The sequence below is a fragment of the Mustela putorius genome, unplaced genomic scaffold (assembly GCF_011764305.1).
Source record: "Mustela putorius furo isolate JIRA1106 unplaced genomic scaffold, ASM1176430v1.1 tig00000083_pilon_pilon_pilon, whole genome shotgun sequence".
In the NCBI taxonomy this organism is placed as follows: domain Eukaryota; kingdom Metazoa; phylum Chordata; class Mammalia; order Carnivora; family Mustelidae; genus Mustela; species Mustela putorius.
Genome location: NW_025421273.1, coordinates 6,819,229 through 6,890,972, shown reverse-complemented (window position 1 = coordinate 6,890,972; position 71,744 = coordinate 6,819,229). Strand labels below are relative to the sequence as shown.

Below are 71,744 nucleotides of genomic sequence, written 5' to 3'. Positions count from 1 at the left end.
TCTCTGCCTACTTGTGATGTCTGCCAAATAAATAAGTAAATAAATAAATCTTTAAAAAATAATTCATTGAGAGCTTTCTGTAAATTGGTACAGTGTTAATGCCCGAAGTACAAGGCTTAACGAAACTGACCCCAGCCTCACAGACCTCACACAAGAGAAAACAAAGGATCACAAACAAGTAACCACACCCTACATGACACTCCAGGGAAAGGGTCCAAGGTGCTGTCTCCCCTAGAATATAAGCTCCCCAAGAGTTTTGTGGGGTTTGTTCTCTACCTAGGAGGCGGCCAGACACTGATGAGGTGCAAAATAAGTATTTGTTGAATGAACGAAATCTATGGGATTACTTCCGAGGAGGTAGGGTGAATTGCTTGAGGAAGTGCTATTTTGGCTGATGTTAAAGATAAGAAACTCCACTTTCTTAGCTCAAATTATACCAAATGAATTTGTATGAACCAAACTCTCGGGAGATTCATTTACACACCAGGATACACTTACTACTTTCACAGTAGGAGATAAACCTGACTTAATATTTCCCTAGGAAGCGCCCAAAAAAATTCCAAGGGGAACTAGCTTCAGTATTACTAAAATTCTGTTGAGTCGAGCAGTATTTATGCTTTCAGGGGGCCAAATTAATTATCCACAGGCTAATCTAGAAGAACTTGGGGATAGCCATAGAAAAATAAAGCAGTCTGATCAGGAGGGCCGTTCAGGAAACCACCTAGAGGTAAAGGACATTCATACACAACATTCATACAACCTACACAAAACTACTTTCCTACCAAGGACATTCCTGTGCAAATCAAAGATCCGCCCCCCTTGGTAGAATGAGAGTTAATCACATTATTGGAATCATTCCTTTCCCTAGACTCCAAGCTAGGAACTGCACTCACATGAAATTTCAGTGCCCTATTGTTTTGCCTTCGGCTGTCTGTGAAACTGTTTTCATCAAGGCAGTTATTTTCTCGAACTTCTGCCAATTTTACTTTCTTCCTAAATCCCGGGATCCTCTTATTTTTATTTTTTTAAAGATTTTATTTATTTATTTCAGAGAGTGAGTGAGAGAGAGCATGAGGGTGGGGTGAGCAGCAGAGGGAGAAGCAGACTCCTCGCTGAGCAGGGAGCCCGATGTGGGGCTCGATCCCAGGACCCTGGGATCATGACCTGAGCCGAAGGCAGATGCTTAACAATGAGGCCACCCAGGTACTACTCCCGCCCTGGGATCCTCTTAAATCAGGAGTCTATGGAGGCATTTTATATGCCTCTTACCAGAAGACCCCACACATCCCATGAGCTCTCTCTGTGTAATGTTACCTATTTCCGTATGGATATGTGCCTGTCTCTGTGGGGCTCCCCACACATCTGCATTTACATGCGTGGATTTCGAGTGTGAAGCAAAGTCTTGTGCTTTCCTCGACAAGCCCCATGTGAACCTTCACCTCACAGTTTAGGCCCAGTAGCTACCCGTGGATACGCCCCATGTACATAGTCAGTGTTGAAAGCATATACAGATATTTACTACCACGAGTTCTTGGGGGGTGTTTTGAGGACCGTTCAGGACTGCGGGCTGCCCGGAAGTGACAATCTGTTTAAACCACATGAACGTTGAGTCAAGGGGGAATCTAGAAGGCTGGGCCCTTCTCGGACCCCAGAGAATCTGTCATTTGCCGATCCACGGGGAGAAAACCCGGGAATGAGTTAATGTGGATGCTGGCAGATCTCAGAAGAGTATTTTGCTCATAAGAACTGAAAATAGCTTGTGGAAGTAGGACATTGGAGCCTTATGGAAAAGCATTAAAGGATACTTTGTAACAAAATGCCATTCAGAAGGTAGGGGATCTCTACAGTCTATGTGGGCCCGAGATGCAGTAGATACAAAGGGTCATTTTTAGCTCATGAAAGGTAATAAAGTTCATTTCTTTACAACGAAGATTTTTTTCCCCATCTGCCTTTATAAAACAGATGTTCCTAGTCGGAGCCTTCCATATCAACAGTAGGTATTTCCTTCGAGCAGCAATGCTATGGAACAGACATACTAGTCCCCAGTAACTGTCCTAGAAGATTCGAGAAATAAGGGCCAACAGAGTGCGGCAAGGAAAGAGTGAGAAGCTGAGTCAGCCTGAAGGTGATGGCCGTAGGACCTCTGGAGTCAATGTATTGGGCTCGCTGGACCCACTGCTGGCCCCGCTCCTCCCTCCTCCCCTCTGACACCTGGCTCTGCCTTCTCCTGAGTGCTGAATATATCTTGAATTAAACATGTCATTTGAGAAAATATGTATGTTTTCATCACCACGTATTAATCGCCTCCTATGAGACAGTCATATTACATCAGAGATGCTATCATCCATGCTGTGCTTTGGGACAAATACTGTGCTTTGGGACAAATACTTTTCTCTATTAAAAAATTGTTGTACTATACTAATTTTGTTTGAATAAGACCCTTTAGCACCACCTGCAGGAAAACAGCTATGACATTTAGGATGTGAACAAAGCCCTCTTCGAGTTCAAAACACAGGCCCTAAAACCCAACAATGTGGATTCAGACTCTTGCCCTGCCTCTTCCAGCCATGTGACCTTGGACAAATGGTTTCAATTCTCTGAGCACTAGATTTTCTTCATTGGTAATATGGGGATAATACCCCTAACTATCACGCTTGTTGTGGGGATTAGATGAGACCAAGTATTTAAACCATTCAGCAGTACAGTCATCAAATAGGATGTGTTGTAATGGGAACACAGAGTAACAGCACACGTGGGGTAAATGAAAAATGGGATTCATTGGGGAAAAGCCTACAGGCATGGAAGTAATGAGTGTGGATGAGACTCTGAGGTCCTGTGATTCCCCAGAGAGGTGTTTAGGACTCAGCATAGGAGGACAGATACAACCCTGGAAAGATCTGAAGAGAAAGAATCCATGCCTTTAGGGCTCCACATACATTTGGGGAAAGAAGCACAGGACCATCTAGAAAATTCTGTAGCAATGGCATTTCCTGAGCCATGATAGCCTTGTTAGAAAGGAGACGCTCCAGGGCTCAGCCTCCAGCATGATCCTCGTCCTCCTGGAGCTAACTCACACCAACTGAACTGGCTTCTCACTATAAAAAATTTTTTAAAAAAAGGAAATGAGTCTCCAGAGCCATGTGATTTTCTCTCCTTTCAAAGTGTCACGTAAGAAAACATGGCAGGGGTTGAACTCAGCTTTTCTAGTGTCTGCCTCAACTAATAAGTCAGCCCAGAAATCACTCAACCACTTTAACTGAAACTGTCCACATGTCTTAGAGTCATACACTGACAAGGACATTAGAGATCACATAATTCAATCCTACATTGGTGGACAAAAGTGAGGCTCCAAGTGCACAGTTTATTTGGTTACCATTAAGAAGTTCCAGAGTCAGGACTCGAGTCTTCATATTCCAAATTCCATTTCCTCTTAAATTGCAGTGGAGTGCTTTTCAACCTTGTTCAACACCCCAGTCACAGAGATCCTATCAAATACAAGAGACTAAAGAAAAGACAGTGAACCAAGAGAGCAAGGAGACCCAAAGATGACTGATTAATTTTGTTCAATGCTTTGACTTCCATAAACAAGAAAGAAAAGCCATATAATTTAGCAAATAGTGATTGGGGGAATCTACTGAAAATACAACTTAAAATCTTTGAGATATAGTCAAAGATTTGTTCAGAGGAAAAGATACAATCTTAAAAACTTTCGTTTAAGAAGAATGAATGTGAAGGAAGTGATTATTCAACAAGATAAAACAAGATAAAGAATCATTTTCAGGGATGCCTGGTGGCTCAGTCTGTTAAGCCTCTGCCTTTAGGTCAGGTCATGATCCCGGGGTCCTAGGATCGAGCTCCATGTCAGGCTCCCTGCTCAGCAGAGAGTCTGCTTGTCCCTCTTCCTCGGCCTCTCCCCTGACTCATACTTTCTTTCTCTCAAATAAATAAATAAAATCTTTAAAAAAAATACAAATAAACTTGGGAATTCAAAAGTGAATTAGCACATGTATGTAAGAAACTAAAATTCTTGGGGCGCTTGGGTGGCTCCATTGGGCGACTACCTTTGGCTCAGGTCATGATCCCGGGGTCCTGGGATCAAGCCCTGCATCAGGCTCAGTGGGAGTCTGCTTCTCCCTTTCGCTCTGCTGCGCTGCCTGCTTGTGATCTCTCACTCTGTCAAATAAATAAATAAAATCTTTTAAAAAAAAAAAAAAAGCAATGAGCTTAAAAAAAGAAATTTAAAAAAATAAAATTCTTTTTTTTTAAACTTGCATTTACTGGCATGGATGCGGAGAAAGGGGAACCCTCCTGCACTGTTGGTGGGAATGCAAGCTGGTGCAACCACTCTGAAAAACAGCATGGAGGTTCCTCAAAAAGTTGAAAATAGAGCTACCCTATGACCCAGTAATTGCGCTACTGGGTATTTTGCCCTAAAGATACAAACATAGTGATCCGAAGGGGCACGTGCACCCGAAGGTTTATAGCAGCAATGTCCACAATAGCCAAACTACGGAAAGAACCTAGATGTCCATCAATAGATGAATGGATAAAGAAGATGTGGTATATATACACAATGGAATACTATGCATCCATCAAAAGAAATGAAATCTTGCCATTTGCAACGATGTGGATGGAACACATTGTTGGGTATTATGCTTAGCGAAATAAGTCAATCAGAGAAAGACAGCTATCATATGATCTCCCTGATATGAGGAAGTGGAGATGCAACGTGGGGGTTTTGGGGGGTAGGAAGAGAATAAATGAAACAAGATGGGATTGGGAGGGAGACAAACCATAAGAGACTCTTAATCTCACAAAACAAACTGAGGGTTGTTGTGGGGAGGGGGGTCGGGAGAGGGTGGTGGGGTTATGGACATTAGGGAGAGTATGTGCTATGGTGAGTGCTGTGAAGTGTGTAAACCTGGCAATTCAAAGACCTGTACCCCTGGGGCTAATAATTCATTATATGTTTATAAAAATATAAAAAAATATTTTTTTAATTTGCATTTATTCATTTGAGATGTAATTGACATTATATTGGTTTCAGGTGTACAACATAATGATTCAATATTTGTATAGAGAAAACTATCATTCTTTCAAGAGAATCATTTGTACAAACATATGCTAATATTTTGAAGAACTGAGTGAAATGGATAATTTTTGAGGAAAACATAAAATATAAAAACCATTTCAAAAGAAGCAGAAAACCTTAAAAGGCCAATCTCATGGAAGAAATCAAAGGCCAAAGCCCAGGTCTTGATCTGCTGGATGGACAAGCCACCTTCTTCCTGTGCCTGCCTGCTTGCTTTTCCCGACCCTTGAGCAAAGATGGATGGCCTATCAACCAACAGGGTCCAGGTCTGGCTCTGACTGAACTTGAAAATGGAGGCCCAATCTGCCAGCCTTGACTCCAAACATTACAAGGTGATAATATCACCAAGTACATTGCATCTTTTCACTAGAAAAAAGAGATGAAAAAATAACTTCTATTAAATACTATGCATCCGTATTTCTTACAAGCACTATCTTCTACATTTAATGCAGTTTTCTTTACTTGGGAACTAATATTTATGCTCTAGAAATTGATCTGACAAGGACGGTAAGATCACCAACGAGAGATTTTCGGTGCCTGACAGTTCATTGCTTTAGTTCAACCCATGGCCATGAGGGATGTCCATTCCCCGTCCCCTCACACTCTTATAACAGAGCAAGGGCCCCTCGCCGGCTGTATCAGCATCACCTGAAGCTTGTCAACAATGCACCTGTTAAAGCAGAAACTCCAGGGGCCGGGCCCAGCTACCATGTTCTAACAACCCCTCCAGTGATTTCTGATGCGCAACCAAGTTTGAAAAGTACTGCAAGTGACTTCATTCATGTCAGAGAATTTAGCATCTATCACAGCCCACTTCCTGTTGGTTGCATCAAAACGACTCAGAAGGAAAAAATTCCATTGCTTTGCAGGCCCCCTCTTGCTATAAATAGTGAACACTTGCTCACCAGCAGCTGGAGTTCCGGCCCATCCTTGCTGGAACTCTCCAGGCTCCGTAAGACACAGCTGGTACAGAATACCAACAGCCGAAAGAACAAGGGTATTGCCTCCGTGCTGAGTGGGGACTGCGACCATCACTCGCTCCCTCAAGTCATAAAGCGGGTTTTGCCATAGAAAAATGGGAAACCAAGAGTTGCCCTGATTTTTCATTTTTTTAATGAGGAAGGTTAACGTGGAAACAATTCACCGCTACAGCCCCTAATCCTAACTAAACGTGGGATTCAAAGGAACAGGGAGCTCTAACCCTGAGGCAATGAAACAGGAAGGACCAGAAACTGCAATCCTTTCCCTCTCCCTGTTCCTTAGTTGCCCTCTGACCTTGGAAACATTACGTAAGCTTTTAATTTAGTATTCCTGTGCATGAAGTAGGAAAGATAATAACCCCTCCTTCTTTCATCACCAAATGGTAAGTGGCTTCATTATATGATCTAGAAAAGAAGTTTTAGGAGAGCCACAGGCAGAGCTGGGCCCTAAGGTCCCACAGCCCCGTCTCTACCCAACTCTCTCCAACTCAGGGAGATACTGGGGAAGGGACAGTACCCTAATAGCTCTTCCCCCTACCCGGGGCATCCACAGGAATAACCTGAGCTGCCAACCCAGAACCCACCCCAATGTCATGCCTGATGGGGCCACTTCAGGCCTTGGCTTGTCCCTCTGACTTCCAGTGTGATGGAGAGAGGTGGGAGGTGCTTCTCATGATTCTCCCTTATCCCATGGCCACCGTGATCCAACATTTCAAACCTAATAGAGTGGTGCACACCCAACAAATGAAAGGTGCCAAAGGAGAAAGGAGGTGGGATTTTTAAAATCAAAGGGCCTAGGTTGCATTCCCTGTCCCCTCCTGGACCATCTCTCTCACACACAGCACCCCCTACTTCCTGCATAGGCCCTTCCAAGAGGTCTGTAGTCTGCTCACCTTTCCTTCCATTGAGAGCTCCTTAAGAACTGTGCCCTCTATTGTGATGAGCAAAAGAAGTCAATCAGAGAAAGAAAATTATCATATGATCTTTCTGATATGAGGAGTTTGAGAGACAGGACAGGAGGTCATGGGGGGAAGGGAGGGAAAAATGAAACAAGATGGGATCAGGAGGGAGACAAACCGTAAGAGACTCTTAATCTCACGAAACCAACTGAGGTTTGCTGGGGGGTGGGGAGGTAGGGTTAGGGTGGCTGGGTGATGGACTCTGGGAAAGGTATGTGCTATCGTGAGTGCTGTGAAGTGTGTAAGCCTGATGATTCATAGACCTGTACTCCTGGGGCAAATAATACATTATATGTTAATAAAAATAATTTTTTTAAATCCTTAAAAATAAAAATAAAAGGGACGCCTGGGCGGCTCAGTGGTTAAGCCTCTGCCTTCGGCTCAGGTCATGAACTCGGGGTCCTGACATCGAGCCCCCCATTGGGCTCTGCTTAGCAGGGAGCCTGCTTCCCCCCTCTCTGCCTGTCTCTCTGCCTACTTGTCATCTCTTGCTCTCTCTCCCTCTGTCAAATAAATAAATAAAATCTTTAATAGACCAAAAAAAAAAAAAAAAGAACCGTGCCCTAGCTTTGCTATTCCTTTGCACATTCTAAGGGCTTGATACACGTTTGTTGAAGGACAGATAAAAGAAGAGTGAATGGATTCGTTCTCCCCTTTGCCAAAGCACCGTCCTTTCGCCTGCCTCTTGCAGCTAACAGTGGGTTGCCTGCATTATCCCCACTATGGACTGCCCTGGGCTGGTGCTTCTTGAGATGTAGAATTTTATCATGATGAGGGGCCCTAGTTCTGGCTCAGACAACCTTCTTTAACATAGTAGAGGGGAGCTCGGGGAGAAGAAATGACCTGGATCTGTGCTTTGTCTAGAAACATCATTGTCGGTAGGTCAAACGATTGGATGTTAATCACTGTATCAAAGGACTTGGCCAACTTCAGAAGTGAAGAAGGGATTTGGGATGTAAACAACATCTGGACGTTGTCTTTGAGAAATGAGGAGCACACGTGTACCCGGTGGCACAATGTCACCCCCACCCCCCGGGTTGATACAACCACAACTAACTCACCCACAATCACGGACAGCAAAAGATAAAGCTTTTGAAAATAGGGATGCTGTTGTTAGCTGCCACAGGCCTGCCTGAGTCCTTGCCAGCAATACAGACTGCCCCTCTCAAAGCTCCGGAGGAGAGAGAACGCGCCCTCGCCGCCTCTTCGTGTGTAAGGAATACAGTCAAGACTCTTAGAGCCATTCTTGGTCTCCTGCTTACTTGTCTAATCAATTTATGAAGGAGGGCTCGGGTTCCATCCTTCTTAGGGGCTTGGAGAGGAGCAGCCTGCCCAAGTGGGCCAGTTGCAATCAGGGGAGGAAGTCGAAGTTTACAACTGAGTCCACCCAGCAGGGTGGGCCTGGACGGAATTCTAAGATGTACAAGGTCATGCGGCCTCTGTCGTGTCTCCTCCCTCTGCTCCTACTTGCCCTGCTTGCTCAGAGAGGTGGTGTCCTGAGCCTCATGCCTGCCCCAAAACCCAGGTCTGGGGCTTACCCTCTCTGGCCTGACACCAAGAGCTCTTCACAGCCATCTAGCCTTTTCTGCCCCAGGCCTCCCACCTGATCTCCCCTCCCAAACACAACCTGCTTCTCCTGCGTTGATCTCATTTGAGCAAAGAAAAGGGTTTCTATTCCAGACCCATCAATGGCAGAGCAGAAAGGGGGATGGATGGACAGAAACAGCTCCTCCTTCTCTGCTAGCAAAGTGAGGCCACATTCAACTCCTACCACGTCCTCTGCTAAAGTGGGAGGCAGGTCCACAGTCCTCCCACCGAATGATACCACACAGAAGGCCTCAAGCAAGAGACAGAAAAAGGTCCTCCACAAGTCCTCAAAGCATAATTCTTCCATGATAATAGTGCGACCATTTATAAGCGGTCTACCAGGGATCCGGAACTCCACATCTCCCCACACCCTGTGAGGTAGTAGTACCCCCACATGACAGAGGAGAAAGCCGGGGCTTGGAGACCTTTGTCAGTGGCTCGCTGGTGACAGAGCTTGAATCTGAACCCAGGTCTGTTTGACTTCAACACTCACGTTCTTAACTCGTCCATTCTTACACAGTAAAGCATACCTCTGAGAAGGTACCAGACAGTATCTTCCTGTAGGGAGCTGGAGAGTGTCTCTCTAGGTGGCCTTTTCCTCCTCTTCCGCATACCAAACTCTCACCTCTGTGGGAAGCTGATTTCCTGCCACTTTTCTCTCTGCACTGCCCCTCCTTCCTTTAATCTCTTGGCCTTTCATGGGTGGTTTCTGATGGAAGGGAACTGATGGCTCTTTATAACTATCCTTTTAGTTCTTTTGAAAAAAAAAAAAAAGGGAAAAAACAAGTTTATATTTTAAAACATGGAAGCATGATTCAGTGAAGTGGTAAGTTATGTCAGAGCAAAGAACAAAAAAGGCAGAACCCTTGGAAGGAAACATACCAAACCTCTTCAGCTCATTGCAAAGCTATTTTATACCTTGAAAGACTCTCTGGAACCACTGTGGGCAGTGAGAGGATGGTTGTGCTCTCCTTGCAAATACCGCCAATATTGAATCCTGGCACCATTCAAGAAAAAGGCAGAAGCAGACTGACCGGGGTGTCAGTCATCTACTGAACACCTGACCAAACTTGGTACTTAGTCAGCCTCTCTGGGCCTCAGCTCCCCATCTGCCAGTGAGTTCCCAATCCCAGAGCCACCTTGAATGTAACCAAATCACCTAGCGAGCCTTTCAAAAGTTCAGCTCTACTCTGCAACTCTGATTGAAGGTCTCCCAGATGATGCCTACGAACCAATACAGGCGCCTGGGTGGTTCAGTCCATTAAGCATCTGCCTTCAGCTCAGGTCATGATTCCAGGGTCCTGGGATCAAGCCCTTCATTGGGCTTCCTGCTCAGCATGGAGTCTGCTTCTCCCTCTCCCTCTGCCCCTTCCCCTTGCTTATGCTCTCTCTCTCTCGCTTGCTCACTTGTTCACTCTCTCTCGCAAATAAATAAATAAAATCTCCCGAAGTCTCCAGGGTCATCCTTACCTACAGCCAGATTGGGAAACCACAGAATTAGGTGATACCTAAGATAGCTCTCAGCTAACTCTAAGGGCGGCCTGATAGTGACAATTTGTCACATGCTCTGGACAGAGTCCTGCTGCAAAGAATGCCTTCCTCTTTAAACAGCAGATTCCTTGCTTTCAAGTGTATTGACAAACAGAACCAACTTAAGAGTTTCTGTTTTTACATCTCAACATTCTTGCTGAGCAAAGTCTCTGTGATGATAACATCTTGCAGGGAAGAGATTTTCGAGAGCAAAATGTAAGACGTCAGTTATTTTGGAGAATGTTTGAAAGACAGAACCATCACTCTTAGGAGTTGCAATGTGTCCCCTAAGAAAAAAAAGGATATGTTGAAGTCCGAATTTCCGAACCTCAGAACGTGTCCTCATTTGGAAATAGGATCTCTGCAGAGGTAATCAAGTTAAAATGAGGTCACTCGTGGAGCCTAATCCAATGCCACTGGGTTTTTATAAAAAGAGGAACTTTAGACACTGAGACAGACACACGTGGAGAAGATGACATGAGAAGGACATGATGAAGGAACATCAAAGATGGCGGACAACCCCCCCCCCCCCAAACTCGGAGGTGAGGAAGGACTCCCTGTGTTGCAGAGGGAACACAGGCCCTGCTCACACGTTGGTTTTGGACTTCCAGCATCTAGGACTGTGAGACAATACATTTCTGTTGTTTTAAGCTACTGAATTCGTCATGCTCTGTGGCAATGCTAGGACACAGATACAATTACCAGCCTGGATTTTTTTTTTTTAAGATTTATTTATTTATTTATTTGACAGGCAGAGATCACAAGTAGGCAGAGAGGCAAGCAGAGAGAGGGAGGAAGCAGGCTCCCTGCGGAGCAGAGAGCCCGATGTGGGGCTCGATCCCAGGACCCTGAGATCATGACCTGAGCCGAAGGCAGAGGTTTAACCCACTGAGCCACCCGGGTGCCCCACCAGCCTGGATTTTAAAATAATGACAGCAATGGCCACCATCGGTCCCAGGGTTTCGAATGTGTGATCTCATTTAATCCTATCCATAACCCAGTGAACTGGGTTTATCAACCCCACTTTCATTTCACTGTCATCCCCATTTTCGAAAACGCGCAGGCCTGGCTAGTAAGATTAAGACATTTCCTAAAGATCAGACCCCCTCAAAAGGGGTGGGACTTGGAGCTGATCTAGCATCATCTGACCCCAAAGCCCTCCGTGTTAGGTTGCTGTTGACACAACACAGGAAGAACCACACCTAGATGAGAAAACTCAGCTATTCCTAGAAACCCACCAAGGCCAGTATTTATAGCTTCGTCTCCTAATTTTGCTTCAAGTAAAACTACAGATTGGATCAGAAAGGTATCGAAACACAATACTACATACATGTAAAATGGTTTTAAATTAAGTCATCTGAGATTTTCCAGACACTGCTTCTAGCTCTTGTTATAAATTAATCAATAATCGAGTCTGCATATTTTATAAAGGTAAAAAACAGGATGTAAGAAGTATGATGGATCCATTGTACAGTCGATGAAACTGAGCACTTGGGAGCAAGAAGGGACTTGCCCAGAGGACGTGGCTGCACCAAGTCTTAAGCCAGAGCCTGGGTAGTGGAACCTCCTCGCTCTTAGTTCAGTATGTCCTGCCTCTGTTAGAAGCAAATGTGGGTGTGAAATGTTCCACATATATGACGTGATCCTTATTTTTCCAATGAGATTCCCCCCCCCGAATTTGCCCAGTTGGATATATAAACTATTACATCTGTAGATGAGAGTCAAATGTCTATAATAATTAAGATATTAATTTGGAGGACGCCTGGGTGGCTCAGTCAGTTAAGCATCTGCCTTCGGCTCAGGTCTTGATCTCAGGGTCCTGGGATGGAGCCCCATGTGTGGTGGGGAGCCTGCTTCTCCCTCCCCCTTTGTCCCCACCCCCACCCCCCGTTTATGCTCGCTCTCTCGCTCTCTCTCAAATGAATAAATAAAATCCTTGAAAAAAGATACTAATTTGATTGCACATATAGTTAAATTACACATTATGTAAAAAATGTTACTATTTTCAATCTCATATTTCATGAGACAGTTGTCTCAAACCCTTCAGAAATATCTTCAACATCCCTGGCTTCATCATCACAAGAGCCCTTTTTGGAATCACCTAACACAGTTTTCCAGAGCACATTCTTCTCCTGCCTAAAGCACTTAAAATTCCACCCAGGACGTGTAGTTGGAAATGTTACTTTCTTTTGTATCTGCCCTCTAAATTTAGATTCATCAGTGCTACAAGTATAACTATTTACCACTATTGCTTTTAAATGACCTTGAAGAATTCATTTACAAAGATATACAGCACAGCAATGGTGAGGTCCTCTTTCGAGAAATAATAACTGACCAACCATGTGTTAAATTTCTTTGATTCCTTCTTTATCAATTCTACCTGGAGATCCTCTCTACAAGCTTCCAAAATTAGGGTTGACTGCCTTTGTTTCAGGTTAATGGGTCTTGCCCAACCAGCATACTTTCTTACTCAAAATAACATGAGGAATTTTAGAACCTCCTTATAAGGAGGCGTCCCTGCCCCCTCTTTGCGAGGCCTCAATTTGGGGTATTAAAAGCTTTGGCCTCCAGATAGTGGCGGAAAGATCAGCTACAAGGGAGAAAATGCCTGAAGTTACCTTGTGGGAATTTCAGTGATTTTCAAAGATGAAACCAAAACTGAATGTATGATTTCTTTAAGTTGTATTATCATGTTTATACTTGGATAACTCAAGCAGAAATTCCCCGAGAAAGCTCCTGAGTCACTGATTATTGCATACTCTGATCTTGGTTTTATGGAAGAACCCTCATACGCTGAGTCTAGCCACTCAAATTCGAGGGGTGGAAGCACTGGCATTGCTCTCCACACACACCCCCACCCCCACCTCCCGTGCCCTCTGTTGTATCCAGATCTGCAGGAATGTTCCTTCGGACAGGCTCAGACCAGCCTATGCCCGAGCAGTCCAGACAGTAGGGTTCTTGTGCAGTGCACAACCTAAGCCCCTCAGCTGTGTGGGGCCGTGGCAGCTGGGCGTCTGCTCTGCTCTCCGAAACTTCCACAGCCCTGGCCCTCCCTCATCCTCCTTTGTGGGAAGCTGCTTTTCCTCAAGCCCTTGTATTCAAGATAAACACTTAAATGGTACTTCGCATTCATTTTCCTCATTTTGTTTCCTAGAATTTCAACATGCTTTTTTCTACTGAGCATTGTGGGTTAAATAGGCTTTTGTGGGCTAGTCTGGGAACATTGTTTCCAGTGAAAAAACGCATTCTGTGTTGGAAACAAACAACAACACAAAGAAATGTTGGGAACACGACCTCTTTGTAGAGTGGGGACTGCCGGTCCAGTCGCATGTATCAGAGTTAAAGCATACCAGCATTTTCTTTTCAAATCTGGACAGCCTTTTTTTTTTTTAAGTCTCAATCTGGAAGAGAAAGCTTTGAATCTGGCCAATGTTGGGGAGCCCGAGAAACAGACCATTTTGATTCTATCATCCTTTTTCTAACTGGGAGAGAGGGGTAGAAATAAAGTGATTTGATTGCCTTCTTCCTCTTTAGGAAAATGCGACTTTTAAGGGGAAGGTGGTGAGAGGTGGTGGTTAAATTGTTCATTCGGGTGACAATGATCATCAACTTCATGAATTACAGCAGCCGACAGCCATATATTGAGCATCTATGGTATGTTAGACAGGCTCTAGCTGTTCCAGTGAAACCTCTGACAAAACAAGCAAGGTTTATGGGGAAACTGACACTAGGTAACAGAATACAACGAATAAACAAGAACATGTAAAGTAGCGACAAATGCTTCAGTGAAAATTAAGCCAGGAGAAGTATTGAGAAGGAGAAGTGTGCTTGGAGAGCTACTTTTGGGTGGATGGCCAGGGAAGGCCTCCCTGAGAAGCGACTTTTACACTGAGACCAAACCCAGCTATAAACAGATAATAAGGAAGAGAAGTGAAGGCAAAGGGAACAGGGAGTGCAAAGGCCCTGAGGTTGGCCAGAACTTGATTTTATTCCATGAACAAAAGGGTCAGCATAAATGAGGTGTAGCGACTGAGAAGGAGGGAGGGTAATGTGAGAACTGTTTGCAGAGGTGGTGAGAAATCGAATCCTATAAGGCCTTGCAGCTAGGGTAAACTGATTAGATCTGGTCTCTAGTGCAAGGGCAACACCAGGGCAACGGCTTACATGATCTGACTTAAAAGACCACACTCCTACTCCATGAGAAGGCAGGAGTAGAACCAGTTACTAGGATAGTCAGGATGGTGGAAGCCATTAGCTGCTGGACATTTACCCTGGGCCTGGAACCCTTTTAAAGGGTTCAATGCCATACATTGATTAATCAATGCCATACATTGATTAATCCTCACAATTGCTTTCTCCAATGGAAATTATTAGAATTTCCATGTTACACATAGGAAAAAATAAAACCTAAAAAAGTAAAGAAACTTGCCTGGGGCTAGTAGGATTAAAAAAAAAAAAAACTCCTTTTCTAATTATGTAAGTTAATAATAGTTATTATGAAAAATTTTTTCTTAAATGACAAAAAGAAAAAATAAATCACTTGAGATCACATGACTCTGACTTAGCCACTGTTAACATTTTGGTTCATGTATTTATAGACTCTGTGCTGTGGAAATACATTACCTACTACTTTCAAAAGCCATAGGACTGCTTACTTATATGTGACATAATTCTTAGATTACAGGGCTTTTACTTTTTATTATTAATTTCAGAAGTACTGTCCACAAATCCGTCTTGAATGAAGGTATGAAGAAAATGTCGAATTGTAATATATGGTAAATGAAAGCTTAAAATTATAGCATAAGTTTGAATTTTTTTTTAACATAATGGAGTTCTCCAAAAAAGCATGTTTCTGTCCTTTCTTGTGCCAACAGTTCAAAAATCATGCGTCAGACACAAATTGCTCCCAAGATGGCCATCCCCAGTCACCCGCTCCACTGGGCTTGTTTGGGTCGGTCAGTGGCAGAGGCCTCCTCCAGGCAATCCCTTGCGTTCCTCTCCAGCACCCCCACACATCCAGCCCCGAGCCCAGCACCCGCAGCCTGATGCAGCAGCGCAGCAGACCCAGTTTCTGCCCTCCACTTCGGCCTCTGTAGCCAGAAAAACTGAACAAACTGGGCTTGAGGAGTAGGTCATCTTAAAAAACTGAGGGTCTGGGCGCCTGGGTGGCTCAGTCGGTTAAGCGTCTGCCTTCAGCTCAGGTCATAATCCCCAGGGTCCTGGGATGGAGACCCATCCCAGGAGAGCATCGCGGGCTCTCTGCTCAGCGGGGAGTCAGCTTCTCCTTCTCTTTCTGTCCCTTCTCCCACTATCCCACTCATGTGCTCTCTCTCTCAAATAAATAAAATCTTCAAAAAAAAAAAAAAGGGAAGAAAAAAAGAAAGAGAGAGAGTCATCTCAAATAAGAGACCCCCCCCCCGTAAGACTGTACTTCCAGAGATAAATGCCTCTGCCAGCCAAGGTTAGACATGTGGGTGCCCCCCATTCGTCCAGCTTGATGACACCAGGAAATCATATGGGAAGCTTCTCCTAGAACTCTTCCTCTACTCTACCTTCCTCTAGACCTGTTTCTTCACCACTGTCCCATTACCTCCCTTTTCTTTCTGTACATCCTCATGGTGAGGACAGTCACCGTTCCCAGCCCGCTACCACTAGTTATGTGACCTCAGTCATGTTATTTAGACTCTGATCCTCAGGTTTCTTCCTCTTTATTTGGAGATAATTCTTGGCGAGATCATTTTCAGGATTAAAGGAAATCATCAGGTTCAAGCTCCTGGGATACAGTAGACTGTCTCTACATGTTGTTCCCTTCTCGCTTCTCTCCTGCCCTCCCATGCCCACCCTTCCAACAATCTCATTCTCTTCACTGGCATGTGTGGTGTGGTTGAAGGCCCCATGGACCTTGGTTTGAGCCCCATTTGGCCATGTTTGTGTTGTGGGAGCCTGGGTAAGTCTTTGAACTCTCATGGTCTTGGAGATTACTGTCAGATAAAAATGAGGTCATAGATACCAAATTACTTTTTATTCAAGATAAAGCTCTCCAAAAACTAGGAGAGAATGGTAATAAGAGAAATGGCCCTTGGATGAAAATGATCCTATAAATAAGTCCACTGTATAATCAAAAAACTTTCAATAAGCATTTTCAGAGGGGACCATTTTGAAATAGGAAAGTTAATTGCAAAATACCCAGATGTTATACAGGATTGGCAGAAGGGAAAAGAAAACTGACTTGCCCCTCTCTCTTATCATATATACAACTGAGAATGAATGAACATAGCCTGCTTCAATTCAGTACCTTTGGCCACACTGAATGGGGGACTCCCAGGGGAAGCACGTCCAGAGAGAGAGAGAAAGAGAGAGCCAGCCCAGGCTCTGTGGAGGAGGGGCCCCACCTTCCCAGCAGAACAATAACAAGGCTGCTGCTCTGATGGGGAGCCCATGCTCAGCCCAGGCTTGAGGCACAGACGAGACACCAGGTTGGGCAGAGATGCTCAGGGTTTATAGAAGATGAACCCCCACACCCAGGCCGATCATCTAGGATTGTTCTCTGTGGAGACAGAGTGAGGCCTGCCACATGACCCTTGTCCGTCTTCCTCTATCTTGAGCACAGGGGCTTTGGATCTGGGCTCTTTAAAGATATTCCAAAAGGTTGGCCTACAGCCTCTTTTCGTGGGAATTGAGCAACAGACCCAGCAAGGAGGAGCAGTGGGACCTTAAATGACCTGAAAGGACACTCTTCATTCAAAAAGACTGGCATCCAGCAAATTACATTCAGAAAAGGGATGGTTTAGCATGAAGGTCTGAGTATGGGCTGCTTATGGGTCAAAGGTGTCATTTCAATGCCAGGGATCCCAAACATGTCATCATCTTGTCCTGGTCCATGACTTGAGTTAAAGAAGCCATAGGATATTTTCATTTCTGGATAATGAGTTCAAAGTTGGAGTCCCATTTGGACAATGAGGACAATGAGGAGCCCACTTTGTTCTGCATCTCTGTTCTAGAGGATGGCACCTGCACCCTCAAGGTGACATTTCACAGCCTAAGTCATCACAGCAAAAGATCAACCTCTCAACCTCCCCAACAGAGGAGGAGAAATATCCTTTGGCTGGATGCTCAAGAAATCATGGCTGACTCTATCACAGACCAGAATATCTGTATCTTAATAAGCCTGATCTCTTTACCCAGAGTGCTCAGCAACCTAAGGCAGGTTGGGCTGCTGTTGGTGGCCCACAGAGCAAAAATGTGGTCCTTCTCTAAGACCACATTGCCTTCAGAAAGTGAGACTGGCAAAATCGGCACACAGAAGGGGTTTGACTAGACTTCAGAGGGACTAAACCGAGACAGTAACTAAATTTGTGACTGAGGAATTTGGCGATACCCCAAATCCCCATCAAAGTAACTTGACTGTGATATCGGGAAGGTAGAAATAGAATGTGATTATGACTTTAAAAGCGTAAATCTGCCTAGTTGCCGGTACAGGAGGCTATGTGGAGAAACCAGTTTGAAGAGACTAGAGCAGGTGGAAAAGAAGCCCGAAGTCTCAGGAAAGCCTGGCAGGGCCACCTAAGCAGGGGTGAGTGGGGTGGGTGGGCAGTCTCATAATTTCAGGAATTGTATCAGAAGTATTTATCTTGGGGATCACACAACTAATCTCATTTATTCTAACTTTAGGCTAACGAAGCAAACATTTGGATGGAATTTGCCTTCTCGAGTATATTTATCCACAAAGGAAGACTGTGCTTGCCATGACAACGTGGGTATTCCAGGCTGCTGGTCATAATTTGGGTATGTACATCAGTCTCTGAGGTCTGGTTAATGTGAATCCATTTGAAGGGCAAGATCAGGGCCTCAGTGAATATGGGCTCATTTGTGGCAAATAAGTCAGCTGGAAATAGCCTTCTATTCACTCAGTATACAGTAATGTCAATAGAATGTACAACATACCCCCCACCCATGGTCTCATTTGCATATGAATGATGGCAGGACCTAAAAGTCTGAATTATAACCAGGTAAAATAATATATAAAGCAATAAAAGCAAATAATACTTTGAAAAATGCATTTGGTTTTGACAGTAGTGGTGTTTTTCAAATGTTGGCATCCTATTGATTTTTGCAAAGTAATTTCTAAAGCAGGTGCCTCTTTGAAAACTGTTTTCCGCTTTTCTTTCTTCCTTTCTTTTCAAATTGTCACTCAGCAGCTTCACCAGACCCAAGCCCGACACGGATTTTCATATCCCACCACGCAAGGACCACAAGAACCAGGCACGCTGCAGAGGAAGAATACTTGCCCAGAGTGGACCCAAATAGGGAGAGCTGGGCTGCCTCTTCCCTTCCCCCATGCCCCAGAAGATCTAAATTTAGTTTACTGGATATACTGCAATGACATTAACATGTTGCAAGAACAAGAATCAAGCAAAAGAGAAAAAAAGAAGCTTAATGTGATGCGAGGTATTTTAATGCCATAGCAACTATGATGTCTTCTCTATTATTCAGTTCACTTCCTCAGGTCGGGTTATTCTGCCCTCTCCTGCTCTTCCTGTTGCCATCATCAAATCAGGTCACCCTGAATTCGGGAGTCCTCTTCATGACTGCAGTCATGTCTATTTCCAGCAGGATGAATTTTCGCCATCTCTTCCTTGTTCCCCGGACCTTTATTCGGTGCCCTTGATGTTCCTTGTTGCTCTTTGCTGTGCACCACATGCTGTAAATGCTTGCCTTTCATGCACAACTCCTCCCCCACACCTTCTCCTCACGGCTCCCTTCCCTGCCCCTCCCTCCAGCTTCTGCAGTTGTCACTAACACAGCCACTTGATTAGTGACTCAGTAATTCAGGATCCAAGCACCTTGACTCTCCTGAATGGCCCAAGTCTCTCTTCCTAGACTAAGATAAAGATCTCTCTCTCTCACACTCCAGATCTGAGCGCTGTGAAGTTGAGATGACTTGAGTCTTGAATATTCAGTCTGTTAGAGTTGCCCTGGCTTCTTTCCCTTTCCCTTTTCTGTGCACGTCCCTGGGGCTCTTCACGCTCTATTTAACTTTCCCTAGGAGAAGAATTTCTAGAGCCCACTTACAGATGGAAAAACTAAGGTTCAGAGAGCTTAATTGCCCTGTCGCATGGTTTGCTCTTGAAGGATACAAAACAAATGGGGTGAAAATTCAATCAAGTTGGCGAGCTCGGTGGGAAACAATCTAGTTAAGGGGTGAGCAGTGCCAAATTAAGACGTGATGTTTATTTAAGAGTTCCCTCACCCATCCTGCTCTTGTCTCCCTGTTGGTGGTATAAACAAATCATCAAAACAGAGCCAGGGTATCAGCCACAGTTCCCCCAGGACACCTGAGACAGTCCTGCCTCCTAAGATTGTGAAGGCTCAGAAGACCATGGTTGGGGGGTGTGTGGGGGGGTACCCTCCAGACCTACCAGCATGGCTGGATGAGGGATCAGTTATCCTGGAGTCACTAGCTCGGGGACACTGACCAGCACTAGTGAATCTCCCATGAGCTTCCTTTCCACAAGGTTTTTCACAAATCATTTATTGCATAGTGATGAATTGATAGAATTTTCACCCCTAAATGTAGGAAAATGCATAAAATACAAGATGCCTCTAAAAACATATTGATTTCAAGAGTTCTAGGAGTTCTTATAAGCAAGCACCAGCCTTCTCTGGGGGAAGGACATGGGCAGTAAAATGAAGACGATAACTCAGTATTGTGACTGATCACTGCAGAGGAAGAGGGACTTACATTTCCCAAGCTGAGTGTGAAGAGAAGGGTATGTTCCGGGATGCCAAGGAAGCAAGACTGAGCAGCTTAGAAAAGTCATGTCTCCATGGAAGCGTAGAGGCAATCCCACCCCGGCCCTGGCTGTCCCGGGTCCTGTGCGGGCCCCCTCCTCCTGGTGGGGCTCACTTGCTGCCGTGCTCCTGGATCTGCTGAGTTAGGAGCTGGGCCGTGCTGCTGCCACTGCACATGGTGATTAAGAGCTTGATTGATTTTCTAGCCCGTGACCACATTGGTGGGGACAGAGTACGACAGAGGAGAATGGCGGGGAGCCAAGTGCAAAGAGGGTTTATGAAATGAGCTCTCAATGAAGGACACTGTGGGAAAGAATGCGATGGAAGCAGATTGGGGGCCAGTAGATGTGGGAAAGTAGAACAACTCAAAATCGCTCTTCGGACTAGAGCTAAAACAAAGCACTTCGCCAAGGCACAGGAAGACGATCCAGTCTGTGAGGCTCGGCCCTGTTGATAGAAAACAAAGTATTCATCTCTGCAAAATCATCACGGACAGTGCTTCACCTTCACTCTGTACCAGGCGCTGTGCTGGGTTCTGGAACTACAGATAAGAAGCAGTCTCGAGAAGATGATCAGAAACATGCATGGAATGATTTGTCAAAACGTAAATGTATGTGAAGGGAACCATTAAAACTGTTTTGCCTAAACTCTGGGCCCAGAGCCAGCAGGGATGAATGGGAGGGGAAGGGGCCTCTGGCTGTGTCCCCACTGCCACTGCTGGCTGCCTCGTGTGCAAATCTGCGGAAGGTTCTCAGGGAATTTTCATTCCCTGCTTCTCATTCTGACAGGAAGGCCCGGGGGGCTTCCCACCCCCACACTTACAGTCTGGAGGAGGCCTGCTTCAGGGACATGGGCCGGGTGCAGGGCTCCAGGTGCTTCCAAAGTATGGGTAGAAAGTGAACACTTGACAGGGTGGGGGGGGTGGGGAACCTCACAGCATCCGGGGACAGTCGGACATCCTCCTCTGAACCTAAAGATGGGGCCAGACACTTGGGATATGATTTCTCCCCACACCCCCCGCCACACCTGCCTGCATGTCTATGGCTCCACCTGTGTGTGGTCAGGGGTGATTTCTTCCAACCCACCTTTCACCTGCTCGAGCTCCCTTTGGGTGAAGGAATCAATTATTTTTGCTTCCTAAATTAGCCTTCAGCATCTTTTTTTGCCCCCTGGTAAACTGGAGAGGAAGATGAGGATCTGGTGTGTTTTTGTGCATTCACAGAATACATAAGGGAGGACATGATCTATTTAAAAGGCGGAATTAAGAACAAATAAAACTCAAAACTAGTGAATGACCAAGCTCAGTACCTGATGGCTTTTGTTTAAAAAAAAAAAATCAGAAATAAACTCTTCTTTCTGTGGTTCGTGTTTGAAAATGACCATGTAACCTAGAGTGGTTATTTCATCTTCCGCTGCAGGAACAGCTCTGTGTGGCTTTAAAACCCAGGTATCTGCACTGGAGGACTTGAAGGAGGTGCAGCTTGAGCCAGAAGACTTCATAGGGGTGTAGTCTAAGCCAGGGGACCTCAGAGTCTAGCCTCAGCCAGGGGGTGGCGGGGGGCTCAGTGGTCAAGCCTCAGAGGTGGTTGGGGGTGTGGGGGCGCCCTCAGAGTGGTCAAGCCTAGGCTGGCAGAACTCTGAGTGGCCTAGACTAAGCTGGAGGGATCCTTAGACCAGCATAGCCTCACAGGAACTCAGAGTGGTCTAACCTAAGCCAAGGGGCCTCTGAGTGCTCTCCCCTAAGCTGGGGATCTCAGAGTCGTCTAGCCTAAATCTGAGCAGCCTTATACCAGAGTAGCCTAAACCTCTTATCTCCTGCTGGAGGAATTCAGGCTGGCAAGGCGGGGGTGGGAGGGGGTGGGGGGGTGGCTCCCAGGGCCCCGCTGCAGGTGAGCTGCACCAGGAAGGACCCAAGTGTCCTAACTCCTGGTCCAGGACCCTTCCCCCTGTTTCTAAAGCAGTGAAAAGGGATTGAAATTCCTGGCAGTGTCTGGTACGACTGCCCCTTGCATTGTTCTTTTTTCCACAAAGGGAACATGAATTTAAGGAGAAACTCACAATACTCGGTAAAAATATCTAGCATTTAAGCACAAAGCCAAAAATAAGGCGTGGTCGCCCGGGTGCTGGAAGTACGCTGAAATCCTGAAAGTCTCATTTGTTGTTCAGGAAACAAAATGGAGCAACTTTTCTCGGCTCGCTCCTGTCCCCTCCTCCCGTGGCTGTTCCTGGCAGATGCCCAGAGCAGCACCCTGTAATTCCACGGGACATTATGTACATTTGCATCCGCTCAACCAGCTATTTACAGCCGCCCTTTACCGCCACCTGTAAGAGGCAATGCCATAACTAGTCTAAGTGGCTGGGCCGGGAACTGGGTGCCCCGTGACTTTCTCCACTTGAAGAGCCCGAATCTATGCAGTGGTTGGCCCTCGGAGGAACAAGGAGACAACGGGGGCATCACACGTACAGGGCGGAAGGCGCGAGAAGGAGGCGCGCCAGACGGAGGGTCCTTCCTCGTTAGCTCCGCTCGGCGGCTCCTTTTCCATTACCGCAACCGCAAGGGGGAACCTGCCGGGCCTTCCGCGCTGCGTGTTTCCTGCCTGATAGCGAGCCCGCTGCCATGTGGATTTGCTGAATTTCTGAATCACCCGAGCCGCCCGACAGTCCCGAGAAGGGTGGGGACTCGGTGCGCTGGGGTGGGAGCCCCAGTTCGGCGGAATCGGGGCTGGATGTCACCCCCTGGAGTCCAGGAAACCTGCTCACGGATGTGATGCTGCGACGCAGGGACACCTGCGCTCCCCTGCGTGCCGCACTCGTGCAGCTCCGGGTGGCAAACGGGGTGAAGTGGGGGCGAGGGCGAGAGGAAGTTGCGGTGCTGGAGCGTCAGAAACGCTGCCTTGGCTTCCCCTGCTCTTCGGAGGCTGTCCCGAGGCGGGGCTGGAGGGCTCTGCACGGCGGACTTCCAAGTTGCCCCCGCACAGCTGGAGGTCGGGAGTTATAAGCCCCCCGAGGGCGGTGCCCCAGCAGTCCCAAGTACCCGCGAGAAGCCCGGTGCACCCGACCGCGTGCCGCGCTCGGAGCGCACCAAGCCGAGCAGAAGCTAAAGACAAACCCCGCTGGGCCAGGGGGCTGGCCGGCTGCGGCGCAGAGTCAGCGCGGACCCGGAGCGCCTTTCGTTTTAAGGAGCCTTACTTCTGGGAAGGGACAGGGAACTGTCAATCAGCGAGGGAGGGAGCGCACCGGCGCTGGGTGATGTCAGCGGATCATCTGCTCGATAACAAAGAGGGGGTATTACAGGAGAAAGTTGCAGCGGCGGCGGCGGTCACGGCGGCACCCCGGAGCCTCCGAGGCGAGGGGCCAGCGGGCGAAGGGAGGGGGGGTAACGGCTGCTGCCGCAGCAGCTTAAGACCAAGGAATTGAAAGGGCTGTAGGGGGAGGCAGTGCGAACCAGCCCCGACTGCCCCTCCTCTTCCTCCTCCTCCTCCAAACTCGCAGGGTTCAGCCCCAGCGCTCGCTCAGCCGCCGGGAGCACCCGGACGGACGGGAGGCAGCCGCGCGGCCCCGAGCTGGGCACGGTCCCCAGCCGCCATGGATAGCGACGACGAGATGGTGGAGGAAGCGGTGGAAGGTACAGCGTTTCTCTGGGGCTGGGGGAGGAGGCGCCGAGGGCTTGGAACGCGGAAGGAGTGGCGGGCTGCGACCGGCGCGGCGCCGGGGCCCGCGGCCCCCACTGTCCCCTACGCGGGTGGCCCGCTGCCCAGCTCGGGCACGGGCCGGGCGGCCACGGCCACGCCGCCGGGAGCGCGCACTGCACGGCGGAGCGCAGGCCGAGAACGGGGTTCCGCCGGGCCGGGGCCCCCGGCAGGGTACGGCCGCTCCAGCCTTCCCGGCCAGCGCCCGCATCCGCCCTCGGAGTTACGAAGCTGCCCCGCACGCTGGCCTCCCCGCTTTCGGGGATGGAAGGTGGGGGTGCGCTGGAGGATAGCCCCCTGAGACCCGCAGCCTCGCGGAGCGCTCCCTTCCGCCCGGCTTTGGCAACGCGAGCCCCTCTCCGGCTGCCAGCCCTTTCCTTCCGCTCGCCGCTGCGACCTGCGGTGACCGCGGCCGCGTCCGGGTTCGTCCCCCGGCGCAGCGCACGGGGCCGACCCAGGCACGTGGCAGCCGCGGCCGGGGCGGCCGCTCTTCCGAAAAGATGAAATCATTGCAGGGCAACCACCACGCTCCGGACCCGGGGCTTGAACGCACGCCGACCGGGAGGCCCTCCCCTCCGCTGCCCCCGAGCGAACTCAGGCAAACCGCCCCTCCCCCTTCCTGCTTCCGAGCTCGGGTGCCGCCGCCGCCACGCTGTGCAGGCGCGCCGCAAGCGCTGACCGAAATTGCTGGGTGACACTTAACTTTCTGAATTCTATGCCGTTGGCTGTGGGTGATATCACCGCCTCGGTGTCGTGTTTCTCCGCCCCTTCTCTTCTAGCGCCCCTCCCCCGACTTTTCTCGCCACTTTGTTTTGCTGAGTTTCTCCACCTCTTTTTTTTTTTTTTTTTTTTTTTTTTTTTTTTTGCTAGTTCTAAAAAGCGAGGTGGGGACGTTATACAATCTAGTTGTTTGTATCAGGAGATGTTATGATTTTGTAACAGTGAGTACTGGAAAATACTCTTTAGCATGTTTACTTTTTTGATTCCACCCCAGACAGCACGTCGTGATGTTTTGCAATGTTGTGCGATATTATTCCAGAATATTTTAAACCAAGCGTCCAAGTAAATAACGTTAAGATTTTGGTTGAATCTGGTTTCTATCTAATTTGTATAAACAAGTTGTCACAAAAGGTAATGAAAAAGAAAGTAGCAACAATGTACAAATGCATAAGGATATATAGTTATTGCTACACTGGGAGAAGAAATCAATTTTTATGTTTTCATAAAACATAATTGATTCCTTTTGCAGTGATCTCGAGGTCTTACGGTGAGATTAAGTATAATAATAATTCTGAATTCTCTGGAAGATATCCATCCTAATGTAACTGTTAAAACTTCTTATTTCTCTAACCAGCTTCAAAGAGTGTTAGTTGTTGTGGTTTTAATTTCACAATGTTGTGAATTCACAGAACTATTTATCTAATAATCAAATTCGACGTTGGGGGCTTCTGGCCCCAGAGACGGTGATTGAGAGGGTCCATTGGAACCCTTCATTTAATTTAAATTACTGACTTCTTGTGCCTTCATGTTATGAAAGATAAACAAAAAATGTGCTCTCTTCAAATTGTTAGGGCTTGTTCTTATTCTTCAAAGCTTACTTTTATTTGTAAAAATTTAATGCAAACCTTTGATCACAGGCAGTGCTCCCAAGGTTAAAAACCACATTCCTTTTTGAAACTGTTTAGAAACATAAGGTCCAGTTGTTCATGGTCCCTGGGTTCCTTGCAGAAGGTGAACAAGCAGATCTAGAAATGTGTCTGTTGGTTAGTCCTTTATTTAAACAAGGAAGAATCTGTTACGTAGGACCAACTGTATGCATTACTGTCCTAAATCAAGAATATGCTTGAGGGCGAGGGGGTCACTAGTAATACTCACGCTGGCATAACTAGTTCAAGCCTTGAATGTTTGGGAGCAATCCAGGACACATGGTCACTCGTTGTACCTGACAGTAAACAATGAGAGTAGGACAGAATCTTTTAGAGTCCTTAGAAGCATTTAAGGCTCAAACTCTGCCTAGCGGGTGTGTGTGTATACATGAAGTGAACTGTACCAGTGGGCTTTTCTCCAGCCAGTGTTGGCCTTTCTAGTGCCATCGGTAACAGTCTTTGCTTACCATCTAACATGTCCTTGGGAGACTGGTAAAAGGCTGCATAAACAGAGCCTTTGGTCTCCACAGTTCCTTTGTCTTCCCTATTATGATCATTGCTATAATTGTTTTGTTTATAAATATAATTGTTTAGCAGACTTTGTGCTAAATGTTTCACACACATGTTATCCACTCAGTCTTATGAAGTGGGCACTAATAGTATCCTAATTTTACAGGGGAGGGAACTGAGGTACAGAAGAGTTCAGAACTAATCCAGAGATAATCAGTGAGGTAGGAGATAGGCTTAGACCTCCAGAATCTCACTCCACCATATCAGACTGTCTCCCCACATTTTTCCTTTTTTTTTCTTTTTTTTTAAGTTTTTAGTGAGCCAGTCAAATATATGCAATACTCAGTAACTAGGTTTGGAAGCAATAGTTAAGTACTATGTCAGTATCAGTTTTTATCACTGGAGAGCTTGGTTCTGACAGAGTTCAGTTACTTTCAGAAAAATGTATTTGGGGGAAGAGAATTTAGCTGACAGCCTCTCCAATGGACATCGTTATTCCTCTTTTTCTTCTTCCTTAGCAATTTATCCTGGGGAAGAAATTGGTTTTTGCGGGAGTAGAGTTGAAATGTTGGTTCTGTCAGGGTGGAACGGTAGCCTGGGTGAAGTTCTAGGCTCTGAGTGGATGAATCCCAAGGGGAGGTGGCCAGTGGAGGGAGTAGCTGTTTACTGCCGCTGGGTAGGCAGCAAGCCCAGGCCTCAGAGGGCCCAAGAAGGCCACCTGAGATCCTGCTGTGGCTTTTTAAAAACTCTTCCAGGCTCATTAGTTCAGTAGGAAGTAGTGTTTATTACTAGATTTATTTCTTTGTCTACCCGTAGATAACAAAGATGAATACATTGTGGTCTCTAATAGAATTTTAAATACATCTATCCTATCCAAACAGATAAATTATGGTGGTTGAGAGGAAGTAAAAATTACTTCCAGCTTGGGGAGGGAGATGGAGAAAGATTTCCCAGAAGAGGTGGTATGGAGTTGATTCTAGTTGAAAGGGGCCTCAGTGAGCGAACACAGAGGTTGGTACCTTGTCATTATGGAGGCACATTCAGAGACTAAACATTTGGTTCTGCCAGAACAGAGAGCCTGGGAGAAAAGTGGACAATAAGGGGAAGAGGCTGTGTATCAGAGGCTGAAAATGGGGATTGTGTGCTGAAAGCCAAGGGAGGCCATGGGGGCTTCTTAGAGCTGGGAATGACAGGAGCAGAGTTCTGCTCTGGAAAGGTGAACCAGCAATGGTGAGCAGGGTAAGGGATCACCTAGAAGATTCTTTGAAATAATCCAGATATGTGGGTAAGCAGGGGGGAAAAAAAAATGGAAAGACTTGGAGCAATATAGGAGATGCTGAGGAAAAATACTAAAAAAAAAGGAAGTATCAGAATGTCTGAAAGTAAGGAGCCAGGATGAAAACAAGCAAGCCAGTATTCCACTGCCCACAGCTTCTCAGCCTGTCTCTAACAAGGCAGCCTGTCTCTAACAGCCTGTCTCTAACAGGCTCGTGCTCTGTACTTGGAGAAAATGCATGCCAAGTGCACCAGTAGCACCCCTTCCCCGTGGGCCACGCACTAAAATTATGACCCTCACAACTAATAATTGAGCTCTCATGAAGAATTACTCTCAAAAACCAAAGTATGCTTTTAACACCCAGTGTAAATGCATCAGCGTGAGGGGCCTGTTCTTTGCACTAAACAGAATCAGTTTGCCTTTTATTATTATTACTTTTTTAAGCAGCTCTGTTCTACAAAACCACAAACAAAATCTTGTTCTAAAGGAAACACACGAGACTCAGGCGTGTGCACATGCGCACACGCTCACACCGCGCACACACACACACACACACACAAGCCCTACTCTCAGATCTCCTGTGGGTAAGCCTGAGGCAGTCAACAGCGGTGTGTCTGACCCAGAGGGAATTTCCTTTGCGGAGATGGACCATCACCGCCCAGAAGACAGGCCTGGCTCTCATCAGATTAAGAAAAAAGCTCAGAGGTTACTGTAGGGGGAATTTTTAACTTCCTAACTGTTCAGTAGATAATGATCTTCAGGACAAAGTGAAAAAGTAAAAGTATGAGACTGTTACATTTTTTCCTTCTCTAACCTCTATACATGTTTAAAATCACTGCTGTGGTCGGATGTACAGCATGTGGGCTGGGATGGTATTATCAACGCAGAATAGTCATTCCAGTGAATTTTCCTGTTGTTTGAGTCTGGTGTTCAGCCTCTGTTTATCGGGAACTGGCCCAGAGGCTGTTGGCTGACTTGGAGCATTTTTACAAATTGACCTCAGTCAGAGCAAGGAGGACTGGTGTTTCTCTTTGAGTTAGGTAATGCTTGGAAGTGGTAGGAATTTGCAAGCAGGACATGCTGTTGGAGATCCTGGTGCTTTTTTGAGAAATAATCGTAATTCCAGAGGCTTCTTCCACTTCTCTTCCTGGGTCCCAAGAATACCTACCTCTTTAGGGATACCTTCTTCCACCAGCAGTAGGAAAGAAAGGGTATGCTGCTAGTTTGCTCTTATCTGGAGAGAAAAAGATGGAAGGAATTGGGGAAGGGGCTTTCAGTATTCATTAGCACCGTTCAGAGTGATTAATATGTTTCTCAGGTGCAAGGCGTGGGCTTCCTCAGATGAAGGGATAAGCTTGGAATGTGCGGGCTTGTGGTGAGGTGTACTTAAGATAACAGGAAAGGATGCCCTCCATTGCCAGATGCCTAATTGGCAATGCAGACTTTTTTCTTCTCTGTAAAGCAGCAGTATTGACTAATACTGACCAGACAGCTATTCCATGATGCTGTTATCCATGTGGTGTTTGAACAAGAGCTATACCAGATCGTCTACAGAAGCTCTAAGGTTGAACAGAGGTGGGAGGGCCGAACAACCAAATCTCTTCTCTTCCCTACGTTACTTTCTTCCGAACGTCTCTTTGTTGCTGTTAACTGTTGGGGTTGTTTCAGATACCAGGTTCTACTGCTAGGAAAACCATTCCAGGCTATAAAATATTCAGGGTGGAATTCTCGAATGATCACAGGACTTAATTTCTAGCTCTTTTTAATTGATCCTGTTCATTGATAACATCGCCCTCCTTTTGGAAAGATGAGAGGAAAACAAAACAAGCCAACAAGAGGGGCCTGCTGTGCACTGATAGAGGGAGAAGGGAAATATCATGCATCCGCATCTTCCCAAACACACTGTGTTACCCAAGAAATGGCTCGTTTTTTGTCCCTATCTTAGCTAGGGGCTAAGAAGGTGTTGGGATGACTTTTCACAGGCCTGTTGAAAGACACTGACATAAGCATCCTTCATGGGATAGGACTGAATGTTTTTGCTTTCATCTCCATTGGGATCAGTACTGCCCCTCAGGTGCTTTTAGCATGTTCCATGTGAAGTGTCCACATGACACTTTAAATTTTCTCTAATTTTCCACCGCTGGGGATGCACCTGCGGTGTTTTATTCAGAAATAGGACAGGACTGTCATGAATGAGGGAAGGTGGAAATGAAATTTTTACACTGGTTTTTTTCTCCTTAGTGTTCATGTTTATTATAATAGATCTCTTCATCTAAAGTTCATAAAAATTTTCATCAAACATTAACATTTTAAAGTCTAAAATATATGAACTTTTTTCTGTGGGGAAAACACTTTCAACTAATTAGTGACGACTTCAATATAAGGCTAAAATGATTATTTGGATATACCTAAATCATAAGTAGAATGCTAAATCAGTAGAAATGTTAATCCCAACATTTCACAGAAGCAAACTTTCAGCTATCCATGGAGTGTGTTTTTTAATGAAAAGAAAAAAAGTATATTTAATTTATTTTAATGAGAGAAATGTCACCAGTACATATTTAGAAAATAATTGTCCAAATTATTTCATATGACTTGAGTATCATTGAACATGCCGTATATAGTTAATATTTGAGTGAGAAGAAAGCAATTATGGCCTGGTTGCTTTCTAATTATTAATTTCCTGGCCTTTTGTAGAAAAAAATTTGTGCTGAGAGGAAAGGAACCATATCAATTGTGATTTAAGTAGTCACGTTTTATTGTAATATTCTAGATAATTCATTCTATACAGAGTCAAGTGTAGCAATAAAACAGTGTATTTGTTCATTGTTATTTTATGTTTATAATCAATAACACAAATAGAGAGCTTTTTTGTTGTTCATGATAATGCTTACTTAACCTCTCTTCTAAGGGGTGATTTTTTTTTTTTTTTAATCATGTTGGAAGAAACCGTTTTAGGAGACTAAACCATTCACTGTGGTGGTATAGTGTGTGTTTTCCTTTATGTCTATGAGCCATCTAGAAGCCTCATTTAAGTGTTTAATGTCCCTGCATTGCACACCATGTTTAATGCTTTCATACCTGTTTCATTCATGACCCAGGTCATTAACCCAGGAAAAAGCCAGGAGATTAACTACTGCCTTCATTTTCACCCACCTCCATAAAATTAGCTCCCCAGAGTAATTGGGGAGATACCAATGAGGTGACTTCTGGGTTTTGTGAAATATGCCCATAATAATAAAAAACCTAAACATTGACTGTAAACATAAACATTGGAATATACGAGTCTGTGACCCAGGAAGAACCAGCAATTTCAAGATCACAGTATAATAAGAGCTGTTGATGTTCAAAACCATTATTGAAATGACCACATGGATACGTGCAGCTGCATTTAAAGCACAAACCCTCTGAGCGTAGCGGGAGAGGGTAAATGACAAGGTTATTACTAGACATTCAAAGCCGAGAGACATTGTAAAGGAAAGCAGTAAGTTCAAGTTTAAGCTGAAGTTCAGGCTTAGAAGGACTCTGAGTTCATGTGTTAGTACAATGTTAGGTGTATAAATATTAGGGCAGTTTCAGAGACATGGCTGTGTCCCTTGTTGTGTGAGTATGACAGAGCAAGCAGTAAGGTTTTCGAAAGACACCGGCTAGCAGTCCTCCACATCTTCCTACATAATGATCTGTAAAATTATATCGTATACTGAGTTCTACAACTAGATATCTTATTGCAAAGACAAAGTACCTTATAACAGACGATAAAATGGGGCTATCTCAATCTCATTTCAGTTAAGCAAGAGAGTTTGGGGGCATTGATTCCAAATATGAGCAGGGCCATGTAGGGAAGTACTTGGTAAATTGCAACATGCAGATGTTATTATTGGGAATAACCTGTAGTCCCCAGTAAAATGCCAGCTTATTTGTGCTTCCTAGTCTGAAATCTAGCTGTAGCCCCCACCTGTTCACAACGTGTACATAACAGATCAGTTGATATTGCTGATGCAGGCACAGACGCTTGGTAGGTGCTCTCCCCCGAGGAGGCAGGCAGGGGGCCCTCTGGCTGCTCAGGGAACGAGCTGGCAGGATCTGAGTGCAGACACGGCGGTGGGAGCGCACTGAAGATGTTAAGCTTTGCTGTGTGCTTCCCTTTCTCCAGGGCACCTGGATGATGATGGATTACCACACGGGTTCTGCACGGTGACCTACTCCTCCACAGACAGATTTGAGGGGAACTTTGTTCACGGAGAAAAGAACGGCCGAGGGAAGTTCTTCTTCTTTGATGGCAGGTAGCCCTCACAGTTTTGTTGAGTTCCATCTTGTTGCGGGGTGGGGGTGTGTGTGTGTTACCAAATTACTGTACTTGAAGGAATGATACAAATGAAAAAATTTAAGTGAATGTTTTGGTGCCACTTACAGAAGAGGCAGAAGTCACCCCAACAGCTGTACACTGTTTTGGGGACCCAGGGAGTCGTTCGTGCTCCTCTGGGGAGTCAGCCTGAGGCTTAGGTCCCTCATCGCTGCCTGCTAGGCTGTGTTGCCACAGCTTCTCTATCGTGCCCGAGTCAGGGAGCTCCCATCACGTACACATAAGTTATGGGGCTCACCCAGTTCTTTGATAGATTTCACCTGCTTGTCCACATAATGAATCCCTGTGAAGTCACACAGATGGGGGTTGTTTTTGTCAGGGCCCAGCTTGGGCAGCTTAGGTAGCAACTGATTCTTAAGGACAACACACACTCCAGTGCACACAGCCCTCTCTCTCTCTCTGCTGTCACGGTCTGGTTCCTTCAAACACTTTGAAGGATGGTGCGGCCACTTTATGGGTTCCGCAGCTTCGTAATTTTCTCAGCATATGCCCTGTCCTCATGAGACAGGTCAAGAAAACATTTAGCAAAGCTCTTCAAAGCTGCCTCATCACAGGTCAACCAGGGAGACACGGGACAGGTGAACACAGGGTGTTCAACTCCAGTCTCATGGTGTTTGACCGGCTGCCCTTTGGGATGACCGTCATTATGTGTGGTCCCTCCGTGGTGATGTCACAATTGCTTCCTTTGATGCTCTGCCTCTAGCTAAAATATGGTCCACAGCAGGGTTCTTGTTATTTTGCTTTCACCTCCCATCTGAGAATGCCATGAGGCAGAAGCTCCTTACCCTCTTGAAATAGGTGGGAATGACCACAGGAATGACTTTCTCTTTCAAGAAAAGATGGAATTGTAGGGGCATAGTTTTCCTACCGTGACTTTTAAACCATGTCAGTTTCAGAAACAGAGAATGACCATGTGAATTTCTCAAGCACTGAGAGGAATTCAGAGACACGGGAAGGCCAGCTCTCTTTCTGCCCGCTTGATTGAGGAATAGGGAAATGGATTTAGCTAAGGCAGATTCTAAGATTCTGCAGGGTACAGCGCTGCTTCTAAGCTCTGGACATCAGTAATAAACCAAAGCTTCCTATGCCTGGGAATTCCTCTGGGAAAGGAAATGTCTAAGCTGACAGTTCAAGGGTGACAGAGAGACTGGCTTGTGACCAGAATGCCTTTTCTGTAGATGGAGTGGGTTGTTTTTAAAGTTTTCAACAGTTCTTCAGGCCCTCCGTTATCTGATACAATGAGGAAAGTAGCAAAAACATACCACAGAACTTTTGTACAATTTCATTTTCAATATTGATCCCAACCTTCTCTTTCCTATGCTCCCCAACCACACACCACATCTCCTTTCAGTGAGCTTTGCTTACAGACTGTACTTCTATACCCAAAGTGGGGCTTGAACTCACATCCCTGAAATCAAGAGTTGCACGCTCCACTGACTGAGGCAGACAGGCACCCCACCAACTGTACCTTTTAAATGGCCAGATGCTTCACTCTCTTTCCTTTGCCCCCCTGTGGACACCCAAGTCCCACACAGGACTCTTCCAAGATCTGGTATCAATGCTTGCTTCTCTCACGATTCCTTGAGCCTGTCCAGAGGGAAGCTGCTCCTGCTTGTTCTCACAGCAGTTTATTTATACCTCTTTTCTGGAAAAGTGTTACTTCTTCTCTCATGCGGCAGTCATTCTTTTATTCATTCAACAAATGTATATTTGTGCAAATGTCTTACTTCCCCTAGAGGACAGAGGTTTCCTTAAGGACAGAAGCTGTTTGACCTGCTACGCTTCATGGCACTTTCCCTTAATTTGATACTTAAAGAAAAAAAAAAAGAGAGAGAGAGAGAGTCTTGCTAAATGAGTCTGGAAGTGGAAAGAAAAGGTAGTATTCACCCAGAACACCCACTCCACCCCCACCACACACACACACTCACACTCTATCTCTCGCTTTCTCTCTCATGCTTTCTGGTAGCTGATGTCTGGTAAGCTGATGATCCCATCTGGTCATTGACTCTGGGGAAACAGTGCAGCAGGGTCAGCTGATGGGAATGTTGCTGACTTGCTTGCTCCCCAGACCTGACATGCAGTGTTGAAGGACTAGACTTCTCTTCCGCACCAGTGTACCAGGAATAAGCTGTGTTGGCTCCAAGATACTGATCCTGTTGGTTGTGGGAGGAGCTGAGTGAGGCCGGACCCTTCCTGAGCCCTGCCCTCTGTCAGGCGGGTCACTTCTAGCTGCAGCTCCATTTACCCACGTCCACCTGCAGCCCTGCGCATGCGTGTCCCACCGTGAAAAAGCTGAAACACTAGGTCCCATTGAACCATGAGGCCAGTACCTATCAGTGGAATAGAAATTGATTGCCCTTTTTTTTTTCCTTTTTGAGGCACTAATTCACTAGTTTTTATACGTACCAGTCAAACATCTGGAGAGACTTAGGTTAGATAGAATCAAAGAATGATTGTATTAGCACAGACCTCAAGAGGTTACTGTTGTGCCCTTCTTTGGATAGACTGGGGCTAACACTTAGAGGGGAGAGAGTTGTACCACTGCTTTTATGATGTAGCGGTATGGTGACAGGTTCTCAAAAGGTCACCATCACCTCCTTTCTTCCACTCAATACTGAGCGTATTATGAGACATCTGTTAAAAGGATATGCAATAAACATGAGTGAGATAATCTTATGACTGAAAAAAAGCCCATGGAATCTACTGGGCCTTTTTAAGGAGGGTGCAGGATGTGGTCATAGAGAAGTCAGCTGTTTCTCCATGAATTGGTACCCTAATTTAGGTTTATCTATTAATTTTTCTCCCTATTAACTGCTTCTAATTTTTAGGGTCTGATGTATTGAGTAAAATAAAGCAGGGACCCTGTGCTTTCACGGCCAGTCAGGAGCTTTAGTCTGAAAAAATTCCCCCCAAAAGGGCTGAAATCAAGGTTTTAAAATAGCAGGTGAGGAAACAGAAAGTTTCTATGAGAGTTTTTAAAAGCTGTCCAAACCTGTAATGCAGGCTTATGTTCCCATCAGAGGATTTGGTTGCAATTGCCAGAACCTGTCTGGAAAATTGCAAAGTGTCGTGACAAAAGATTTGGCCTTGGTGCATTCTAATCTTATGTGACATCTGAACAGGGCTGTGGGATTTCTGTAAGCAAGCTTACTTACAGTACAACTCACATACAAAAAGCTGTATGTATTTAATACATACAGCTTGGTGCACTTGGAGGTAAGTATATCTTCATGAAACCATTACCACAGTCTATGCCATAAGCTGCATACGTGATTTATGAGAGGGTTACAAACAAACACAGATTTATAGCAGGGAAATTCTAGAATCACTTTTCTATTTTATATAGACTATGATAATCCTGAATAAGAATTTTAAATATTAAGATCACGGGGAAAAATGGCCCTGTTAAATTTTTTAGGCAAGTTCTTAGATAGAAGCAGAATATTTTTCAATTGCACATAGAGCAAATACTTGGTAGAATAACGGGCTTTAAGAAATACACCAATGTGGGGTTCCTGGGTGGCTCAGTCAGTTACGTATCTGACTCTTGGTTTCAGCTCAGGTCATGATCTCGGGGTCCTGAGCTTGAGCCCAGAATGGAGGCCTGCATTGGTCTCTGCACTCAGCAGGGAGTCTGCTTGTCCCTCTCCCTCTGTCCCCCGCCCCCCCCCCATGTGCATGCATGCTCTCTCTCAAAAGGAAGGAAGGAAGAGAGGGAGGGAGAGAGAAAGGAAGGAAGGAAGAAAGGAAGTCTTTAAACAAACAAAAGAAGAAATAACCAATGTAAAAAGTGAATATGCCTCCCCTTTTTCTGTGCCCTCATCCCCCACATCACAGGGGTAACCACTATTGGCAGAGAATTTAAGCATATTAATTAAACATATTCAAGGTAAAATAAGGAAGTAGCTCTTTATTTCTAAATCAATTTAAATAGCCAAAATGTGCATTGTACCTTATTATTATCTTAACCTTAGAATGTTTGCTAGTTTTGAGATCTTCAGCGGTGGGTCTCTTCGTTTATTATATGACAAAATGTAGAACAGAAAAACATTAAAACTGGCTTACGTCAGACCAGTCATTCTTTAACAGAAAAGTTATCCCAACAATTAGGAATGAATGGAAAAATCGACCTTATTTTTTAAATTGTCTTTTCAAGCAGTTACTGTTTTCCATTTTCTTCCCCTTTGTAAAGAAATAAAGAAAATGTCTTGAGACTAAGATTAGGTCATTGGGACTTAACATCTGCTCTGGTCCTGAGATGAAGGCATTAATGCAGTGAGAAGAAGGGGATCTAGAAGCTTCATTGCTGTGGTTCTGGGGTCTCTCTGGCACCACTGGACTGTGGTGGGGTAGGGAGCATATTGGGAAAGTATTCAGCATGCGGAGTACTTTGAGGTACACATCTCAAATTTTTATACTAATCCCAATTCTGGATGTCCATTTCAGTGCATCTTTTTTCTGAATTGTTCTCATTTCAACCAAGATTTATAGATACAAAGGTAATCTTGCAGAACTACTTGAAATTTTAGGATGATAACAAGAAAGAGGTATTTCAGTGCAGCTTGCTTTGGGCTGGGTAATATTAGGGAATTTATGTGGTTTTTAGCCTGACTATGAGATAAAGGTGAGGTAATTCATTTAATTACATTTTTTTTACATTATTGATGTTTCCCCTTAATGTGCCAGTTAGATTTCAAAGTATTATTTACTTCTCCTAGTGTTGATTGCTACGTTCATGTGTCCAGCTGGGAGGGCCTTTTGTCATTTATCATTGGCCAAATAATGTAAGCGAAGCTGTCCATTCTGAGCCGCTGAGCCATTGAGAAAGGCTGACATTTTCCCGGTGACAGGCCCATGCATGATTCCTTGTGTTTGGATTTTGGAAAGTACTTGGTCACATTTCTGGGAAATTGGAGCCGAAATGGACTTCTGAAGTCATGTATTCCTGCCTCCCGCACAAGTCACAGTTCTTTCTATATTCTTGACAGTCATCCAGCTTTTGTCAGAACCAGGCTCAACAAATACATTTGTCTGTATTCTCATGAACTGTTCTGATTAAGGCAGAATTTTTTGTGACATACAGAAGGAAAGGGAATGGGGAAAAATGGATAACTTTGAATACCTATCATCTGTTCAACACTGGACACGTTCCCTTAGGGACAAGCTGTATAGTAGGCTTAAAATCCTATTCTGCATAAGAAACTGAGACACAGGGGCGCCTGAGTGGCTCAGTGGGTTAAAGCCTCTGCCCTCGGCTTAGGTCATGATTCCAGGGTCCTGGGATCAAGCCCCACATCAGGCTGTCTGCTTAGCAGGGAGCCTGCTTCCTCCTCTCTCTCTCCCTATCTTTCTGCCTCCTTGTGATCTCTCTCTGTCAAATAAATAAATAAAATCTTTAAAAGAAAGACAAAGAGTGGTTAAATAACTTGCCCAGTCACCCATCAGTGAGTGTTGGAGCTAAGATTCAAGCCAAAGTGAGCTCAATCGCAGAGCCCTCCTTTTCTCACTACACCCATCGTTCTCCTCCAACGAGGAGCCAGGAAATAGCCCTGACCCCGACTGCCTTTCTTGCTTGCTTTAAGTTTTCTTGAAGTCACTCATTAGCTGTCATTTGTGAGAAGTTCAAAAGAGTGCTGGGGTGAATTTATTTACTTCCTTGTGAGGCTTGACCAACTTTGGTAAGAGCTTGGCAGATTGATGGGAAGTTTGCTTAAAGAAGCAGCTCAGAAGAACTCTGATCTGTGAGCTTGTTGCCTCATTTGTAAAGTGAGGATAATTAGACTGACTTCTCCAAGCTGTTGTGAAGATTGAGTGAGAACACCTGTAAAGACCTTGCAGCGGGGGAGGGTACCTAGGAGGTACATATGGGAAAACATGGGTTTGTTTCCTGTTGCTCTGTATGTACATTTTTCCAGCTTCATTGAGATATTATCAACATATGATATGTGTAAATGTAAGGTTTACAACATGGTGATTTGATACATTTTATATGGTGAAGTGGTGACCACAATAAGGTTGGTTAACACCTCCATCCCCTGATATAATGGTGATATTATTGAAGATCTACTCTCTTAACAACTTTGGAGTATGTGATACAGTATTGTTAATTATAGTCATCATGCTGTACATTAGATCCCCAGAACTTAATCATCTTCTAGTCTGAAGTTTGTCTCCTTTGATGAGTGCCTCCCCTTTGCCCCCAGCCCCTGGCCACAACTGTTCTGCTCTGTTTCTATATGAGTTAGGCTTTTTTAGATCCCACACGTAAGTCAGGACATACAGTATTTGTCTTTGTCTGACTTATTTCTCTTAGCACAATGCCCTCAAGATCAAGGATGGATTTTTATTATTATTTCTCACTATTACCGTTACTATTATTTGTCAATAACAATAGCTGGCAGAGTTTTCTTAAAATTATTCGTTTATTTATTTTTAGGCGTGGGGAGAGAAGGTGGGAGAGGCGGAGGGTGAGGGAGAGAGAGAATCCCAAGCAGACTCCCCGCTGAGCACAGAGTCAGACGAGGGGCTCAATCTCACAACCCTGCGATCACGACCTGAGCCAAAATCAAGAGTCCAGTGCTTAACTGACTGAGCCACCCAGGTGCCCCTTAGGATTTATTTTTAGAGAGCAAAGCTCAGTTTCACTAATTGCTCTTCAGAAATGTTACTGTCATCTTGAGCCTTTATAAAAATCAGATCCTGCAGACTCACAGATCTTCTACTAAAGGATAAAAAAAACTTTCAAGATAGACAACACACTCTATCACAGGGAAGGCGTGGTAGGGCTCCATTCAGCTTGCTTATCACACCTTGTAAGTAGTTGACGTTTCTCTCAAAGAGAGCGGGAGCAGATGGTTTGGGTTTGTGGGGGATGTTCTTTATCTTTACTTACTGTTCAATATTTTAAGAGCTAATGTATAATATAATACTGTATGTCAATTATATCTCAGTTTTTTTTAAAAGGTAATATATATTGTCACAAAATAATTGTTCAATGTTTTAATACTAAGAGTCACAATTTAATCTGGTTCGAAGTGGGAATTTAAAGTAGAATTATGATTCATTTAAAATTTCCCTCTTGATTCTTATTTTACAACAGCTGATGACAGGAAGGGAACAGAGTTTATTCCTCACAAGAACAGAGTTTATGCCTCACAAGGTGGAAAGCCTGGTCCCCAGAATACCAAGGAAAGGCCAAAGCTGTCACATCTCCTAAGAGCACTTTTGTGTATTCAGATATTAAAGAGAATTTTAAAAAGAAAATTTAATAGTATTTGAGTAAAATGCAGATGTGTTAGCCTAGATAAATAATTATAAAATTTCCCTTCTTTTTAAGCTAGATTTCCTAATTTAATTTATTACAGACATTTAATTTCAGGAGCTTTGATAAAACAGGTAACAATGGTCTGTGTGTATATGTACAGAAAGAAATTTAATTAAAGTTGATGTTTTAATTTTCTCCACATTTTCTGGTTACTTGCTTCGATGCTGGTGCCAGAAAAATCTAACAGTCGAAAGACCATTTTTGAAGTTTCTTAACATACTAAAGAATCTGCCAAGATGTTGAAAGAGACTTCAGGAAATAACAGTCAAGAACACTATATATAATATGATCCCATTTTCATTAAAGCAGAAACAACAAAGGTGGGAAAGTGCATGATATGTAAATGAGGACAAAGCCTTCCGTGGCGTACGGCAAACTGAGCGAGGGGAGTGGGAATGCCTACTTTCTACGGCTTTGTGGTACTTTCTTTGGTTTGGTTTGGTTTACAATGAATACATGTTACTTTTTTCACTTCCGCATTTATTTCGTCCTTCTGCCCTGGAATGGGTCACTCATAAATTATTCCAGACAGAGGACACTTTCTTGCCTGTGTGTTGGTTTGTTTTTGTTTGTTGGTTGGTTTTGTTTTTTTTTTTTTTTTTCAGTAGATTTAAAGCTGTTTTGGTCAATGTCTTTGACTACTCCAGTATCTCATAACTATTTCCCTGATGCTGTTTAAAGCCCAGTTTCTCAGGAGAAAGCTCATTAGCATACCCATGAGTGTGCATGCTTAATAAGAATAGCTATTACTGGGACGCCTGGGTGGCTCAGTTGGTTGGACGGCTGCCTTTGGCTCAGGTCATGATCCCGGAGTCCTCGGATCGAGTCCCGCATAGGGGGCTCCCAGCTCCACGGGGAGTCTGCTTCTCTCTCTGACCTTCTCCTCGCTCATGTTCTCTCTCACTGTCTCTCTCTCAAATAAATAAATAAAATCTTTTAAAAAAAAATTAAAAAAAAAAAAGAATAGCTATTACTTCTTTGGGCAATCACTACGTCCCAGATCATCTCCTAAGTCCTTAATATATATTAACCCTGTTAGTAGCTGCAGTTTCCAAATGAAGAAAGGAAGTAGGGAGAGTTCAAGAGACTTCCTGACGAGCAGAAAGAGTACTCCCTGCCCTTGAGTAACATTGTCCTGTTCCCTCTCAGTCCTCTCTTCTCAAAGCAAAATGAGCCCGGTTTGCGTTTCCATTCTTTCATTTAGGAAGTACCGCTTGAAGATAGGCTGTGTGCCCCTGTCCGGGAGGGATGTGTGGATGGGTAGTGACTAATTTGTTCCTACAAAGGGCTTACAATCGAGTTAGAGTGGGGCACGAAGGTGACCACCAGTCAACACCTGGGAAGTTCTGCGATGGTTCACGATGAGGCTCCAGTGAGAAGTGAGGCCTGGGCGAGGTGCTCCGGGTGGACTCTGGGGGAAGCAGGGTTCCACAGGGAGGGTGGGCAGGCTCCGGGTAAGCCAGGATGAGCAGACTTCCTCCAAAACGCAACTGTCCATCCAATTTCAGCAAGAAGGATGAGGAAGCCACTTGTCTGTAGTTTCCTCTCTGATAGTCTCTGATATTAACAATTTAGTGGCCACAAAACAGTGCCATTGTCTCAGCATATTTCTTTTTTGAATAGAAAAATGCCAGAGGCTTGAGAATAGTCACTATTACCCCCAAGGTTATTTTTGTTTTGAATGAAAAAAAAAAAGAGAGAGAATGTGACCCGTGGCTGATTTCCTGACTGTGTCCTCAGGGATTTAAAACGTTTGGTTACCTGTGTTTTAAAGGCAAAAGCAAGCGTACCATGGTATGTGAGGTAAGATATAGACAGGTGTGTGTGCTTGGGGCCAGTGAATAAACTTATGTGAGCAGGGACTCTAGAACGAGAGCCAGCGAACTTTTCCGATATGGGGTGAGTTGTTAAACACAGTCCGCTTTTTGGACCACCTACAGTGCCTGGGGCAACTCTGCTATTGTGCCTTTGCAGGAGGAAAGCATCCTCGGAGTTCGCGGGGAAGGAACATGCATGACTATAAACTGCATTTACAGAAACACGCAGTAGGCCATGCTTTGCCAACCTCCCCTGGAAGAAAAAGTTGGAATGGCAGGACCCTTGACCCCAGACCCAGAAGCTTTTATTTTGTTTCCTCCGTGACAGAGGATGTCAGAGCCTCATCATTTTTCTGGCCCTGGAGGCCCCAGTTCATGAGATCACGTGCTCCTGTGGTCCTCAGATTTCATCCAAGCTATCCTACAGACCCGCTAAGAGAGCTGAGCTGTTTGCTCAAGCTGTGCTGAAAAACATTGCAATCAGTTTTGCTCTCCAGTGCCTTAAGAGTTTACATTTGTGCGTCTTTGTCATTTGGGCTCAGAGGGAAATAGCTGTGATTCTTAGTGTTGAGACTAGCAAGGATGGGCTCCTGTATAAGGGAGGATAAGACAAGCTACTTAGGGGGAAGATGTGCGAGTCCATATTACTGTTAAGTGATTTCCAAGACCTGTGCTTTGTGGATTTGACCATGACCTGAGAAACATTGGCAGACTAGTATGTCAGGGGAGAATTCTGCTCAAACACTCGCAGGCATGTTCTAAATGCTCCTGAGAACTTAGCCAATAGGGTTGCTAGGCTGAGCAAATAAGAATCCAGGACAGTCGCTTAAAATGGCCTTTCAGATAAGCAACAAAAAATATTTTAGGATAAGTGTTCTGCTCAATCTTAGGACCTATTTATGATAAAAAATGATCTGTTGTTTATCAGAAATTCCAACCTATCTGAGCCTCTTATATTTTATCTGGCCAACCTAAATGGGAAGATAGGTGAATAAGTAATTTTTTGCACTCTTATATCATTATGTGAGTTGATGAGCTATCCTTCCCCAAGGTTGTTACATATACATATACAGAGAGAGAGAGGAAGAGGCCATGGCAGGGGAGCCTAATGGCCATATATATATATATATATATATATATATATATATATATCTTTTTGTCCATGGGGGGAGTCTAATGGCCATAGGGGGAGTCGGATCTCATTAATTCCAGCTGATATAGAATTTTGATTATTTATGCAAGGGCTATGCTAAAGTGCACTCTCTTCTCTTCTTGAATTTACTCAGCCTATTTATCATTGGTAGTACAAACAAAACTGAAACAATGATTTCTCTCCTTGGGAGACCACCCATAGTGTAATTACAGTGTGATCAGAGGCTACGGTTATTTAGCTTGTGCTTTTCATTTAACAATCATAGATCATCTGTCATTCGGTAAGCAAGACCAGCCACAGCCAGGTGCAGCCACCTCAGTCCCTGTGGCCCCTTGGCATGCCGTCTATTCGCATGACACAGTTTATGCCAGCCAGCTTCTGCTGTGGTGTTCCTCGTGCTCTCTAGAACCTCCTACAATGCTTGCTACTTACAAGGCACCCTATATCTGTTTGTTAGTTGAATTAATGGGTGAGCGCTATCTGCAGATGTTAAAATAAACCATCGTACATGTTAAACATCTTACATGTTGAATTAACATCTGACACGTTAAACTTTAAATAAATAAATAAATAAAATATAAAATAAAATAAATAAATTTAAAATAAAATAAACATCTTCCATGTTGCATTTAAAAAATTATTTGAGCTGCTCTTTCCCTTATTGCAAGTGTCAGTACAGAGAAGAAATTTTTGGTCAAGTTAGTTTCATGGTATAATGGTCTTTGAGAAGCTAATCCTGAAAACATACTGAAATGCCGAAAAAGTTCTTTAAGAGGGGAGAGACAGGGAGGTTCTTATAGATTCCCCATGAGCCACACCCTTGTGCGTTTCTTCTGTTGTGGAAGGAGGGGTCTCAACACCTGCGGTTGCTAATGCTATTAATAAGGTTCAGCTTGAGGTCTGCCTTACTTGCCTCCCATTTGCCCCGATCTTGTACACACACACACACACACACACACACACGTGTGCACATGCCTACACTGAAGTAAATCCCCATACATCATCCAAATAAATGGAAGGGATTCTTTTGACTGGATACCAATTATGGTTGTCACACGTAAGTAATACATTAATGACTTCAATAAATATGTAGATATTTACATTCTAAACCACGACTGTATTATTAAAAACCACTGTATACAGGCCATCTGAAAGAGCCTGAGAACCCAGTGATGTCTGGACCACTCTTGAGGGAATTAAACATGGGTGTTTTATTTATGAAAAGGGTACTGCCGCCATTCCTCTTGCCCGGTATTGGTCTGCATCTTAGCCTTGAAAACGTATTCAGATGAGGCTTGGTCTCTCAGTTTCCACCTGTGGCTTTGTTCTTCTCTATTTCTGCTAGCAGAGAAAAAACATGAATGGGAACTGCGAAGTTAAGAATGAAATCCCCCCGTCCCTAATCCCACCCACATCTCTGGAGTATTTTTCCTCGAGATGTGGGGAATTCAGGAGGTGCACTGAATACGGGTCAGCAGCGAAACAGAGCTGGGCATGCAGTTCCTTGCATGTGATCCTTTCTTTTAAGAGAGTGGAGTCATGGTCTGACTGTTCCCTTTTGTTCTCCCTTCTCTCACAGCACCCTGGAGGGGTATTATGTGGACGATGCCCTGCAGGGCCAGGGAGTGTACACTTATGAGGACGGGGGCGTGCTGCAGGGCACATATGTAGACGGAGAGCTGAATGGGCCCGCCCAGGAGTATGACACGGATGGGAGATTGATCTTCAAGGGGCAGTACAAGGATAACATTCGGCATGGAGTCTGCTGGATATACTACCCAGTAAGCCTGGTGACTGTTCATTTTGCTGGAATGTAACATGGGTTAAACCGATGCTTGGGCTCCTGGCAATAAAGAGTAAAATGTATCCTCTGTGTTAGAAAACATGAAGCTGTGAGACTGGAGAGATGCAGGAGCTGAAGCCCCCAGCTGCTGCCAAGGTGTGCCCCTCCCTGTTACTCGCTGTCCTCTTAGACTGTGGATCCTCACAGCCACTATTCATTCCTCCTCGGTGTTATTCTGGAAAGGAATGAATACTCATGATTCAAATAAATTGGAACTAAATGGCTTTATTGTTCCACTAATAAAGATAAAAAAATATTTGCTTTTTAAAAATATTCTTTTCGGGGAGCGCCTGGGTGGCTCAGTCTGTTAAGTGTCTGCCTTCAGCTCAGGTCATGATCCCAGGGTCCTGCAATCGAGTCCCACATGGGCTCTCTGCTCAGCGGGGAGTCTGCTTCTCCCTCTCCCCCTGCCTGCCACTCACCCTGCTTATGCTCTCTCTTTCTAAAAATAAATTAAAAATAAATAAATAAAATATTTTAAAATATGTATATATAAAAATATTCTTTTGGTATATAGAAAGAGATGGTGGAATAGTTCATTGTTGCTATTAATTTTATTCTGGTTCTCATGCAGGAGACCTGGCCCAGCAATTTCCCATCTTCGGGGATGTGCTGCACTATTATTACTTGCTCTTACAACCCTACTCCCGACTTTATAAGTGATTTTTGGCTTATGTTGCTTAAATTAGAGTGATTAAAATTAACTTGCCTTTGAGTATTTGATAACATTTTCCAGTACTTTTGGAGTTTACTAAAGCAAAACGATGTGGCACAACCCATGGGGTTGGGAATTAATGTTCTAATTGTTTGCATCTCAAATAGCCCATCTGTTATTAGTGAATTTTCAAAAAATGTGCCAGGAAATAGACCTTAGAAAATATTTTGTCTACTGTTTTATTTTGTCCACGGCATCTCGCTGATTTGAGTCAGTAGAGCATGCAACTCTTGATCTTGGGGTTATCAGTTCAAGCCCTGTGTGAGATATAGAGCTTACTTAAATAATAATAATAATAATAATAGTAATATTTTATTTTCTCCAGAGCTTCAGTCAAAATACAAAAGCATTTTTCTTACTCTGAACCCTAACTTCTTATGCTTAAAAAAATTTAATAAAAATAAATGATCTATTACATGTGTAATAGGAAAATCAGCCCCAGCTAAATCTCCTTACGCATTATTGTTCTTTAAAAACAGGTTCTACTCTAGGGGGGCACCTGGGTGGCTCAGTGGGTTAAAGCCTCTGCCTTCAGCTCAGGTCATGATCTCAGGTTCCTGGGATGGAGCCCTGCATTGGGCTCTCTGCAAGGCAGGGAGCCTGCTTCCTCCTCACTCTCTGCCTGCCTCTCTGCCTATTTGTGATCTCTGTCTGTCAAATAAATAAATAAAATCTAAGAAAAAAACAAAAAACAGGTTATACTCTAGGGAACAGGGCTTAAGGAAAGAAGACTGTAAAACATGTTTAAAATAATGCCCAAAGCAATGACATATCTTCTTGGTAGGCTCTGCAGTAGATCCAAAGTCCTTTCAGTTACTGCCTCTAAGGCAGGAAGAAGGACCTGGTGGTGGTACTTACCAGCTTAGGAAGACCGAAACTTTTGTTGCCTTGTGAGGAGGCCAGGGGAGCATTTGCTGCCTGGCACCGGGGATCTGCTGACATGACAGTGAATCATGAAGTCAGAGAATGTGGAACCCTCTATGGGAGCCTGGATAGAGGAAAGAGGCAAAATGGGGATTACCAGAGCCTCCTCCCACCTGCCATCTTACTTACGACGATGATCAATTAAAGTCTCTCGAAGAGATCAAAGATGCACCAAGATGAATGGATCCATTCCACTCAATGTAGTTGCATCTTGACTGCCTAAATGGTGCGCCTACATTTTAGCCTTTGGTGTTAATGATTATCTTATTAAAGGCCAAAAGGAGACTCTGCCTTAGGGAAGAAGCACTAGGGAGTTAGGAGCATCCAAAATTAACTTGGAATAACACTTGCTTTATATATGGTATCTTTTGGCAGTGAGGGAGCTAATCACCCCCCCTTTTCTCCCTGGATTCAGATTCAACCGAGACACCTGTGTCTCTCGGTGTCAGAGATCAAGGTGGGTTTATTCTAATGGCAGTGGCGGATTGGAGATGGGGTATGGACCTGAAGTCAAAACGGGCTTCTCTGCTTTACCCCCGTGAACTAAACAGTTGGACCAGCAGCAGGTCTCCCCGGGGGGAGTAGGGCCTGCCTGAGGGAGCTTCCCCAGGGAGAGGACAGGACGGAAGAGGGGGACAGGTGCAGCCTGCAGGCACCGGCAGCTGCCAGGACAGCGTGAATGAAAATGTAGCAGGACCTCTGGGAGCAGCTGGCTTTATCCTGTTAACCCCCACCCAATAAAGAGATGGGTGTCACTGGGTGTCAGACCCTGCCTGTTCACTAATCAGATGAATGATTCCTTCTCCCGTGAAGAGGACAGAAGGCAGCGGCTTCCTCCTCGACGCTCCCCGACACAGCAAACAAGGACATTTTTGTGATCTGGAGTCAGAGCAGGCAGGGAAAATCATGATTGGCCCTGCAGTATTTATAAGCTTACTCTCAGGACAGCTTATGTCCTTCAGATTTTCACCTTGGAACAGTGATGTCGCTTGGGTGGCTCAGTCAGTTAAGTGTCTGCCCTCGGCTCAGGTCGTGATCCCAGGGTCACGATCGGGCCCCACATCTGCTCAGCAGAGAACCTGCTTCTCCCTCTGCCTGCAGCTCCCACTGCTTGTGCTCTCTCTATCTCTGTCCCTCTCAAAAAAATGAATAACCTGTTTTTAAAACGTATACCTTCTTTTGAAAATAAAAGAAGAATCTCTGCTTTATCATACTAGACAAATACATTCACCACCTCCCTGACCAGAAGTTTAAAGTACTTAAGGAAAAAAAAATGTGAGAGCCTAGAAAGACAGAATTCTGCACTAATAAGGAGTGACAGTGGCTTATGTTAGTTACGGCGTGTTAGGAGCACAAGTGTGCTAACACCCTTCAGCTCAGTAATCACCACTGAAAGCCTGAAGGCAGATCTTACAGAAAGTATCATCCCATTTATGCTGGCTTATTAAGAATTAACTCTGGGAAGAGAGCAATTAGATAGCTCTAATGCACTTTCTATGCGTTAAAAATGCTGCCAAATGTTTTTCTTTCTATGAAAGTGCTGTGGTTCATTTTAAAATTCATGACCCTTTTTCTCCAAAGAGCAATTAGACTGTGGTGAGCTGTAGAAATCATGGACCTGGTGTTATTTATTCCTGCCCTCTCTCAGTAAGCAGCATTTGAGATCACCCAGAAGCCATCCTACACCACTGACTTTGAGTAGCTGTTTCTAGAAATTTGAGTTGGAGAAATAACCAAGCTTTTAGAAGATGTCGTGGCATTACTGTTGTTATATTGAACCCACATAGGTCTCAGATTTTCAGTTATACCATAAAGACCTCTGCATGGGGAGGAAAAAAGGAAATTTGCTTGGACCCTAGATTCAATAATTTTTTGATAGTGTATTAGCTTATTTATTAGATTATTGAACTGGTAATCCCAGTTCAGTTCAAAGCATTTATGGGTCGCCTACTGTGTCCCTAGCACTTACCAGGATGCACAGTTATATCAGAGCCTGTGCCCTAAAGTATTTAATGACTCTTAGGAATGCAAGCAAGCGACAGTTAAGCAGAAAATGCAGCTGGCTTCTCTCCTGGAAGGAGACAGAAGGGGGCAGTAAAGAAAGGAAAGTGGGAAGAAAGAGGTGATGGGGGAGGGAATCAAATTTAGTTGATTTTTTTTTTTCCCTTTTCCTTGTAATGCCATAGAAAGTGACAGTGTAGGATTCTCAAAACAGCAGTGACTACAGTCCTTTTGTTTATCTCCTAGGACATGCAGACAACACTCTTTACTCACATTCACTAAATTAACTCTTAGATACATTTGAACTAAAGATTTTCCTAATGGACCTGAAATCCAAAAATTCCACATGGAGAAATGAGATGGTATGAACAGCAGGTAAAACCATCTTGCTCTAGCTCCTCATGATGTTGGGTATGGTTTAACACATAGTTACACCTCCTTTAATATTTTGTAACTAATATTACAAGTACAGTGCACTTGCTTCTTAGATAATGAACCAAAATAGAGTGTTGATAACTTGTCAGGATTAAAAAGTGGGGCTCGGTCTCTGACTCCCTAAATCGGGCTTCTGTGCTTCTGTGTGTGTAACTTCTAGCAGTTTATTTGTATAGGGCTGGCTGGGGAGGTATGCATCATGTTTTTCTCACTCACTTTGAGCTTTGAGCTCTTCAACTGTCATGTTAGCACTATCAATGATGGCAGTACGCAAGAAAAATTCCTTGAAGTCATGTCCTGTGGATAAATACTACATATAATGTTTTCTGGCTTTTGGTTTCTCCTGTCAGGATGGAGGCAGCCTTGTGGGAGAAGTAAATGAAGACGGGGAGATGACTGGAGAGAAGATAGCCTATGTGTACCCTGATGAGAGGACAGCCCTTTATGGAAAATTCATTGATGGAGAGATGATAGAGGGAAAACTGGCTACCCTTATGTCCACTGAAGAAGGAAGACCTCACTTTGAGCTGGTGCCGGGAAGTAAGTCGGATCTGCTTCAGATGAGTTGCTCTAATTCCAAAGCAGGTTGTTAGGGCATATTTGAGAGAAATGAATTTCTTTGTCTAGACCACTTGAATCATGTATTAAAAGCCTTGCTGTATAATAGACATGTCAATACCTCACATACAGGTTGGCTGACAAGCTGTACTATAGCTGGTCTAGGCTGGGCTGGGCTGGGCTGGGCTGGACATGGCTTGGACTTGAGGCTTCTTATCTTATTATACCTTATACGTCTTAATTTTGGGGCCCAGTCTGAAGGGACTTTGGTGACCTGGGTCAAGATTTTCCCAGGTGGGTCCCAGGAAGCCAGTGCATGAGTAGACACCTGTGCTGCTTCTGAAAGCTTAGCTTGGAATGGACACCATGTCACGTTCACCTACGTTTCACTGCACAAAGCAGATCACACAGCCAAGCCAAATAACAATGAGATGGGGAAATAGATGCCATGCGTTTCAGTAGCAGATGCTAAAAAGTCAGGATAAAGGCATAGCTGTATAATTCTGAGACAAGGAAAAAGCAAAGAGATGATAGCAGAAATTTGGTGAATTTCAAAAGGTTAGATCTCAAAAAAAACTGAAATACAGCTTAATGATATTAAAGAATCAAATTAGGTAAATCTCTGGGTTGTTACAAATTGTAAAACTGATTCAGCCTGAGCTCTGGTTGGGAAAGATAAATCCATGTTGGTATCCCCTGCCTCCTTCAGAGCCCAGTATCTCCACGGGGCACGTGATGGATACATGAGTGAGTCCGGTGGAATCCATATTAGAAAAAAATCCTATTTCCTTTTAGAAATACAGTATGGTATACTAAGCATTTTTTTTCTGAGTATAAAATTATTTGCTGTAGAAAGTCTGGGAGAAAAAAAAACAAGGAGAAAAACCAGGATTTTGTATTTTGGGTAGCATAACAAACAAAATGTTTAAATTGGTCTGATTCCTTGAAAGCAAGATAAGCCTGTGTGTCTAATCCTAAATTAGGTTATACGGAGAAAAGAAGGAGAGAAGAGAATAAATCTATGCATTAATCGTTCTAAATAATATTTAGCTCTTTGTGATCCAAAGGAGAATCTCCAGAGGAGAATGTCCAAAAATAGGAAATCTAGCATTTACACTTAGGTCCAACTTGGTTGTTTTAAATGTCTCGGGTTTTGTTTTTTTGAAGTTAAAAATTGAGGCAGCCTAAATGCAGTGAGGGATTTTGGATAGGATCCTGGAACGGAAAGAAGGCATTAGTGGAAAAACTGGTGAAATCCGAAAAAAAGTCTGAAGCTTAGTTAATAGTAACATAGCTATGTTGGTTTCTTAATTTGGACAAACATACCATGTAACTTAAGGAGTTATCATTACAAGAAACTGTGAGGAGTATTGGGGTGCCCTGTACTATCTTTTCAACTTCTCTATAAGTTTAAAAGCCTTCCAAAATGAAAAGATTTTTTTTTTTAAGTGAAACAGTAATCTTCGCACTTCAAATTCTACTCTCTGTGCTCTTCACATGAGTTCTGAACGGAGACAGTGCTGCCGTGTTTAGAAGTGAGGGGCTCTGGGCCAGGGGAGGGTCCCAATGGGCAATGCCCATTTTAAAACTTCAGAAGTGGTAGCATGTTTTAGCAGTAAAAGCCGTGAACTTGAGAGTCACCTGGTTTGGGTTTCAGTGTTAACATTTACCATAGTAAGGTCTTGGGCAAGTTATGTATCCCTTTGGAATCTGTTTCTTCATTATAAAACACAGCTATTGGCACCAAGTATACAACAGCATAAGAGAAGTTATTGTTCTCTTTGCATTCCTCTTGGTGTGAGTAAGCGACAGATTTTGGGAAGTGAGGATGATAATCTCAGAGAGTTATTTTCCTGAGAACTGGTCATGGTGGGCTCACACTGGGTTTTCTTCTTGCCTCATCTCTTCACCTTCTCCACAAAGGAACTCCTTTCTCTGGTAATTCCTGTGCCGTCCTAAGCCTTGGCTTGCCCCTTAGAATTAATGTCGGTCGAGGGAATGAATGGATTCTGGCCAAAGGACGTGGTAAATTACAGAGGAGAGGAGGAAACATAAAAGGTATGCTCCATTGGCCCGGAGCATTGGCCAGTGGCAGAAAAACAGGAAGGGACAGGGTGTGTTGGAAAAGACCGCATCAGCCCCTTGAAAGCAGCCCGGGATGCTTTTCCCGTTTGCCTCTGCCCCATCCCTAACGTGGGGCTTTCCGTATAGCTGGCACATGGGACCTTTGTGATGACAGCTTTAGTTTAAGGAAGGAAAGGGGGAGTTCAGAGATTTTCTTCACAGTAGAACAAGTATTTCACAGAAAAGTTTCATTTAAAAATGTGGGTTGTTTCTTTTGTCAGCTGACTTCCTTTAATGGATTATGCGTTGGTCCGTTACCAGTTGGCCCCCAATGCATTTCTCGGCCTTCTGCTGCCCTGCTTTTATGGTGGGGGGCTTCTGCCCCTTGCAGGCCACATTTCCTAGGCGCTTATGCGTTGGCTTCTGTCTGGGTTTGTCCACAAGGAGGCACTGGCCAGGGGCACAGAGAGGGAAGGCATCAGGGAGAAGCTGTCTCTGTGTCCAGCAGGGGCCTGTCTCCTGATTCCATCTGCCACCGGGAAGGTTCCCCCCAACATCCCAGCTTCCTTAGCCAGGTATACCCCAGCTCTCCAGACCCACACACCACCTCCACCTTTGTCCCTCCAGCTTAGGGTTACCTGGCTGCAAGCTCCTGCCAGTTTCTGGGTTCCTCACTGGTGCCTTTGGCTTCTCAATTCCTCTGTGCTCCGTAGAACCAATTCCCTGAGTGAAATCCTCTCTTCGAAATATGCAAATGGTCTGTTTCCTAGCTAGACACTGACTGATCTGGATTCCTTTTTCTGTTTTGTTTTGTTTTAAAATTTTATTTATTTGTTTGACAGAGAGAGAGAGATCTCAAGTAGGCACATCAGCAAGCAGAGAGAGGAGGGAAAAGCAGGCTCCCCATTGAGCAGAGAGCCCGATGCAGGGCTCAATCCCAGGACCCTGAGATCATGACTTGAGACGAAGGCAGAGGCTTAACCCACTGAGCCACCCAGGTGCCCCTGATCTGGCTCGCTTTTTCAACTTTTAGTTTGAGGCACTGATTTGGGTTTTGTGATTGTACCAAACAAACAAACAAAAACCAGAAGGACCTGGTAACCTTGGAGGAGTTGCTTAATGTGATGATTTGTAATGCCTTAGTGCCTAAAAGCAGTAAACCTTTGGTTCTAAAATGTGTTTCTTAGGAGGGATTAGAGCACGATATCTTCATTGTGCTCTGGGAAGATTCTCGGAGGCTAATCCTTTGCAGAGAACCAGTGTTAATTCTAGAACAGTTGTGTGCCTTAGTTTCTGGAATAAATTACTGATTGGCTTCTGAACTACCTTTATAGAAATAAGAAGACTTTGTTTTTGCCTTATCAAAAGCAGTTCTGTTCTTAATTCTGGGGAGGCGAATGTTTATTTTTAGTGAAGGGGACAATTGCCAGGGCTGGGTGGTTGGAATCTACAGAAGGGTGTCTAGTAGGAAGAAAACCAAAGAAAACTCTAAAACCATCCTCCAACCCAATCTGACCAGAGAGATCTCAAAATTTCATGACAAAGCAGGTTCTTGATTAAAATTTTTTAATTGCGGGGTACCTGGGTGGCTCAGTGGGTTGGGTCTCTGCCTTCAGCTTGGGTCATGATCTCAGGGTCCTGGGATCGAGCCCCACATTGGGCGCTCTGCCTGGTAGGGGGCCTACTTCTCCCTTCTCTCTGCCTGCCTCTTTGTCTATTTGTGATCTCTCTCTCTCTGTCAAATAAATATATAAAAAATTTAAAAAAAAATTTTTAATTGCATAAGCACTTTGTAAACCATGTGAAGAAAGAAAATTTAAAGGCCAAAAATGGGATTTTAAGAGATAAGCCTGAGGGCTGTTCACTAAGACCTAAAAATAAACTCAAATGCAAATCTCAAGACCATGCGTTTATATTGAAGAGTTTATCCTAGTCGATGTAACTTGAATAACAGTTTTCGTTATTTAACTCCTGCTTTGAAAGCTCTTCCCTAACTTGGTAATCTCTAGATTGAGATTTTCTCTTGCTTTTCAGGTTCGGTGTACCACTTTGACAAATCGACGTCATCCTGCATTTCTACCCGTGCTCTTCTTCCAGATCCATATGAATCAGAGAGGTAACTTTTTACCTGTTTACAGGAAGTTAAATAACCCTCGTGGTGGGAACCAACCCTCCTTTGTAGCCCTCTGAGCAGAAGAAAATATCCATAGAGTCCAAGGAAGAGTGTTTTTATGCTTGTATGGAATCCTGTGAGAGAGTTTCTCCACCCAGAAAGCACGGAACGGCCGTGGGTCAGTCCCAGAGGAAACATCTACGTCTAGAGAGCCCTCTAAGCCTGATGTCCCCTTTCTTGGGGCCCTGGTACAGTTGATGCTGCAGCCACATGCTGGCCTCTAGGGGAGCATTTCAGACTCCTTAAACCTCTGACCTGGGCAGGAACCAGAATGCCTCCTTTGCTCAGCCCAGCCACAGGGGGTCTCGAACGCTAGACAATTTCTTGATTTACGAAGGGAGAACAGCAGTGAAGGAAAGACTATAAGAAACCTAACAAGCTTCCAGCTTACAAATGACGGGCTTCTGATTCTTTAAGCTCACTCCCCAAGTGTCAAGTCCCGCTCCATTCCATCTTCTCTAAACTCCAGCTGGCCGTTGTGGGTGTGGCTTTCCCTAGTACTCAGCCCGAGATTCTTACCCCCAGCAACTGGCCTGTTCATGAGGAAGAGAGCCCTCAGCAGATAGTTCTCTCTTTGCCTCGCTCTTCGTAAGCATGGCTCGCAAAGCGTGACTTCCATTCACTTCCTGTCCTGTTCCCATCTGAAAAATGGGCCTCTTCTCTGGTCAAACTGACAGGGCTCACACCACAATGTCACAATGAATGAATGGCCTCTTTTTTGATACAGAGCCCTGGTCTGTTTACAAAGGGAAATGTTTGGTCTCTTGTTAGCCCTAAAACACAGTAGCACAACCATCCTGTGTGTCGGTCCTTTTTGTTACTGTCGTCGTGATGAAGATATATAAGGATGCCCTCAAAACTCACAGTGGTTTATGAATGTGCACATTTTATTTTACACTCATGGTTCTGTAGGTTAGCCGAGCTTCAGCTCCTTCCGACTGGGCTCGACTTGACTCCTCTTGGCTCAGCTCAACAAGGCTAGACTCCAGATTTCAAGTTGGGTTCAGGTCTATTTCACACGTCTGTGTTCCAAGACTCCAGCTAAAGGAGCAACAGCCCCCCTAGGGCATCTTCTGCCCTTGGAGATGAATAGAAACTCAAGGAAGCTGGCAGAAATTCACCATGTATCTTACCACCCGAGTCCTGGCATGTAGTCCTCCTGCCCATGTTCAAGTAGCAAAGTAGATCCTACGGCCAAGGCCAGAGGGATCCAGGCAGGGGTACGTTGTCTCCCCACTCCAAAGGAGCACCACAAGGTCTAGCAGCAAAGTACCGGGACGTATAATTCTACCATAGGGAAGGAGGAAAGAGTCGGAAACAATAATGCAGTCCTCTGTAGTCCACAGGAGAAGCAGACAATCCATGTAACACATATTAGGGATGACCAGTTCCATCAAAGTGATTACAGCCCAGCGCCCAGAGAACTGATGTAGCTGTTGACGAGGCACACACATACTCTCCTATTAAATGTGGTTCAGTAATCATGAGCGCTGTCTTCCTGTGAATCCAGGGATTTGCAGACTCCTTCTGTACAGAGCCACACTTCCCATATTTGAGGCTTTGTGGGTCTCTGTTGCAACTGCTCAGCTCTGCTTCTGTCTCCCCAAAGCAGCAATAGACAACACTAACTAAATAGGGGTGGCTGTGTTCCATGAAACTTCATTTACAAAAAGGCGCAGCTGCCAGATGTGGGTCTGGGGCTGTAGTTGCTAGACCTGTGATAAACTCTTCTGTTGGAAAGTGCTTATTGGATATGTTTTATTAACTTTCGTGTGAAAGATTCGTCTTGGGGCTAAGTTGAAACAGTCTTTCCCTCCTGTTTGGCATTGGCAAACTTGGGTACAGCTTTAATTACTTTGGAAATGGTTTACTTATCCAGGAAGATGGTAAAAATACTCAGTCCCTAAAAATGTAAGTTTAAAAAAAAAAAAACCTGATATCAAGCACTTTCTGAATACAGTGAGACCTTGAACAACACAGAGGTTGGGGCACCAACCCCTTCCCCTCCCCTGTGCAGTTGAAAATGCACGTGTAACTTTGGAGTCCCCAAAAACTTAGCTACTAAGAGCCTACTGTTGACTGGAAGGCTTGCCGATACCATAAACAGTTGAGTTGCACGTATTTTGTATGTGATACATGTTACACACCGTGAAGTCAGAGACTCAAAAGAAAATGTTATTAAGAAAATCACAAGGGGGGAGGTGTGTCTGTCCAGCTCAGTCAGCAGAGCATGCAGCCCTTAATCTTGGGGTTGTGAGTTGGAACCCCATGTGGTGGAGAGATTACTTAAAAATAAAACTTAAAAAAAAAAAAAAGAAAAGAAAAGTCATGAGGAAGCGAGACAAGACATTTTCAGTACTGTAAGTAATCCGCATGTAAGTGGCCTGCAGCTCACACCCATGTTTTTCAAGGGCCGGCTGTGTAGAATAATACCCATATTGGAGAGAGGATTTTAAACACACCCTTAAAGATACAGGAGTACGAGTTCTTCAGTTTCCAGTGCCAAATACTGTGGTTTAACGTCTCATGCTCCCTCCCTCCCTTCCTCACTGGATTTCTGTGAACCGATGCTTCAGATTCATTAGCGGTACTGGTATTTTGGTGGTTGATATAGTGACATATCAAATGAAAAGGACAGTGATTTGGCCCTTTTTTCTATTTAGGGTTTATGTTGCTGAATCGCTCATTTCTAGTGCTGGAGAAGGACTGTTTTCAAAGGTAGCGGTGGGACCTAACACTGTTATGTCTTTTTATAATGGAGTCCGGATTACACACCAAGAGGTGAGTGGGGTCGAAGTGGAGAATCAACTTGATTGGTTACAGGGCTTGGTTTCAAACACCCTTAATTTTCCTGTTAGCCCCTTTTAGTATTTGCAAGAAGTATGAAGGAATACACAGTCTTTTTTTGTAAAATTGATGAGATACTGTCTACAGCAGTTGTCTTTGCTAGAGCAAAAATAGCACACACTGGGGTGTCTGGGTTGCTCAGTTGGTTGAGCGCCTGCCTTCAGCTCAGGTCATGATCCCAGGGTCCCACGCTCGAGACCCATGTCAGGCTTCCTGCCAGAGGGCCAGGGGGAGTCTGCTTCTCCCTCTCCCTCTGCCTGCTGCTCCCCCTGCGTACTCTCTCGCTCTGTCTCTCTCGCAGTCTGCCTCTCTCTCAAATAAATAAATAAAATCTTTTTTTTTTTAAATACCATACACTGGGTGGCTTGTAAACAACAGAAATTTATTTCTCACAGTTCTGGAGGCTGGACATCAAGATCAGTGTGTCTGCAGATGTGGTGTCTGGTCAGAAATCACTTCCTGGTTCATGAATGGCTCTCTTCTCACTGCAGCCTCATACGGCAGGAGGGACACGGGAACTCTCTGGGGTCTCTTTTAAGTTTCACAGCTATTTTCTAGAAAGTGGGATGGCGCCCATCAAGAAGACAGCAATTGCTTTGTACTGTACTACACCCAGGGTCTGAAAAATTGAGATCCAGTTGGATTCTATCAGTAATTAATTTATGATCTTGCACAGAGGCCTTTATAAGAAGGCCCCCCTACTTCTGTATTTGCAAAAGTCATACAGTAACCTGTATCCAGGCAGGAAAGATTCTGTTGCCCAAAAAGCCGAAAATAAAAAGTTAAAGAATAATCACCCCTTGCTTTTATTTTTATTTTTTTAAAGATTTTATTTATTTGACAGACAGAGACCACAAGTAGGCAGAGAGGCAGAGAGAGGGGGAAGCATGTTCCCCGCTGAGCAAAGAGCCTGATGCAGGGCTCGATCCCAGGACCCTGAGATCATGACCTGAGCCGAAGGCAGGGGCTTAACCCACTGAGCCACCAAGGCTCCCCTCACCTCTTGCTTTTAAAATACAATCTTTGATGTATTTTCCAGAATTCTGAGATGTTTTTGTTTTTGCTTCTTCGCGTCACAATAAACTGCCTTACATGTCCACTCAAGGGCAAAAAGTCAACTGCTTGAGACGGCTTGTAGTCTCTTTCTGGTCCCACTTGCATTAAACAAATGGGACGTGGACTTATTGCTCATATCCCTCATTCATGTACTTCCCCTTTTCACTTACTGCTGTGGAATACTACAGGGGAAATGCCGTGAAATAATCAAGTTTTTGCCCATTCACAGCCATCGTACAAAGATGGCGAGGCCCTCAAACTGAGCCATGGTCTGGCACACAGTACAGTACCCCCCGGTGATGGCCAGACCTCTGTGTCTGCAGCGCTGCTGGTCCAGGAAGCGGGGTGAGCTCTTTGTCCGAGGTCACAACTACAGTAACCAGCAGAGTGCAAGCGGCTGGCAGATAGCAGAATCTGTCTCCCGGCGAGACTCACTATGCTGTGCCATGGACACGAATGGGGCCCCTTCCTTGCCTTCCAAGAAATTTAGATCCTGTCAAGGAGGGGCGCTGGGGTAGTGCAGTCAGCTAGACTCTTGGTTTCAGCTCGGGGTCATCAGGGTCATGGGACACAGCCCTGCGTCAGGCTCCATGCTCAGTGGGGAGTCTGCTGGAGATTCTCCCTCCCTCGCCCTCTGCTCTTCCTCCCTTTCTCTCCAAAGTAATAAACAAATCTTTAGATTCTGTTGGGGAGATAAGAAAAATACATAACTAATGGCAACATAAGGTAGATGGTACCGGGGTATCTGGGTGGCTCAGTGGGTTAAGCCTCTGCCTTTGGCTCAGGTCATGATCTCAGGGTTCTGGGATCAAGCCCTGCATCAGGCTCTCTGCTCTGCAGGGAGCCTGCTTCCCTCTCACTCTCTGCCTGCTTCTCTGCCTACTTGTGACCACTGTCAAATAAATAAAATCTAAAAAAAAAAAAAAAAAAGTAGATGGTACCCAAGTACCATACATCAGTACCATATGACAGGGCTGGAATATTAAGATCTGTGAAGATTTTTTTCACTTTCATCACTGCTGTATCCCCTACACCTAAAATAGTGCCTGACATATGAGAGGCAATCAGTAAGTATTTATTGAATGAAAATCAGATACAAATAACAGCGTAATTGTAATTTAGGGGCAAGAGAGGCAGTACACTTCTGAGAGTCAACAGGTCTGTATAAAAATGTGATCCTAGGGGCTCCTGGTGGCTCAGTCAGTTAAACCTCCGACTCTTGGTTTCAGCTCAGGTCATGATCTCAGGGTTGTAGGATTGAGCCCCACGTGGGGCTCCCTGTTCATCAGGGGTCTGCTTGTCCCTCTCCCTCTGCTGCTCCACGTGCACTCTCTAATATTTAAAATGTTTAACATAATCCTATTTGCTCCAAAAAAAACCCTGCTGTGCTGACATCAGCAGATGCTGGGGTATGGGTTGGAGTGGGGCAGTGGTTTGAAGAAGGGAATCTGTTGGTGCCTGCAGAGAGTGAGTGCTATTGTAGATGAGAGCACACATTGGGAGTGGGGGACACTGTCCCCATGGATCCCCCACTTGTCACAAAGGTGAGGGACTCTGCTTGAAGCACAGCTTTGCATTCCTCATGGTTCCGGTTCCAAATGATGTTCTTCCTTGCTTCTTTTGCCTCGTCTTCTTCACGGTAGGGCTTCCAGGGACCTGAGGATTGGTCAGAGCCCAGATCCCACCACAGGAGGCAGTCACACACAGCAGGCTTCCCTGACACAGGGCCGGGCTTGGACAGGGAGGTGAGAGAGGGGAGGCTCTCCCAGCCTGAGATGGTCCAGCGGCTTGTGGCCCGGGGGCCACTGTCTGGAGCAGGAGCGAGGCAAAGGACTCCCAGGAAAGAGCAGGCTGGAGAGGGGGCTGACATGTCTAGGTGACGTAAGCTGAGGAGTCTCTGGGCCACAGAGCTCTAAAGGACGAGACAGTCTGGGGGCTTTGTGTCGCTGGGCTGGGTCTAATCTGCTAGCAGACATGGGGTCACGTCTCCCAGCAAGAGTCCCCACAAAGTGGCTAAAACTCCACTTTGTTTGGGCTATTGAAGAAACAACTGGATGTGTAAAAACTTGAGTTTGGTGCTGGAGGGCTTTAGAGGTAACAGGTCGTAGCCTGCAGTGAGGGCTTTAGAGGTAACAGGTCGTAGCCTGCAGTGAAGAAAAAAACTGCTTAGGGATATCTGGTTATATTTTTGCGTGTCTTTGTCAGGGACTTTTTAGGTCCTTTTTTTCACCTAAGAGGAGGAAAGGTAAGTAGGGAGTAAGTTGAGCTGCCCGCAGAGGGTTCTTGCACTGTCGATGGGGAGGGGTGCCTTGGGTTCTTCTCACGCATATGGTGCTCACACCGCGCAACATAAGGGGGAGTGAGTGAATGTCGCTGATGTGCTCTGAGATTGGGGGAGAAAGGCCCTCTCTAACGTTCACTTTCTTGTTTCCTGCAGGTGGACAGCAGAGACTGGGCCCTTAATGGGAATACCCTCTCCCTGGACGAAGAAACGGTCATTGATGTGCCTGAGCCCTACAACCACGTGTCCAAGTACTGTGCCTCCTTGGGACACAAGGCCAATCACTCCTTCACTCCAAACTGCATCTATGATATGTGAGTATGACAGCGAGTGCCAGGGTGGGTCCGGACCCCATCTAAAGGGGCCCTGCAACCGGGTGGGGGCGTGTCACGGGGAAGGCCACTCCCTCCGGGTTCCTGAGGCTCCTCCCCCAGAGGCCTTGAGGTTAGGACTTGACACTCAGAATTTAAACAACCTCTTCCCTGGGCTTGGTAGGCTCTGAGATGGCAAAGCGCTTAGAGGGGTAGAAATGCTCTGCAAACCACACTTCCTGGCTGCTGTTCGTGGATGCTATTTTGTCCTTAGATGGTCTCACTCTGGAAAATTAAAGATAGTGTTATTTGAAAGATTAGAAACATTAAAATTATTCTGCACTGTGGAGACTCAGGAACTTTTTGATGTTTGTGAAAGGAAGGAAGAAAAGAAAATGCTAAGCCTAGAGCACAAGTTCTTGGTGTTGGAAAAGACTGATTAAATCAGAGTCCCCATGACTTGACAATAAAGAGGAAAAAAAATACTGAGGCATGTTACAGTGTGGATGGGCCTTGCACTGTGCTAAGTGCGAGAAGCCAGTCACATAAGACCCCATAGTGGGTGAGTCTAGTGAGATGACTTGCCTCTTACAGCGAAATTTGGGCTATTGAATGGGTCTTGTCCTGGGCTGGGGGTGGACTAGTGGAGGGAAATGGAGCTGATGGCTAATGAGCATGGGGTTTCTTTTGAGGGTAGCTCAGTGTACTAAAATTAGATAATGTGATGGTTGTCCACCTGAAACCCCCTGAATTGTATGCTTCAGGTGGGTGAATTTTAGGGTATACATTTGTTGAGTTGCATCTCAACAAAGCTATCTTTCGAAGACTTTTAAAAAGTCAAATAGTCCTACCTCTCAGAATTTAAACCTCCCCTTCCAGCAGCTCGCTGACTTCTTGTAGACCTCCGCTGATGGGGAAGTTGCTGTTATCCACGAAGGCAGCTATCTGGACAGGCTGACATAGATATTATGAAATTAGCTCTCAGGCTCTGATGATTAAAATGTTCTTTTTAGGAAGCCCAAATGGGTTTCCCTGTGACATCCAGCCCTTTGCCCTAAATATCTCCCTATGCACTATCCCAGTCTCTCTTCGACATTGTAGCCCTACAAATATTTCAGGAGCTTTCCTATGCCCCCTGAATGTTCTCCTTCCAAAGTCAAGCATCCCTGACTATTCCTTGAAGAGTACAGTTGGCACTCCTTGGACCATTGTCACTGATCCCCTTAGCTTGGCCAGAAAATGCCTGTTCCCCCTGGGAGCCAGGTGGCTATGTTGCCACCTTTTCTGCTCAGTTATAAGCTCACAGTCCCCCCACCCCCAACCGTCTCTTGCTTGTTAACAGGAGCAGGATCCGATCATGTGCATTTAATCTGTAGGAAAATTGCCAGGATTTGAATGTCCCTCCTCGCATCCCTGAGATGGCTTGGAAATGGTCCTGGCAGTGCCTTGCTCTCCTTGGCAGCCAGCACCGAGTACTGCAGCTCCGACTTCTGTTGAAAGGGCAGGTAGAGATGGCAAAGGACATGTGTCATGTGAAATGAAACTGACACTGTTATTAAATCCAAGGCTTTTGTGCCCAGTGTGAATTAGGCCAAAGCATCATTCCAGGCTTGCACACAGCTTCCCAATGGTCTTTTAAAGCGGTGGTAACTAACAGTAACACATGCTACTTAAAAACTACTCTTTTAAAACAAATGAGTTCTGTGATTTTGCTGCAAGGATATGGTTTTTCTCACCAAAAAGAAGGATGCATGGGAGCAAAGGAGGGAATCAGTTGTTCAAAATCAGGTCCCCAGGTTCCTTGGGGTTATTTCCTTCCAGCCCAGTGCAAACAATTGGTTATATGGGGTAGTGAGAAGACTCCCTGAAAAGCAAAATATAAAAATCAGGTACTGATCCATGATATTCATTTGCTTCTTGAATTATTGGTATCATTCTGCACACTTTAACATCGGCAAAACAATATCCCGGTATGAGCAGTAGTCTGCTACAAAATCCAATGGACAAGCAGACACGCACTACTGCCCTCATCGTCCATAGCGGTGATATGTCACAAGGGTCCAAAGCACTGGGGGGCAGAGGTTTGCTTTGACCCCTCATGGTGCTGCTGGCATGCACTGGGACCTTTAGGCCTGTGTCCGACTAATGGCTTCTCCTGAGTTCTCTCACTCAGGCCTCCCAGGATCTCCGCGGGGCAGCCTCTGGTCCTGTCCTCCCTGTCCCCCATCACAGACCGGAACCGCGGAGCTCCCAGCCACAGCGACTAAGTGTCCCTAAGCACTGTGCCCCCGTGCCACCTGGGAGAATCGGCACCTGAAATGAAGGGCCTTCTTTTCAGTCTGTCCTTTTTCTACCCTCTGAAAATGAGAGTAAGCGGAAAAATGAAAGTAAAAGAGGATTGTACCAGAAGTCCTGGGCTTCTCAGGGAATTCTGTCAGTGTGTAAGAAGTTTAGCTGGAGCTCCGCTTCAAGGATATTATTTTTTAATGCAATATTTTAATTTAGAGACAGAGTTGTGATTGTATTATTATTTTTTTTGAAGAGTTTATTTATTTGACAAACAGAGATCCCAAGTAGGCAGAGAGAGAGAGAGAGGAAGGGAAGCAGGCTCCCTGCTGAGCAGAGAGCCTGATGTGGGGCTGGATCCCAGGACCCTGGGATCATGACCTGAGCCAAAGGCAGAGGCTTAACCCACTGAGCCACCCAGGCACCCCATGATTGTATTATTTTTTTAAAGATATATTTATTGGAAAGAGAGAGCACGAGCTGGGAAAGAGGGAGAGACAAGCAGTCCCTCCGCTGTGTGGGGAGCCCCATATGGGGTGCGATCCCAGGCCCCCGAGATCTCATGATATGAGCCAAAACCAAGAGCCAGATGCCCAACCAACTGAGCCACCTGGGTGCCCCAAGTTTTAATAAGGACTTCCCAGATCCCTGGTGCAGGGGTGTCTGTGATGGAGCACAGTATGAGAATTCTGCACCAGTGCACGCACACACACAGACGTGCTCACCCCATCACTGGCAGCAGCTCACTTTGTGCCCGGCCCCGTGAGGTGCTTTGTATAGGGAACCTTGTTTTGTCACCCTGACAACTCTTACACCATTAGGATTGCTAGTATTAGTGAATCTGTAGATGAGGAAGGTGAGAGTCAGAGATACAGAAGTGGGCTTTCTGAGAGGGGGCAGGAATAATGTGCAGAACCAGGACTCAGGCCAAGGTCTCTGACCCCAGGTCAAGTGTGCTTTCCAGGAAAGATGACACGCAAGGGGGGTGGACATGGAGGCCCCTTGGAGTGGGGGGGTGAGCTTGTTCCTTCGTCTTCCACATAGAAGGTGTTCCTAAACCACAGGCACACTCTTTCCCCACCACCCATAGAGGGAACCAGCCAGGTACTTCCTGTCACGCCCTGTATCCCGATCTCACCTAGGGCCTGGAAGCTTCTTCCTGTGGCGTCTCAATATCCTTTGCTCAAAATGTGACTATAAATGAATGAGACTGATTTGACCAGATGCATATAAAGTGGATTTCTTTTCTGGCCATGACTTACGTATTTCCCTTCTGGGTTTCAGAAGCTGTTAGGTGAGCTAAATCTATTCCTTACCTGTGTCCCCGTCTCCTAAAGGGGCTGGAGGGGTGAACCAGATTGGGAGCCTCTGGCATAGGAACACAGTTGAGAGTGTTAGCCCTGCCTCGGGTTCCAAGACGCTCCCTTCACAAAATGCTTCATGGGGAAATAGTTAGAAAGCAGGTTGGCAGAGAGGTCTAGGCTTCGCTCCTGGAAAGAAGTCTTCATCTACTTTGGTGCTAGAAAATAATACTTCCTCTGTCTGTACAGGGTGGAATCCAGTTTTTCGACATAGGAAAGCCCACGGGGCCCTTCCTTACACCTCGCACAGTGCCCAAGTGAAGCCTTGTCCACAAGGCGCTGCCAGTAACCTGAGGCCACCACCGGCCAGGGGGACTGAAACGCCTCCTGGCCGGGCTACATCCAATTTCTCGTTAAGTCCAGGTTTTTTGTTGTTGCCCATGTTGTTGGTTTATAAACAGAGTGCCAGATATGCTCAAAGAGGAAGATGGAGCCGTGCTTTTTAAACTTGAACATGCGTGTGAATCACCTGGGGGAGTTGTTAAAATGCAGACACCGAGTCAGCAGGTCTAGCAGCATAGCATGTCTAGCAGCAGGAAGGTGAAGCTGCTGCTGGCCACGCTTGCGAACCTACCCCAGGGTGGCCAGGGGAGAGCTCCTGGGCGATTCCTGCCCCCTCACCACCCCGCAACCCCCCGCAGGCTTTGCTTCTAAGCTCCCGATCCGCCCCAGGAATAACCGTGTGCATCTTAATGTCCAGGTTTGTCCACCCCCGTTTCGGGCCCATCAAATGCATCCGCACGCTCCGAGCCGTGGAGGCCGAGGAGGAGCTCACCGTGGCCTACGGCTACGACCACAGCCCCCCGGGGAAGAATGGGCCTGAAGCCCCGGAGTGGTACCAGGTGGAGCTGAAGGCCTTCCAGGCCGCCCAGCAGAAGTGAAAGGCTCAGCCCTGAGCTTCCGAGACCTGGAATAGAAACTTGGATCTATGCACTACATTTTCCGACAACGGGACAACCAGGGACTGCTCATGCTGTGACATCACATCCTCTCACTCCGCGTTAGCAACGACTTTCTCACATACTAACTAGGTTTGACTGTATTACTCATACCAGATTTAAAATTAGCTAGCCTTGCAACAACGTCCTACTGAGAGGTATTGTCGCACACTTTACACAGACAGCATGACGCTCTTGGGTGGTTCAAGCCTAAATCTGGACCACATTCAGAGATGCCAAATGATTAGACTGGAAAAGGGAAAGGGGGCTTTTCAGTCATTCGTAGTCTGTGGTTTTTCCATGAGGTTTTTTCCTATGGCCAACATAAAGTGTGTGTTCGCACTTGCATATGGGCCGTAGGGAGGATAGAGAATTACTACATTTTTATTCTCTAAATGTAGTATAATTTGCCTTTTAACCTTTGATCTGTATCTTGCAATAGAATGGCTTTGGTTTTTTTTTTCCCCTCTAGCGAACAGAATCCCACTTTTTTGAGTCATTTCACCCATCAGTCCCATTCTCTATCTTAGATATCTTTTACAAGAGAAAAAACTTCCACTGATTTCGTGTCAGTGCCAGTGCGTAGGTCTCTCTGGTTCTTTCTATAACATTGTTTCATTATCACATCCTAATATAAAGAACTGGCTCATAGGGCCAGGGTATTATTCTAGAACTATTACTCTCGCATGTAAACAAAGATACCTTTGCTTTAAGATGTGAGAAGAAATGAATTTACTTCGTTCGCATTAAGTTATGGGAGAGTTGTAATATATACTTTAAGAAAGGAGAGAGGGAAATAAGTATTTCTAAGCAGTAACTGTGGCAATTTTGCAATCTCTTCAATAGTGCTAGTAATTTCTTCTCCTCGGGTACACATTAAATGTACATAACATAGAGCAGTCTGGCTTGTGGCACAGTGCATTGAATTCAGAAGTCAAACAACAACCTAGAATTCTAATGTGGAATTCTAAAGCTGAGGTTTTTTTTTTTTTTTTTCAATTGCTACTGTTAGGAGAGACATACCGATCACTAGGTGCAAATCAAACCTTAATGCTACAACTCTTCATTGTTGTATTTTCAAAGCACTTACCTGCTTCAAAGCATTGTGAATTAAGAGTAACACCTGTATAGTTTCAAAGCAACGATATCAATAGCATTTCAGCCATTTTGCAAGCCACGTGTAATCACTACTGCAGAATTAAGGCGAGAACCCCTGTTTTTTAGTTTAGCTGATTAGGTGTATAATGGACCTGGGATGGCTCTGAGTGAATTCTGCGAGTTTGGGGCTTTCGTTAGTGCCCTCACCCCCAGGCGATAGCTGTGTCGTCTTCAGAGGCCTCAACAAGGCTGCCGGAAGTGGTTGGAGAGCGGCCGCTGCCCTGGCGGCACCTGTTGCCTGAGCCAGTCTGGGCTTGAAAGCGAAAAGCTTCCAAGCCACAGCCGATTGGGAGCTCTGGCTGAGCAGAAGTCGCTGGCTGGCAGCGAGAAGAGTAAAGAAACGGGCAGGAAGGAAGTTTTTGTTGTTTCTTGGCCCGTATGCATTGCTCTTAGAAAGAATTCCACAAAAGTGTTTGACCCAGGGCTGCTCACAGTTCTCCATTCAGGCGGCCCCTGAGCACGGGATTCAGCCCTTGAAGACCGTGACAGAAGGGGCCCTTCTGTCCTCTGCAGGGCCCAGCTTCCCGGAGCTTCCCTCCTCCCCTGGTGGTGCCAGTGCACGTGGCCAGTGCAAGGTGTACGGCTAGCCGGCAGTGGTCTCCGGGGGGTGGGGTGGGGGTAAGCCGATGTTCCCCACGTGAGAAGTTGTCAGGGCTGCCAGAAGGATCTTCCGCAAGGGGAACACAGGTAGGGTTTTTAGATGATAATGCCCAAGGATAGGATTGCTTCTATTCTGTAGAAAGAGACCGTTCTGCAAACTGTGACCGATGGGCAGTCTCGGGACTTGTATTCTGATGGGTGCTTTAATTCAAATGCGTCCCAAAGTGAGCGACTGTCTTCAGGAGAAAGATGTCTTGAAGTAGCCCCGGCATTTGGGTGTTGGAGCCAGCTCCCCGAGCAAGGTCAGGGTGGAGCCGGCCACACTTCCAACACTTCCAACACAGTTTCGCTTTGAAGGATTTCATTCCTGGTGGTGATAACCATTCTTGTTGAGGCTGCAGGACGGGTGTGATTTCTGTCCTCAAGGGTTACTCGGATTATTCCCCACTCAAATGGAATCTTTCTTTTTTCCTTTCTTTCTTTTGATGTAAGGGATTGAAGAGTCGTAAGTAGTAACTAACCATGGAATCCATTTTTCAAATTAGGTATTGAAGGACAGCACTAGGTTTAAAACCCAGCAGTGTGTCTGTGACCTTCAGACAAATCAGAGGAAACACCACACCCACGCTGAGCCCGTCTGTCTGTCTCCCTCCTCTCCTCCTGCATCTTCTGGGCCTTCTCTCTCCTGTTCCACTTCTTCCCATCCAGTCTCTCGTCTGTGGGAATGCCTGGATGTCCCTGTCCCGCGGATCTCTTGCTCTTTTCCATCCTCTCCCTCCCCATTTTGAGTGTCTCTTCTCTCCTGCTAGGCCCTCGGTGTGTGCCTCTGTGCCTTCACTCCTTGTCTCTGCCTGGCTTTGTGGCTCCTGCTACCCCCCCACCCCTCCCCCACTCCCAAATGGAAGACTTTGTCACAGAGTAGAATCCCGAGGGGGCCTCGCCATTCACTGTGTTCCGCAGGTAGGTGAAGAAGTCGCGGTGGGGTGAGGTTCCATAAGGAATTTACTGGTGAGGAAGGAAGGGTTTCTCCTGGTTTTATTTCTCTACCGAATCTTTACATCCACCGTGGAAGGAAACGTGTCAGGAAGCAGCCGAATCTGGCAGTTTTATGGGCGCGGTGATCACAGAACCGCGGAAGATTCCATGTGGTGGGGAATAAAGAAGTAACCTCGTGCTCTCCCAAAACACGCCTGGCCCCTGTGCATGACGCCATGGTCTCGAGGAGGTTCACTCAGAGCTGTCTCCTCCCCACCCCTGCATGACTAGGTCTTTCCTTAGCAGCTTCTCTGTGACAAAATATTCTCTTGTGTTAGAGTTAGGAATAGGAACTAATCTGGAGGAGTATGTCCCCACGTGTGGACATTTGGACGGCCGGACAGAATCGCTGTGAGGACCGAATTTCTGACCCAAAGCAAAGAGGAGATGAAGAGGCAACAGGCAGGGAAGACTTGAGTTCCGTAGTACCTATTCTTGTTTTATCCTGCTTCATCCCTGGTCTTCCTGAGAAACGAAGAAGGAAATTCGCTTTTCGAGACCTCTTTAAACCTGTCTGGGGCATATCGTTAAATGTATTTGCCTCCCAGAGGTTTTTCCCACTTGAAAAAGGATTTCCTTATCGCACAGCCTGGAGAGGCTGACGTGGAGGCAAGTGTCACCATTGACAACGTTTAATTGTAACCATTAAGATGGCACTAACTGTGAACAATGAATTCAAGGGTTGCCTTCTCAGTGAGACAGTATGTGGCACTTTAGAAACTTTCCTTTAATATATAAAATTTTAAATCACTCACTGCAACGTGCATTTAAGATCTTCCAAGAAGGTAGAGTTTTCTGTTTCGCCTTGTTTTAAAAACCGTTGCCTCAAGTTTCTGTCTTAAGAGTAGTGATTTAGAATCCAGACATCTTTTCTTTTAGAAAAACAAGCAAAACTATGTTGCAAGACTGATAGGTGTAATGTTTATTTGCCGCAGATCAAAGGTTCACAAAATACTTTAAATTTACATCTACTTGAGGTACCTTGTTTTTTTTTTTTTCTTTGCTCTTTCCCTTCAGGAATTTGGAGCCTTGGTGTCACTTTTTTATTTAAAAAAAAAAGAAATACTAAATTGTGATAGTTTTATTTTGCCAAATGTGTGCATACATATTCAAAGCAATGAAACTATTTCAAGCCATACAACCACAGGGGTGGAAAGAAACCCTTTTCACAAATTTTAATGTGTTTGTATGTAAATAGATGTTTGTATGAAATATTTTCATGGTAGAATGAATATATTTAAATGAAGTCGAATTATTCCAGTGCTATTTAAACAAATTACAAAATTTTTGGTGAGAATCCTCTGAGTCTATCGAGATACAATGCAGATCAATTTTGATTTTTAAAAAATCAAAAGCCTACAAATAACTCTGACTCACGGCAACTTCCCTGTGTGGTTGCATCTGACATGGAGAGAGCTCGTAGGCTTCCCCAGTGCCTCAGCCGCTTCCTGGTGTAAGTTAGGTGCTCATGGAGGTGTGTCTACCTTTAAGTGACGTCACTCCTGGCCTCCGAGGGCCTGCGAGTGAATTAGAGGCATTAGAGACACTGGTGCAGTTATCCAGAGCACAATTTCTTTGCAGGGCAGCAGAATCCGAAGCCAGATATGGCCACGTGAACCTCAGAGCTGGGTTTTCTGGCCACCATCAACCGCCACCCTTACTGCCTAGTCACACGTGTCAGGGAGGCTGCCCTCAGTGGAGTTGGGGTTCCAGCCCCAGGGTGGAACTTCACGGTTTTGCCAGCCATCCCCGCCTCCTCACCTCCACCTCACAGAGAGGAAGGAGGAGGGGGAAGCTGGCAAGGGGCCCACTTCTCAGCACAGTCCATTTCCTGTCTCGGCTCTGGGAGACTATGCACCCAAGCACCAAACTTCCATCCAGAGAGAGACGTCTTCGGATAACGCAAATCCTTGCTTCCTCTGTCTGTGACTTTACACACTGTTGTTAGAAGTCGTTTTAATATCAAGACCAATCACATCTCTGGGACATACCTCCCAACTCTCCTGACTCTTACGTTACTAGAACACTCCTTTATAATGGTATTCAACTTGAGTGGGTTGTTTTTGTGGTTTTTTCCCCCCTCTGCTTTGGTCTTGGATATACGAAATGATAAATATGACAAAATTTTCACTGTGTCTACTAGCAATATGTACACACATGCCAATGTATCTTATCATAGCGACTTGGTTATATTTTGGGTTACTGTAATTAACCTTGATTCTTGTGTTGGGAAACCACAGGGATGTGTGATGCTCGCTTATCATGGAAGAAGTTAGGTTCATGGTCTGAGCTCCCTCCTTCAAAAGTTTTCCTCCTGGGTTTTCTATGTTCTCTTTTTATCCTAAAACGTGTTCATTAGGTTGTGAGGTATGTTTAAGGATTGGAACCTAAGGGTATGCTTTCATCATTTATTGAGAGCAAAAGTTAACCCCATCACAGTTAACAAAAGATTGGTCTTTGTGGAATTTGAACTAAATCTATGAGCCTTATTCAAATATCTATAATTCTATGATTTTTTTAAATTATGGGAAATTAATGAAAGATGTTTACATGAATAATGTTTGCCCTTACTGTGTTATGAATGAGTTTTTTTGTAGTGTGTCTGGGTGCATGTGCAAGAGAGTAGGAAAAATGTTTCTGAAACAAAACTTGACAAATATTTGTAATGAAAAGTAAATTTAAAGATTGCTATAATTGCGCTATAGAAACAATGCAAGTATTAAACAAAATATACAATCATCTCTCATTGTCTTCCTTTGGTCACTGAGGGCAGAAAGATAGTAACTTTCTTCTTTTTCTTTTTCTTTTTTTTAATATATTTTTTTAAAGATTTATTTATTTATTTATTTGAGAGAGACAGGGAGCAAGAGCGGGGGTGGGAGGAGGTAGGAGGAGAAGCAGACTCCTGGCTGAGAGGAGAACCTGACTTGGGGCTCCATCCCAGAACCCTGAGATCATGACCTGAGCCTAAGACGAGCACTTAACCACCTAGGAACCCCATTATGACATGCCTACCTACGTGTTTAAATTACTAAGCCAACTTTACATTTTGAGTTGTTTTAAAATGTTATCAGCCATCTACCGTTTTCAAAGCACAAGAAGAGAGGAGCAGAGAGGAGGGGTGTGGAATGGCTAGGAGGTTTATTTATTTAGCCTGACTTCACATACACCTGCGAATCCAGAAGAATCCTCAACATCAACCCAAAGTCTAGTTAATTACATTAATATTAAGGGCATTAAATATAGATGAAATGATCGGGAAATAGCTGAAGGACGGGACTCTTCAGTGCACGGTGTAAGGAAAATAATAGGAATTTTATTAGATGTGGTAGACTTGGGCCTTCTTAGGACAGCTTTGAGCTCAGGAAACCAGGAATCCCTTGTTCCTCCCCAAATCACAGCTCACATTCCCAAACTCACTACTACGACACTCCCAAAGGACAAAAGCCAATGACACACACATAAAAATAGTGCTTTGTATCAGCGATCCCTTGTGCCCAGGGACCCAAAACAGTGGTTTCTGGTAAGTGGGGCATTACTAAGGGAGACGCAGTTAGGCATCAAACCGAAGTGGGCTGTGAGACCTCTGGCTTTATCTTCCCTCCCTCTGTTGAGCAGTCTTTGATTTGCTCATACTTCCTTCCACCCAAGGAAGGAAAGGGAAGCAGATAAGAGAACTAAATCCAGACTCACCCTGGTCAGCTTCATCACTCAGACAGGGACACATTGTGTCTGGATCTTTAAGACAGAGTTTCACCCACTGACCCATAATATTAGTATTCTTCCTCCTTGCGGAAGAAACGGGGACGAGATTAAAATTCTAATGCAAATTGGGTAAGTCTGAGAAGCTAAAATCTCAAAAGTGAAAGATCAGGCAACTTTCTGGGTATTAAACTTGGTGTGGAGTCAAGGGTGGTAGAGTAAGGTAAGGGGAGGAAGATGGAGACCAAAGTATTTTAGTCTCGGTGGTCGTCCCACATATACTTCTCACTAAATGTCTGCCTTGAGGTTTTAATGTTCCAGATTATTCTGCCTGCTGGTTCATATTACACTTGAAATTACTTCAGTGGCCATATCCAGAATTAGGTAAGTCATTCAGAAGGACTTTATGCTATGCTTGACATTTATTCTTTTTTTAAATTTTTATTTATTTGAGAGAGAGACAGCAAGAAAGCACCAGCAGGGGAGCAGCAGAATGAGAGGGAGAAGCAGGCTCCCCACTGAGCAGGGAGCCCGATGATATGGAGTGGGGCTCCATCCCAGAACCCTGGGATCATGACCTGAGCGGAAGGCAGATGGTTAACCGACTGAGCCACCCAGGCACCCCTGTGCTCAACATTTCACTTCAGCTCAGCATTTGGGGTGGTTCAATAAAGTTTTGCCCCAAAACGATTTTAAAAAACTGTTGCCTTTTATGTAAAAACATAATGCTAACTCTACAACAGTATATTGGTATATGTTTTTCTTAAAATTTGGTTTCTTTGTGAAAACCAGAAACCATGGTTTTGAAATTAGAGCTTCGCTTCTTATAGTATACATAGAAAAAAAATGAATGGATTTATCTAGCTTGCTACTAAATTTTTACTTCAAGTATCAGAATGCTTCCAGCTTCAAGACACACAAAAACCCAACTCAGTATGCCTTAAGCGATAAAGGAGACTTATTACCTCACGTAATAAGACCCTCACATAATAAGATGCTGTTGGGTGACCCTGGAGGTGTTAATTCAGCAGCTCAGCTTAGCTTGTCAGACTTATCCTCAGGGGCCCACCCACCTCACAGTCACAGCATGGCTGTTGCAGTTCCAGACATCACAGCCAGCATCTGGTGGGTGAAAAGGAAAGTCTCTTCTCTCTACCACTGAGATAACCTAAACAAATCACTTGCAAGGGCCATGGGGATGCCATGATTGTCTGAGGGAAGCATAGGGCTGAGAGGAGTGAGTGGCCCAAATAAAGATGGGGTTTCCCAGCAAGAAAGAAAGGAGAAATGACATTTGGGCTGTCCACCCACAGTATCTGCCTCATCTGCAACACAGGTTTTGTTTATTTTCTTTCGAGAAGAAGGGAGGTTAGTCTCTTTAAGTAAATAAGTTAATTTTTAATTTGCATGAATTTAGAGTATTCTCAAGTGGTGGGTATGGGAAAAGTTCTATAGAGATACATTCATGTAGAGTTTATAAGGCAGTTTTAAATGTTTAGATGCTAATTCTTAACAGCCATATGATATGAGTACTGCTATTAATCTTTTACAGAAGGGAAAACTGAGGCACAGAGATGTTAAGTAACTTGCAATTAAGTAGTAGTCATGGAAGTAGTAGAGGCAGAGTATAGGTTGGGCTCTAGGCTGTTCTCTTAACCACGATGGTGGGAGCTCCTCTCTCCTCCTGCCCTTCACGTGCTAAGGCCATCGTTAACATTTTTAATCTTCCTTTCCCTTG

General features: G+C 45.0%; 1 protein-coding gene across 1 annotated transcript; it reads left to right on the top strand.

The window, feature by feature from the left end:
• Positions 1-23,433: 23,433 nt before the first annotated feature.
• Positions 23,434-69,043, top strand: SETD7 (SET domain containing 7, histone lysine methyltransferase). The gene is made up of 8 exons (XM_004768486.3): positions 23,434-23,565; positions 31,215-31,344; positions 43,298-43,499; positions 47,987-48,176; positions 52,293-52,374; positions 55,095-55,212; positions 58,772-58,929; positions 63,274-69,043. Exons 1-8 carry the CDS (start codon positions 23,526-23,528, stop codon positions 63,452-63,454), a joined length of 1,101 nt encoding a protein of 366 aa, XP_004768543.1. The 5' UTR covers positions 23,434-23,525; the 3' UTR covers positions 63,455-69,043.
• The last annotated feature ends 2,701 nt before the right edge of the window (positions 69,044-71,744 follow it).

Coding starts and splice junctions, on each gene's coding strand:
- SETD7 (XM_004768486.3), top strand. CDS start 23,526: ATGGATAGCGACGACGAGATGGTGGAGGAAGCGGTGGAAG. Junction 48,177..52,292: donor CTTTGAGCTGGTGCCGGGAA/GTAAGTCGGATC, acceptor CTTGCTTTTCAG/GTTCGGTGTACCACTTTGAC. Junction 55,213..58,771: donor TCCGGATTACACACCAAGAG/GTGAGTGGGGTC, acceptor TGTTTCCTGCAG/GTGGACAGCAGAGACTGGGC.